This window comes from Tamandua tetradactyla, chromosome 11 (genome assembly GCF_023851605.1).
Source record: "Tamandua tetradactyla isolate mTamTet1 chromosome 11, mTamTet1.pri, whole genome shotgun sequence".
Classification (NCBI taxonomy): Eukaryota; Metazoa; Chordata; class Mammalia; order Pilosa; family Myrmecophagidae; genus Tamandua; species Tamandua tetradactyla.
In genome coordinates this window covers 44044498-44116586 of record NC_135337.1, presented here as the reverse complement: position 1 = coordinate 44116586, position 72089 = coordinate 44044498, and the positions used below count along the sequence as shown (strand labels likewise).

The 72089-nt window shown below is 35.9% G+C and overlaps 1 long non-coding RNA gene and 1 other non-coding gene across 2 annotated transcripts; both read left to right on the top strand.

Annotated features, from left to right (window-relative positions):
- Positions 1–15310: 15310 nt before the first annotated feature.
- Positions 15311–33155, top strand: LOC143649495 (uncharacterized). The gene is made up of 3 exons (XR_013159053.1): positions 15311–15774; positions 31794–31864; positions 33112–33155. It is a non-coding gene; the product is annotated as an uncharacterized LOC143649495 (long non-coding RNA).
- Positions 33156–36679: 3524 nt separating this feature from the next.
- LOC143651057 (U6 spliceosomal RNA) lies at positions 36680–36785 on the top strand. The gene has a single exon (XR_013159805.1). It is a non-coding gene; the product is annotated as a U6 spliceosomal RNA (small nuclear RNA).
- The last annotated feature ends 35304 nt before the right edge of the window (positions 36786–72089 follow it).

Below are 72089 nucleotides of genomic sequence, written 5' to 3'. Positions count from 1 at the left end.
GCCACCATGCTGGCTGTACTCACCCCAGCATCCCAGACTAGGAAGAATCCCGTGAAAGCAGCAGTGGTGGCGGCTCTGAGCTGGAGCTTTCTGGGCGTCAGCTCTGCTGCTGAGAATACAAGGCCAACAGCAGAGAGGTCACATCAGTTATCGTGTATCAGGACAATGATCCACAAACAGTGAGTGAGGAGGTGTCCGCCCACACGCCTCCAGATCCACCTCTGTGAGAGGTCTTCAAGTTACGATCCAGGAGGAGCCTGCAAGACACCGGAGCCTACACTGACCAGGTTGGACACATTCTCTCCAAGCTGGATTCACTTCAGCACTCAAAAGAATCCTGTCCAGGAAGCTCACCCGTAGTTTGGACGTGTGAGAACCAGTCTGTGCTGACCTTAAGCCCACAACCCTACCCGACCCCCTGAACTGCTTTGCATCCACAAAAGAATGGTATTGCCGGACTCTATCCAGCCATCTTCCTTGAAGCCATTCTTTCCTGTATGTTGGCCCTTTTGGCCAGCCTAATATTCTGCAATTTTTCTAGAACTCTGTTTGGCTAGCTTTGAATCTGGAAGCAGAGACTCCAGGCAGAGCTGGGTTTATGAGTTATCACTGATGTCTTATGCCACAGGACACGTGGCCATTGCTGCTCCCCCCAGCCCATGAGCTGCGGTTCCTTTTATTATTTTATGGTTCCTTTTTTGTGCAAGTTCCTGCTCACTTCCATCCAGTGCCATGTTTTCCTGGCTCCCTTTTTTGTTTGTTTGTTTTTCCTGTTTCTTTGTGCTTTTTCCTTCTTCCTGTCATTCTGCCTCAGATAGAATCCATCAGTTCTCCTTCCACTTCTCCACCCTCCTAAGACTGCCCTCTGGACATCAGTCATACAAGAGCCTTATCAGAGTTGTGACACCTTCAGCTGTTCAGGGCTTTGTAGGTAGGGAGCTCTGAGAATCTACCTTTCCCACAAGCTCTCCAAGAAACTGCTGCCAAGAAAGTGGGAGACTCTTTGCGTCTGAGACCTACTTGCAAGCTGTCTCCTTCCCCTTCCATAGCTTTTGCAAGTTTCTGACACACCCCGCTGCTTTGTGCTCTCTAGATAGGAGACCTAGGAAGAAGGTATCAGAGCTGAACTTGAAGGATCTCTTATAGGGAAGCCTTACTTAGGCTATGGAATTATAGCTTTGACTCATCCCTAGCTGGGAACAGACTATCCTTTGCTCAGAGTAAACGGGAATTATCAAAACAAGTTTTAAAATTGACTCTCCAATGTGACTTAGCAGTCTTGAGTATACATACAAAGGGAAATTTAACATTAGCAATATTTGCCTGTTTGGAGCTCTAATTGAAAAAAAAAAAGTCCTGAGCAGTGCCCCAAAGGAAGTGAAATGAGGCTCTCTTCCTAGCCTCTCTCCTCTCTCGTCTGGCTCCTCTCCTGCTCTGTGCCCTTTCCCCACCCTCCCAACCCACGGAAAGGCAAGCATTCTACCACTGAACCACCTGTGCACCCTGTGCTCTGCACTCTTTTCCTACCTCCTTAGTAGTAGATAAACCGAGATCCTTGGAGTAAAGATCATCAGGGATACAGCAACAAAAAAAAAAGGTTTATGACATAAAACTTAGAAGTGATCAACCAGTGTTTTCCACCATACAGAGAAACCTGGTTTAAAGCTGACAGGAAAAAGTTACAAAGACTAAAGAAGGAAAGTCATCCTGCCTTTTGAGCCTTTAGGCTTTTTCGTTCCACATGCATCTGTATTCCTGGTGATTTGGTCATTCAACCACTCCTTGGAAAATGAGCCCCCAAGAAGTCTCTTTTTGACTGAATCAATTCAAGTTAGGTTTTTGACATTTCAAACTGAAAGGCTTCTAAATGATAGCACATATAATAGAATATAAATTGGGAATATTAACCAAGGTTTTTCTATGTGTGTTGTTATTGTCAATCCACTTATATCCTACCATTAACAGAACAGAGCATCTCTTCCTTGGCAGAGCCCTGGGTTAATGGCAAGGAGGAAAATGCCAAATCGGTTTGGAAAGGTCCGAGAACAACGGGTGTTTATTTCTTGCCACCCAGGTGATGACTGAGATGGCATCAAGACTACCAGAGAAGTCTTTAGTATAGCCTTTGTGGAAAACAATGTGCAGTTCTTAGAGATTACATGAGCATATACTTCACTCTCCAGCAATCCTATTCCTGGACATATATACCAGACACAAAAGCATGCTAACTGATGCTTTGCTTGTGGTTGCAGGAAATGGGCCACAACCTAGTTGCCTGTCACTCGGGAAGTATGCAGGCTTAAGCTGAACCATATGAAACTGCTAGTATTTGACCATTTCTTTTAACTGCAAAAATGTCCGTTTCAAATAGCGCAACCTAACACAAGGTAGTGGACATATATTATGCAGGAGATAAATCCAATAAACTGGGTTTCCCTACAGCAACATGGATATACTTTAAAAACTTGAATTTAGGGATTTATAGCATAACATCATTTACGTAAATTAAAAAGACACATTTTACTAGCATAAATGCATATATAAAGATACATATCAAACATGTTTAATGGGGTTCTCTGAGGGCATGGAAAGTGGAGAGGGAATCTGGGATAAAAAAAATAATCATAATACAACAGGATGCCTTACATGGACCATTGATGTGCCATGGACTGGAAAGTATGATAAATTCAGTTCTCTGCACCTGAGATCTGATGAGAGCTACTATGCCTGAAAGGTAAGAAGAAAGAGAGAGAGAAAAGTTGTCTGCACCAGCATGGGTCCCCAAAAGAAAACAGAAATTTAAGAGGGAATGTGTCTAAGCAGGGTGACCTGAAGCCAGACAAGCTGAGGCCTCTAAAGTGACAGGGAGACACTGTCAGTTTTTGTAGCATGGACCGTAGTAGCCAGCCATAGTGGGCTGTGGATAAGAAACCCATGATCAAAGACCTGACATTATGATTTACCTCTCTGCTAAGTCCAGAAGAAGTTTGCCTATGGTCAAGAAATTGCTTGTATTCTCGCCATCCATGCCCCCATCTAAATCAGATGGATTACACCTAAATCTCCTAATTTAGATGCATTCTGGGGACAAGGGAGAGGGAGCTGCCCTTTGTTTAATTTAAAACCAGATATGACTGAGTAGTACTAATTTTACTGAATTTACTTGGCAGAAACTTGGATGAGTTGGTAATGGGAGGTCAAGCTATAAATCGCGTTTAGTAACAGAAAAACAAGGAAAGTTCCATTTAGCACATTTTTGTTTTTTAATTGAAATTTATAACTCATATCTACATGTACCCAGTACTCACTGTCAGGAACTCCTTACAACTATTAAATTTATGTGTATACAGTCATGTTGAATACGGCATATACGTTTTGACTTTCTGTGAAATATTTTTGCATGGAGATATATTATGGCCGTGCAAGAAACAAAGTTGGACAATTTAATTTAATAGATATGCCACTGGTATTTTAAAATAAATAATGCATTCATTACAAACTGATATGTCAAAAGCTAATTATTATTGTTGGCTGGTTCTTCACACAGGCAGATTTAAAAAAAATTGGGGGGAGTGTGCTTTGCATTTGGAAAAGAGTTGCTTTGCCATTAAGACAAAAGGAGCCTCCTTTTAATTAATGGCACAGCCCTAAGTTGATCTAACTAGAGCAGTATCAGGGAGAGCCAGCACTGTCACCACTCCTTACATTCCATTTTCGTGTTTACCTTTCATGGAATTTTCTTAGGAGAATATATCCCAGAGTACAGGGGTTCTGAGCACAATGCAAATTTAAAGGACTGAGCTAAAGAAAAAGTCATTGCCAAGTGAAGGGTATTTGAAAATGTTGATAGGAATAGAAAATCATAGAAGCATCCCTGGGAGCACCTCATTGGTTTATAAAATTGTATTCGGTTGAGGGTCCATTTCAGCTGACATTCAAAGCTGAAATCTAGTGAAGAGAACATGTGACATAAGGGATGCTCTGACTGAAGTTACTTTAAGAGTGATTGGCAGCCCAGTTGCTCAGACCATTGAAAGCCAGGGGATGTCCCCAAAGCTTTGTAACATCCTAAGTCTTTGCCAAGCACTTTGAAATGGCTGAGTAGTAAGAAGCTATAAAAGTACGGCAACAGAAACAAAATTAATGCCAAGAATGGATTTTTATTTAGATCTTAATGTGTGCTCCACCTTAAATCACATGACATCATTAATCTGTCCAGCAACCTTAATCCCCATGTTACACATGAGAAACTTATGGCTCCAATAATGTAAGCCATTTGCCAATATTACTAAGCTAATTATTGGCAAAGTTGAGATAGCAGCATAGGATATGTGGGTCTAAATTTCTGCGCTATTGACATCTACATTGGGCAACTTCTTGGTCAGTAATGATGTTGATAGGGGATAAAAGGAGAACTAAGAAAAGAAAAGGTTTTCCTAGAAGGGAAGTGGAGGTTGAAAGTTCAGGACATGTTACGTTTGAAGTAATTGTAGAATTTCCAGATGGACTTGATTAAACAATTGGACACGAGGATCAGGAATTCAAGAGAGAGTTTGGATATGTAGATATGGGAGGAACACGAAAGAGGTCGTTGAAACCAAGAATGATATTACATAGAGAGTGAGCCTAGAGAGAGAAGTAAAATAATACAGCATCAAAGAATATTTGCATTTAGGGAGTGTATGGAGGAAGAGAATCAGGCAGGAATAAAATTTTACACAGCTGGGATGGATGTAGAATATAACCTTGACGATGGCAAGCCTTTTTCTTTTTTCTGTTTTGTTCACTATGAAACTATGAAACGTTTCAGGTACATAGTTGAGGCTTAAGAATTAATTGTTGAAAACATACTTGATCAACATCAAGTGCTGCAGGGAGGGAATTATTCTTTTCAGTGTACAGATAGTGTCTCTCATTGAAACACTCATTTCAGAAACCTGAATTCAACATAATCTGCATGTTTACTATTTTTTCAAACTAGTTTTTTTTTAAACGGAGTTAATTATACAATTTCCTGTCTCAAAAATTGTAATTATTTTGGGTATTTCTACATGCTTAATATTATTTTAAGTTTTTTAAAGGAGATAATTGCACAATTTCCCGTGAGTAACAAACATTAGAAATTTATCCATTTCCTACTAACAATTCATTTCCTAGTTGGAGCAATGGTGGAGTTAACTAATTTTTGAAGAAACAAAAGGCTTGAGAATGGTTTTAGCTTTTAGCCTTAAATGTGCTTACTTTTATACAAATCACATGTTGGAGTGTTTTCATTAACTGTTCAATTGGCTTATGATTTATGAAGCAGTTACTATGAATTGGAGAATTATCTGCTTCCCCAAAACTGCATCATATTTTGTGCCTAAGAAACAACTGTTTCAAAAAAGAAAACCACTGTTATCACTCAATTGTGCTGGCTGACAAACCTGGAGTAATTAATCTTTGTTTTTAGTGAATATTTTATTAAATTAATTTTCAAAAATATGTGCAAATTGCAGTTTAAAAAAGGCTTTTATGTGTGAGAGTAAAATAATGAAATGTACTCAGGCCCAGATACAAGCATCTGCCAAGATTTGTAAAATGAACTGCTTTTTTAGTTTTTAACCCAAAGAAATCCAGAGGATAAGGAGTTTGCCAAACAAATAGACATAGACATATTTGCTATTATATCCTTGCACTCATACTCACTAGCCACTAAATTTGTCCATGGCACCTTGGCATGAAATACGGCAGGTTTTGAGGATAGACAAACCTGGATTTGGATCCTACCCCTTGCACTTCCTAACTGTCTGACACTTAAGGTTATTTCATTTCTCTGACTTTGTTCATAAATTGGGGCTATATAGATGCCCATTGCAAGAATGAGCAATAAGCCCATGATGGCATCAACTTCATCCTTCTGTCCAACACTATAGATCTGGTTTCCAGCATAGTAGTAGTTTAATAAAGACTTGGCTTTTCAGTTTGATGAATATGCAGGGCAATATGTGTACTCAACAAATGATGCTTCCCTTTCCTTCTTCAACCTCAATTATTTGCATCAGCCAATCTCTCCCCAGATATTTCTGTTACCGGAACCGATGTGCATCTTAAGCTTTGAGTTGTCAAAATCATCATCTCAATCCTCTAGAGGCTTTTTCCCTTTGGAAATGCAGCACCTCCTCATTGACAAATGATATTACCATTAGTCATCATTTAATGCCCTAAGATAATGCTGCTCAAATATTGTCCCCAACCCTTCCACAGTAGCAGAAATTACTTTCTTCATTTCCATCCATTCATATGACATGCATAAATTCAGGGTTTAATTATCATTGACTTTCCCAGTGTTTTGGTTAAATAGAAGACGAGACACGTCAGGCATCCTTCCTTCGGGTTGACAAGCAGAAGATGCGACTCTTCCACTGCAAATTCTACTTATAGTTCTGCTGTCAACAAGTGGGATAATGAAATACGCACTGATTGTTATTGAAACGAGGACAGCCAGCAAGAAAGATTCCAAAGCAAGTTTATTACTTATCTTACATTAAAACTTTCATAAAATTGAAGTAGGGACATGATTCAATTTAGTTTTGTACAGAACTATTGATCCTGATTTTTGTACAATGAAGTCCTTTCAGGCTAAAGCACTACACAGAAAATCAATTTGCTTAAAATGCTTCCTTTTATACATAATAGCTGACTCACAGAGGACAGGGATTCTGCATGTGGATGACACTGCACTCTCCTTCTTGCCACTCGCTAGAAGCACTATGTAAATTATAGTTTGAATATTATGGCAAAAACCTGGAGGCCACAATTCTTCCACAAGATAATTGAATGTCAATAATGATCCAGGAAAACATTTAAAGTTGTACTTCAGTGTGAATATAAATGTCCTAAAATTTAGCTTTGAAGAAGTGTTTCTACTCATTGTACACTGTACATTCATCCACGTGTGAGCGGATCAAGCAAGCAGCTGCATGCTGGAAGCATTTTGGTTCCGTATGCAAACAAGAGGCCTAAGATTAGAAATATCTTTTTGTTCTAGTGGTGTCCCTAGCTAGTACCCGGACTTTGTGCATTTGAGCAGTAATCTAGCCTCTCTGAATCTGATTTTAATTTAGAAAATTGGAAAGTCCCTCCCAAATCTGAAAGCGTCAGTTCCATCAAGTGTTACCTCAACATTTCATATCTTTAAGCGATATATTTTAAATGTTCTTGAAAATAAATAAAAGAAAAAGTTATTGATTTATTAGAGCTTCCAAAGCAAGGCAATAAAACAAGAATCAGGACATCCACACAAATTTACTTACTTAGAAATTTTCAAAACATATCCTGTTTCATGTGACTTCAAGATAGATTTATTTTGTAAATTTTATCAAGCAATTTAGAAATGGAAGTATAAAATCTCACATGGTATTTTCCATACGGCCTAGAAAATAATGTGCATTAATTAATTAAATTTAATAAAAGAGATTTGGAAACAACTCTCAGAATCTGACAGATAAGATTTTTCTGAGTCTGTATTTGTCTTATATAAACTCTAGGATATTAATAAATATTTATAACTTCTCCTATTAAGGCTTATGTATTAATTTGATGACTGATAATAAGAAATTGATTGTGACTTTAAACATTATTCCCCATTGTGACAAAAATATGTTTTCCATGCTCTCTTCGGTTCATCCAGTAAAGACCTAACTTTCTCTATGTGTCACGCAAATTATATTCTAACTGTGAGGGAGATAAGCATAGATTCCATGCACAGATATAAAATGTACTCCTTGATACTATACATGAGAATGAAAATTTGTTTATGATCTGCTTCCATTCAATTTCCTTAAAGTTAATTTCATAACCATTTCCCATAAAGATTTCACTTGGAGTGTCTTCACTGTAGATCGAATTATTTCCTACTATACCATGAATATGACACACTTCCGGCCTCAAATACACTAAAGCACTTCAGTTCCTTCTAGCTATCATGAATCATTAGAAAGCTAATTTCTAGCCATTGTGCAATATGCCTAATTTGTATGTATCTAAAGAAATGGTATCTAACATAATCTTATTTTACTGGAGGCCAAATAAAGGATGTAAATGTGCTATTGAAAGGCAAATCGTATATGATTCAAATTTGTTTTTCCTCCTGAGCGCAGCTTCCTCAAAAATTGTCAGAAGCCAGGATTATTCCACTTTCTCATGCTTAAGGGGGACCAACTAATCTTTTAATTCTAGAAAATAATGAATACATTTTAATATGCTTTTAAAAATCTGAAATTAGCATAGCAAAAAAGAAATGAGATATTCCTATCAGCAGCTACATGGAATAAATTAATAATGAGAAAATACATTTTCTAAACATATATAATTTCCTAAATAAATCAGCAACTCTGCAAATAAATTTGTACAGTTGAATAGTTTAGCTTATTTCAATTTTGAATAGAATAATGATTGAGAATCCCGTCTCTAGATAAGACTGATCTGGGTCTCCACCTAGCTCTGCTGCTTACTTGCTATGGAAATGTGGCACAATTCTAATCTCTAAAATCTTGTATCTTCCTCCATAAAATGCAAGCCGAAAAATATCGCTTCGTCATTGGGCTCCCTGCAATGGCTAAATTAAGGTAATGCTTTGTAAAGTCATTAGACAAGCACCAAGCACTTATTATGTAGGTCAACACTGAGGAGCTCTCACTCCACCTCACCCATTCTAAAATTCCTCCTACTTTGGAGGGAAATATACACAAAGTCAGCACAATGGCGAGAGCCCTGACTGGTTCAAGTTAGCCTAGTATGGGTATGAAGTATTATTTTCCCCAAACCAAATTCCACTCATGGCCCTAATACGACAAGGCCACATTCTCTCATTCACTGTACTCTCCAAGGGTGATTAGTTTTTGAACCAGACTCTGCGGGACACCTGGCCCACAAGCTCAACAGTCAAATTCCTACTCAATCATCGTCTAACCATACTTTGTCTCCCTGTGCTCTCTTCAGTGTTACCTGGTCTCATAGGATTTCATGTAGATACTTAACATTCCTCTCCAGCAGGAAGTTGTTCCCTGTAGTTGAGCAAATTCTCCTGATGCAATTAAAGATAATTTGCTCTCTTGTTTAAAATTGATATGGAAAAAGCATACTTGGAATAAGAAGTCTTTATGCACTTAAAGGCTAATATTAAGTATGTGACAGCAATCTTAGAGTTCAGCCTTATGTGATTTTGACATTACTCCAAACACAAATGAGAGTCTGTTCTATGCTTAATTTTTTTTTAAAAGATATTCAACTAGTATCTCAAAAGTCATATAGTTAGGAAGTTTTAACCTATGCAAAATTTAATTCCCTTGTCTACAATGCAAGCCTATTCTCTCTTGTTTTGTTCTCAACAGATGTAGGGAACAACTATTCATTGTTCTGTCAGTAGTTTTTATCCTTCTGTAAATTATTCTTCTTTTCTCAAAATCTTTTTTATCCTAGTCTTCTATAAAAATGCTATTTGCCTTCTTTAAAATGGCTATGTTTGTATTAGCTCCAAAATACACATGTAAATCAGGATGTACTTAAATAGGAATATTTAATCAAAACACTGCAAGCAGATAATTCCCTGTTGATTCCCATCATGTGAGTCTGGTTGCTATTATACATTACGAATTATATATACACACATTCCTGCTTATTATGTCATACACACTTCATTTCAAGCAGTTGTTAATGACAACTCATTTTATTTTTACATTCCTCAGTTGTGTTTCATTATATCATTTTAGATTTATTTCTCAATATATTATTAGTTTGATTAATTCCATTCTCATAGCTTGAAAATATTTCTAGATGTGCTGTGGTATACAGCTCTTTCAAAATATATTCTTTATTTTAGCATAGGAAAAACAGATGATCCATTTTTCTTAATAGGCAAAGTAATGTCCCCTTGTAGCTTCTGACCTCCTGCTGGTTTCTCAGAAGTAGATATACCACGACCCAGTTCACCAAATTAGAATTCCTTCATCCTCCTGACATTCCTTAACCTATCCGCAGTTACTCTGCCTGCATTGTCCTGGGTTCCCTGTAATTGTGCCTATTTTCAGAAAACTCATCTACAGTTTCCTTCCTTGAGTAAAGAAAAGACAAAGTTGATATACCTTCCCCTTGAATTTGTCCTTTCACTTGAATATTGCTGTCTTGCCCTGAGTCAACTGGACCTGGAATTCACAGAGCTAAGAAGTTAGATGATAACCCAGCCAAATCAACAGCAACAGAGAAAAATAGTAGTGTTCACTTTTCTTTTCAAATACCCTCTTATGCTAATCTTCCTTAACTCAAAAAGATCACCATTCTTTCATCAACCTTCCAAGTAAAACACTAAGAATTTTCTCCTTTCACTGTGTTCTATCTCTAGATCCGTTTAATCACCATATGCTGTTTTGTTGCTATCTATTCTAAATACCTACTGTTTCCTTTCTTTCCCTGCATTCATAGTCTTAATATAGGCTTTGATCTTCCATCTAATTAACCATGCAATGAATATTGAAATTTAGTCAATTTATAGAAATCTTCTGATTAAATCTCTCCATTGACTCCTGTTTTGTATAGATCAAAATCTGAGCTCTATTAAGATGACATATGTGATGTTTATGGCAGTAATATTTACGGCAGCAGTATTGGTGAGTCACAATGGATGGAGGTGGCTTAAGGGTACAACGACTGAGAAATGGAAAGGGGAGCTATGATGTATACATGCAATGGATTACAAGAAGGAAATGAAGTTGTGAGTTGTGCAATTAGGTGTTTGGACCTTAAGAACTATATATTGAATGGAATGTCAAGAACAAAAAGACAAATATTATGCCTCAATCATATGAACGAACTATATTATAAAAACTCAGTAGACTGAAGTTGAGAACATGGGTTATCAGGTGAGGGGGGGCCTATTATAAATGGTCCTAGATTGTAAGCTCTTACAACAGTTACATTTATTCAAGAATTGTAATTGCTATTTCTAAATTTGAAGGTACTGAACTGTTTGCATATAACCTGGTCGTTCCCAGAAACTTCAGGTATTTATTTGGCACCTGAGACTCAGAGTTAGAGTTCTGTAGCTGTAAAAGTCAACAGTAGCTCATACAGGAACTGCTTAAAAAGGTGAGAAATGGATCAGACTTTGAGTAGATATATGTAGGAATCTGACTGTATAGGACTAAGGTAGAGCAGAATATAAGGTTATGGGTGATATTGTTCATATTTTAAAATTTCATCTTCTGTTTGAGAACAGAGGGAGAGATGTTTATTTGGTGCAAAGTTTATATTTTGGGTAGTGCATTACCTAATTTAATTTATTTGATCAGTTTAGTTGAATACCAAAAGTACATGGAATCTTGAATAGGATGTGAGATCTTGTTGGTTTGTCTAGGCTAGTCTGATGACCCGATATAGTCCAGAGTAATTTGGGCAGTGAATAAAGAAATATTTGCAAAGTCCCCTTGGGGGACTGAGGAGAAAGGAGGAAATATCCAACCTCGCCATTTGGAGAATTTCTGATACTCTCACAAGCAGTGAGGATAACCAAATTAATAAGCCAAGTCCTAGATCCTGGGGTTCACCCCTATTAAACTTATTCCTGCAAGGGATAGGCTAAGCCTACTTAAAATTATGCCTAAGAGTCACCCCCAGAGAACCTCTTTTGTCCCTCAGATGTGGCCTCTCTCTCTAAGCCAAGGCAGGTGAACTCTCTGCCTCCTCCCTTACATGGAACATGACATCCAGGGGTGTAAACCTCCCTGACAACATGGGACAGAAATCCTGGGATGAGCTGGAACCTGGCATCAGAACAAGCTCTTTCTTTTGCCTGGAACACTGTCAGTTATCAGCTGAAGTGCCACCTACTCAGAGAAGCATCCCCTGACCTCCTAATTAAAAGGAACCATACTTTCCCCACCAGTAACTCTTTATTATGTCATCCTGTTTCATTTTTTTATGGTACTTACCACTTTCTGAAATTATCTTGTCGTTTACTTCTATATTATTTATGTTTGCTTTTTCTTTATTATTTATCATTGTGCCTTATTTACCACTTATGGTAAATACGCTTATCTCATTTTTACTGCTCCCACCCCATAAGAGCAGGAACCATAACTTTCTTGTATCTCTAATATAGCACAAAGCTGAAAACTATAGCATGCCCAGGAAGATGCCAAGAACCTAGTAGGCACTCAGTAAATATATTTTATTGAAACTAGTAAATAGTTATTGGGAAACTGCTAAACAAAATGCCTTTATTGGATACCAAGAAGCCTTTTATGCCTTCAAATATTTTACAGTCTTGCCTTTCTTTTCCCCTTAAACATGCTCATTCCAGGCTGTTTCTTCTCTGTGATGGTTTATGGATCTTCAGAGTTGGTCATTTGGGGATAGAGTATAATAAAGTGGTTAAGAGTTCAAGTCTTATGTTAAATGAACTAAATATGAATATATTGAGTGGTCCATCTTTACCCTTTTGATTTAAGATACCATCTTTATCATATACTAAAGTACTTAATGCATAGCCAGTGGTGTTAAATATCCTTTCTTTGATCTATTTTTGTTTTTATGTTTTAGAGTTTTCCTCTTTCTTTGTATCAGATTGGACAAGCTACATGCTGTAACAAACAACATCAACCCTTTAGTGGCTAAAAATATATAAGTTTATTCCTAACTCACATGATACTTGGTCAGAAGTAGTAAGGGGACCTCTGCTCCATGCAAGCATTTAGACTTTCATTCTTAGCTCCTCAGAGGCCCCTCCGTTCAATCAAGGGATAGAAAAAGAGAAGAAGTAGAGAATCACATAAGAGGTAATTATGGACTATTTCTAAAAACAATGTACATAGTATCTGTCCACATTCCACTGACCAGTCTCAGACACCTGACCTGCAAGAAGGGCTAGGAAATATAGCCTAGCTAAATGTCCAAGAAGGAAAAACTTTTTTAAAGCTTTGTAGGTAGATCACATATCTGTGTCTACTACCTACTTTTCTTGTCCAGATTTATTCAAGTATAGTTTACATAAGGTAAAACTCACCCTCTCTAGTGTAAAGTTTTATGAGTTTTGACAAATGCGTACAGTATTGTTGCCACCACCACAATCAAGATTTATAGCACTATCATCCCCCAAAAAGTTCCCTTGTTTCCTTTTAGAGTCAACGCTTCCCTCCATCTCCAGTCTTTAGAAATAACACATTGGTTTTATTTCTCTATAGTTTGGCCTTTTCCACCCAATTTTAGTCAAAGTATTACTTCCCGATGGTTTATTTTTGTAGCATAAAATATGCTTATGCTTTTTTCACATGATCTGTCAGTTTGAATTATGCCCTGAGTCTTAAGAATAATGTGCTCGGTGTAATTATTATCTTTCCTACCTTCTTTTCCCATTAACGTTTAATTTTAATGAGTTATAGCATTTCTGCTTTGAAATAATATATAACTTTGCTTTGCTCTTTCATTCTCGTGTCCACATTTGTTTTAATCTAAGTTTTATAGTTAAATATGTTCTGTGCTCACCACCCACATTTTTTCTACCTATTCTCAGTCATTTCTTGGTGGGCTGAGATTAATATCCTGGTAGGTTCTTCATGAGGCATTTGTAGAAACATTGAGAAGTAGCTTATTTAATACAGCTCTTTTCCCTAAAACTTACATGCTTGAAGGCAGTTTGATAAGTTAAACTTTCTTGGCTCACCCTTTCCTAGAGAATCTGGGCATTTTTTTCCATGTTTTACTGTACTGCATATTCTTTTATTTTTTCAAAAATCTGAAACAATAAATGATGCTTTATTATTGTAAATGACTTGAAACTCACTAGAATGTCTAAAATTAAAAGACTGACCAAATATCAAATGTTTCAAGGATGTGAAACAACTGGTGTCCTTATACTCATGATCTTGGTGGGAGGATCAATTGGGTCAACAACTTTGGAAGAGAGTTTGTCGGTTTCTTTTAGTTAAACATGGACTTATGCTATAGCCTGTCAATTATAGTCTTGATATTTACCTAGAATAATGAGCACATGTCTACCAAAAGATTTGTACAAGAATACTCATATCCCGAGCAGTTTTACTGAAAAGGACCCAAATCCAGGAACAGCACAAAGAACTTCAACAAGTGAATGGATAAAACAACTTGGTATATTCACCCAATGGAATAACAGTCAGCATTGTAACAATATAAATAAATCTCAAAAATATTAGGTGAGTGAAAAAAGTTAAGCACAAATAGCATATACTGCATTATTACTGCGTTATATGAAGTATATACGATGATAGAAATAAGAGTGGTGATTGTTGTAGGTGATGCTAACTGTAAAGAGGGAAAGAGATATGAGAACATTTTAGGTGGTGTACTCTATATCTTGATTAGACTAATGGTTTCATGAGCACACATTTGTCAAAAATCATTAAAATGGGACCCACCAATTCTCTGTATTTTTAGTTTGCAAGTTATTTCAGTTAAAATATTGTTAAGCAAAAAATAAATGGTGATCTTTTGCCATGTTTGCTATGATAGTTTGAAGATGTTATATACTTCAGAACAGGCCATGTTCTTTTAATCCATTTCTATTGGTGTAGATCTACTATACGTGGGACTTGTGATTAGGTTATTTCAATTGAGGCCTGCCCCAGGGAGGGTCTTAATCCTGTTACTGGAGTCCTTTATTAGAGGCCAAAACTTATACAGAAGCTAAGAGAGAGAGAAGCTCACAGAAAAAGTCCCACATTTATTTTATTTTATTTTATTTAGCTCTCCATTGACCTATCTGGTTTATCTCTCCCTCTTCCTTTTCAGGCTGATCCTCCTCTACCTCTATAAGAAATAAAAAGAAAAGTCAAGACTTTGTCTTAGTCCTATTCTTTCTTCATTCCATATTCTCTTCTATATTCCACATTCTCTATTCTAATGATCTCATCTACACACAACTTAATCACCTCTACTCAGCTGGCTCCAACATTTATGCCTCCAATTTAGACCTCCACTCTGAGCTGTGGACCTGGTATCTCCAACTGCATTCTTACAATCTCCATTTGGATAACTCAAAGGCATCTTAAAATCCATATTTCTAAATATACCAGGAGGACATTTCCCCCCTATATTCTTTACTGAAATGAATGACTCCACAGTCCCTCAAATTAAAGAAAGCCAAGTTGCAAAGCATCAACCTTCATATTAACTCTTTTTATTACCCACCATATCAAATCGATTACCAACACTTGTTGATTTATCTATTTACCACCTCTATTTGTTTATTTTATAACCATGCCAACTATGTAACCATAGCAACTACTCTACTACAAATTCATCTTCTCTAGCCTGAACTATAGTTGTCTCCTAACAATGCCTCCGAACACATCTACACATAACCATTCTTGTTTTCCTCAGATCTGTGTTCTGTACCACTCACAGTAATTTCTTTGTAAATGTAATCTGATCATGTTGTCAATACCTTCAGCGGTTTCCCACTAACCTTAACTAAAAGTCTGAAATCCTACATGGCACCGCATACCTGGTTCCTATTCTACTTATCTCACTTCATTTCAGATTTGGAACCCCTTGTTTTCTTCATTTAAGTAAAATCGCTTTATTTTGGTTCTTTTACTACCTTCTGCCAGGGAGCTTTTAAAATTATTTTTTTTCCTTTGCCTATCATGCTTTCCTTCTTTCTTCATTTAGTTCACCTTATGCTCATTTTCATTTCTCATCATGAATCATCAGTTCATCAGGAAAGAATTTTTAACCTCCTGAATTGCAGCAGAAGACTCTACTGTAAGAATTATAGTTGTGATTTTATGATAATTTTTACTGGGATAATTATATAATGCATTATCAAACCACCATGTAATAAGACGTTTTTGAGGAAAAATTTTGTTTTTGCTTACTATTTGCTCTTCAGTGCCTAGGATAGTGCTTGGAATTTACTAGGGACTCAATAAATACACATTGAATGAATAAGTAAATAAATAATATGAGATCATTCTGAAAAATTGTAAATGGAGAACAGCTGGTGAGGGATATTTAACATAAGGCCAAGGAATTGATATGTAATCTGGTGGACAACAAAAAAATCCCCAATGAGTTTTGAGCAAGAGAGTGTATGAAGTAATCTATTCAAAAGAAATATAATTGCGCAAATGTACACACAGTTGGTGCAGACTTGATCAGTTGCAAATTAATACAAGCATTACAGCTGAAAAATAACAGCCATCATCCAGAAAAGGGAAGAGAGACAAGACTCGGTAGAAGGTATCACTTATGTGGCATCATGTGTATTGTAGCATGTAGCAGAAGAATCAGTGTATTTGAGGTCAGGTTCAAGATATCATACAGTAGCAGAATAATGATGAAAAAATTGTGAGATAATATCAAATAATTTAAAATTTAGCAATTAGAACAAAGAGGAAGGAGAATGGACAGAAGATGATATTTGAAGAAAATATGGCTAAAATTTTATTACCTGATGGAAGATATCAAACCACAGATTCCAGAAGTTCAAAGAACTTGAGATACAAAGAATGACACTCTAAGCTTATCACAGTTACACATCTCAAGTATACAGAGAAAAACACACATTACTTTCAAGGGAAAAAATTGGTAAGAATTACAGTTGATGTCTTATTAGATATGCTGGAAATTAGTAAGGTGTTAAAGGAAAGCATGGAAAGAAAAGAAAATTATCAATCTAAAAATTGATTTACCTCCCCCCAAAAATGTTTTTTAAATACAAAAATGAAATTACAACACTTTTAGACAAATACAAATTTAGAGAATTTGTTACCAGGAAAATTGCTAAAGAAAGTTTATACTAACTGGAAATTATTTCATAAGACAATCTAAATTGCTAAGAAGAATGGAAGAATAAAAATATGTAGGTAAACATTGCTTTCTTAATTTTCTTTAAAACTTATTGACATTTCAAAGCAAACATAATAAAAATGTATTGTGTAGTTTATAAGCTAAGCAAATATAAAATTGCTGGCATCAATAACATAAATGTCTGGAACAGGAATAAAGAAAATTGTGTTCTAAATTTGACACATTAAAACTGAAGTGATATAATAATAATAATTGGTAAATTAAGGTAATTTTAAGCAAGTTAAGTGAATTCAGAATGCTTTTTGTAATCTTAATATAAACCACTATAGAAAACTGCAACTACAGTCATGAAATAAAAGCCAGTGGAGGTGTTAAAATGGAATATTGAAAATTACTCCAGTTAAGCCAAAAGAAAACAGGAGCAAGGTAAGAAAAAGACAAAGAACACATTGGGCAAATGGGGAAAAGTGCAAGACTATAGACTTTAAACCATTCACATCCATAATTTGTTAAACACATATGTACCAAACTTGCCAATTAAAAGGGTAAAGATTGTTGGAATAGGATCACCTGCTATGCTGGACACCCAGGTTCGATTCCTGGTGACTGCTCATGCAAAAAATTTTTTAAAAAAACATAAATCAACGATATTTTCATGAAATTTGCAGCAGATTTTTTGTTGAATACCAAAGATAACCTTGCAGAAAGAAAAGAAGTTATAGAATTTACCCTTTCTTATTTCAAGGCTTATTCTAACAAATAACATTTAAAATACATTGACATATACATCAAAAATATTCATTGACATTATATAGAAAAATAGATCTGAAGAATAGAATAAATGCTCAGAAGTAAATTCACTCATATAAAGTCAATTGATATTTGGTCAGAAATTATTATAATGCAATGGAAGAAAGAAGGCTTTTAAACAAATGGCACTAGAAAAAAAAGGTACCCATAGGAAATGAAATAGAACATTACCTCACTCAGTGAATACACAACAATTGATTTGATATCAATTATAGACCTAATTGCATTGTAAAAGCCCCATTTGTAAAGCTTCCAGATGAAAATATGGGAAAGAGACTATCATCCTGATGTATGGGTGTAGCCACATATTTAGACAGGACACACAAAACACAATAAATTAAATCAAGATGATTAACGGGACTTCAAAATTCAAGATTTTTACACTTCAAAAGACACTTTTTAGAAAATGAAAAACTACATCACAAAATGGAAGAAAATGTTCTGAATACACATATTTGACAATATATCTGAATCAATACTGTATAGAGAAGCCTTAAAAATAAATTTCATAAAAAAGAACTCATTTTTTAATGTGTCAAAGGTTTGAAAAGGCAGTTCACAAAATATGATACATGAATAGTCAAAAGCTAAAAAGATGTATATGCAAATTAAAACCATAATAAAATAATACTACACAGCCATTAAAATGTCTAAAATTTAAAAGACTGACAATAACATGTTATCAAGGATATAGAGCATTTTAAGCTCCTATATGTTACTGATGGGGCTGTAAGATAGTACGTCCAATTTTGAAAACACCTAAGCAGTTTTTAGTATCGATAAGAATAGATTTACCCAATGATTTATCCATTCTACTTCCAATTCCAATTCTAAATATATAACGTAAGTGAAATGAGAACAGATGCCCACAAAAATATTTTCTCAAGTTTATAGCATCTTTATTCATAAGGCAAACACTTAAAACACAAATGTTCATCAACAATAGAATAGATAACTATGGGATATTATATTCATACAACCCAAAGAGGAAAACACCACTAATATGCACAACAAGAATGAGTTTTTTGAAACATTACGTTGAGTTAAAAAAAAAAAAAAAGGTAAAGCAAAGGAATATATTATTGTACATTGCATATGAAATCATCAGGCAAAATTAATTGATAATAAATAAATTAGAAAAATAGCTGTTTATGCAGGGTATTGACTGGGAAAGAAGCTCTCACGAGTGATGGAAACAGTCTATGCCTTGATGGAGGTGTGAGTTACATGCATGCACGTCAAAACTATCTGAATTGTTCATTTAAGATCTTTGCATTTTACCACATTTAAAATTTGTTTCAATTTTTAAAAAGCTGACAAGTATGCTTAAGATTCTCAAAGGAAGAACTATATCCCTAAAACTAAACCAAGTTATAATGATAGGACAAGAAATAACCTATGAATAACAAACAGGTGAGTGTGAAAAAGAACCATTTAAAATCCAGGAAGTGAGAAATGTGGCCAATGAAGTAACATTCTAAAAAAAATAATTAGATAGATAAAATTATACATTCAGCACAGCTAAAGAGAAAATTAATGAAATGGAAAGTAGTGTGAAGGAATTCACATAGACTGCATGTAGCATATAGATGAAAATTACAAAAGGAATGTAAAAATAAAAGATATATGGACAATTCATGTGGGAGACCCGGGTTTGATTCCCAGATCATGCCCTCACCCCCCCAAAAAAGAATATATGGTCAAAAGTCATGTGTCAGGCGGGCCGCGGTGGCTCAGCGGGCAAGAGTGCTTGCCTGCCATGCCGGAGGACCCCGGTTCGATTCCCGGCCCTAGCCCATGTAAAAAACAAACAAACAAACAAAATATAATAAAAATAAGAAAATGTTTAAAGATGTTTCCCTTTCTTCCTCCCTTCCTTCCTTCTATCCTTCCTTCCTTCTCTGTCTTTCTTTAAAAAAAAAAAAAAAAAAAAAAAAAAAAAAAAAGTCATGTGTCTAATAGGCTCATAGTTGAGAGCACAGGTCTAGAGACAGGTTTTGCTTCTTACTATCTGGGTTACTTTAAGCATGTTAAATAATATCTTTATCTCAGTTTCTTTACATGCTAAATGGTAATGAAAATAGCTCCTACTTCAAAGGATTATTGTAAAAATTAATTAGTTGACAATTGAAAAATGCTTAGAAAAATGTTCAGCAAATATTAAAAACAGCAAACATTAATTACTATTATTATAACAACTTCAGAGAACATAAAATGAATCAAATAGCAGACCAGTAATATTTGAAATATAAAGACGAGATAATAGATTTAGAGAATTACAGAAATTGTTAATGTTCATCCAGTATAAGTGAAAGTAAAATAAAAATTAGAGATAATACAGTTTATTTACAAATAAATAATTGATGTACAAACAGTGAACTTCTACTAATTAATTGAATAACATTACTCCGTTAATTTAGCAATAAGAAAGAAAAGTAAATCTAGATGGAAAAAAGTGACTGCATGAAAGAATAGTGAGTTACCAGTGAAATATTTTGTCAGATTCGTTAACTGACTGAGTTGACTATCATTCTAGGTTATAATATTAAGGAAGATAAGAGCAGAACCAGTTCTGAGAATAGTAAAATCTTTCAAATTTTACTGAAATGTTCAGGAGAAGAAAACTAATAATGAATACATTTAATATATAGAATTAAAATTACAGATCGGTAAGTATATATGTTAAAAATAAGAATAATTATCTTTTAAACAAACAAAAGAAAATGAGAAAAAAAAGTCCTAAATGATTGCATTAAACAAGGATAAGAAAAAAACAAAGCCGATAATAGGAAATTAAAAAGCACCTGGTAAGATAGAACTAAGTAACCAGAGTAAATTTATATAAAACAAGATTTTTCACAAATAATTCAGAGATTTGTTTGGGGTGTGTGGGTGTATGTGTATATGTTTAATCTAATTATATCCTGCTCTAAACAAATGTTGAAAATAAAGGGATAGAAAAATCCTTGAGGGAGTTATTAATCAAAGAATACCTGGCCAACAGAGAGTGTACTATAAACTAAAACTTACAGGATGGAGCAAAGGTGATATAAGGAAACTGATACTTTAGTTTATCTCATTCCATCCTCACCTCCAAAATAAAGCCTAAAAATAAATAAGCTAGTATACAATTCCAAGATCTAGAAAAGTACAATAAGATAGATCCCTAGAAAGGTGAAAGGAAAAAATGTAATAGAGGTAATTTAGAGATTAAATAGAATAGAAAAATAAAGCTGATCATGAATTAAAGGTAGGAGGAGAGAAATCCTTCAGTTTCTCTCAACAGCAGTAAAGAAACAATGGAGCAGTTCATTGCTTGAAAGACACAAAGCATTCACTCATAGTCTGCTTTTGTTGGGTTCCTTACTGAACTGGGTCCCTACAATGCATGCTGTTGAGGATTGAATCATGTCCTCTGTAAAGACATGGTCAAGTCCTAAACGTGGTCCTGTTTTGTGAACCCATTTGTAAACAGCGCCTTTGAAGTTATTGTTAAAGAACACCTTCTCTAATAATCTACTTAATTGTGAATAGGAGCATCAAAGATCCTATTTAGATGAGGCCAAGTTGAATCAGGGTGGGCCTTTAGCTGTATGATTGGCGTCCTTTTAACGAGGAAAATTGGACATTAAACTCAGTGGAAACCAGAGAGGCAGAAAGAAGGAGAGAGAGACATCACCATGCAAGAAAGGATTGCTGAAACTTTATGAATTCCTAGAGAAAATAAGCCCTGCCAATACCTTGATCTTGGACTCATAGCCCCCCAAACCATGAGAAATAAATTCCTAATGTTTAAGCTATAAGAAAGAGAGAGATGATCTATAGAAACAAAAACTGATTCTTGGAAGAGCAATATAATAGATGAACCCATAGCAAAATGGATTTTATAAAATAAAAGGAAGGCACCAATGAACAGTGTTGGGAATATAACCAGAAATATAACCACAAATATATGAAAACATAGATGAAAACTTCATGCAAACTTATGCTAACAATTAAAATAAGGATAACTGGACAATTTCTAGAAGATAGAAATTTGAAAATAGGGAATAAAGAGAAAATCAGTATAAATCAATAATTATTAAACAAGTTAGTAATCAAATATCACTAAACCCTACACTCAGTGCTCTCTCCCCCACCCCCCAAAATTTTAAATTGCGTGAAAGGAAAGTTTTGCCAAATTCCCAGGAATATGGGATCTTTTCTTATAGAAGTGTTTTAAAAGGAAGAAAAATAGGAAAAGTCATCCAATTCATTTATAAAGTAAAAATAAGCTTGAAATACAACTGAAAAACTATAGTAAAATATCAAATTATCACACTTATGTGTGTAGGTTCAAAATCCTAATTAAAAATTAGCAAATAAAATCATAAAGTAAAAATTTATAAAGTAAAAATAAGCTTGAAATACAACTGAAAAACTATAGTAAAATATCAAATTATCACACTTATGTGTGTAGGTTCAAAATCCTAATTAAAAATTAGCAAATAAAATCATAAATTGGAAAGTAAAACAATAATACTGAATCTCAACCAAACAGGGCTTATCCCAGAAATGAAAGAATACTTAAATCTCAGTAAATGTATTCATGCAATTCGTCTTAAAGAAACAGAACATAACATTTTGGTAAATAATATTTTTAAAAGTCAACTTAGTAATGGAGAAAAACAATAACTCTTGGCAAACAAGGAGGAAAAGCAATAACTCTTAGCAAACCAGGAATAAAAGGAGTCTCTCTTCTATGTTTTACAAACATTTCTCCTCCTCTCCCCTCCCATTCCCTGCCCTCATAACTTCTAATCTGCTTTCTATAAAAAGACATTATTTTAACCATAAAACCAATACATCATAATTAATAATTCTAGTAACTTTTTGTTTGAGATCTAGTACAAGAGAAGGATGTCAGATATTCATTTTTTTAATTTTTTATTAATTTTTAATTTTAAAAAACATATATGACAAGAAAGAAACACAAACATTCTTAACATATGATCATTCCATTCTAAGTATATAATCAGTAATTCGCAATATCACCACATAGTTGCATATTCATCATCATGATCATTTCTTGGAACATTTGCATCAGTTCAGAAAAAGAAATAAAAAGACAACAGAAAGAAAATTCATACATACCATACCCCATACCCCTCCCTTTCACTGATCACTAGCATTTCAATCTAAATTTATTTTAACATTTGTTCCCCCTATTATTTGTTTTTATTCCATATGTTTTACTTGTCTGTTGATAAGGTAGATAAAAAGACCATCAGACACAAGGCTTTCACAATCACGCAGTCACATTGTGAAAGCTATATCATTATACAATCATCTTCAAGAAACATGGCTACTGGAACACAGCTCTACATTTTCAGGCAGTTCACTCCAACCTCTCCATTACATCTTGACTAACAAGGTGATGTCTACTTAATGTGTTAGAATAACCTCCAGGATAACCTCTCAACTCTGTTTGGAATCTCTCAGCCATTGACACTTTATTTTGTCTCATTTCACTCTTCCCCTTTTTGGTTGAGAAGTTTTTCTCAATCCCTTAATGCTGAGTCTCAGCTCATTCTAGGATTTCTGTCCCATGTTGCCAGGAAGGTCCACACCCCTGGGAGTCATGTCCCATATAGACAGAGGGAGAGCAGTGAGTTTTCTTCTTGTGTTGGCTGGAGAGAGAGACCACATCAGATATTAATTTTACCATTTAATATTTTCCTGGATTTATTATCCAATACATGGAGATGAGACAAATTAATATAAGTCATGGCAATTAGAAATGAAGATAAAGTCACTGTCTCCATGAACGAAAGTAAAAATAAACTGTCTATAGACAAAACCCAAGACAATCTATAAGCAACCTTTATAACTAATGAGGGCTCTATCCTAGTTTTTTAAAATAAAACCAACACAGAAATATTCAAGCATTCCTATTTAGTCATATTAGCAATTTCAAAATTTAATGGAAAAGAGCCATTCAAATAACAGCAAAAACTATATGGGACTTGGGTATAAGCCTAAGGAAATAGGTGCAAAACTTTAAGGAGGTACATGTGAAACAATCTGAAGGTAGCAAAAGAATTGAATAAATTGAGAGATGTATCATGCTCAGGGAAGACCTAATAACAAAGAAATGTCAGATTATCCAAACTACATCTATATATTCTCTGAAGTTCCAATCAAAACCCACTAAATATTTTTCATGGAACTTGACAAATTTATTCTAAAGGCCATAAACAAAAGCAAAATAATGAGAAAAGGCATGAAAACTATGCAAAACATGTACAAGAGGGAGGACTTTTTATAAATTCATATAAAGGTTTTTATAGAGCTATAATAATTAATAAAATGTTAAATTCACATAGAGGTGGAGAAAAGATAAATGGATCAAATAGAGAGTCTAGAAACAAAGTGAAACATCCAAACATATATGGGAACTTGGCAGGCCACTAAAAATGTTAGGGAGAAAAATATGTTAAATATATATTTTTAAAAAACTACGTCCTTCATAAGAGAAGCAAAAAATAACTCCAAATAAATTAAATAATTATATAAGGAAAAGAAATGGTAAACACATTTGGAGATATATAGGATATCTTTGTGTCATGAAAGTATAGAAGAATTTCTTCTATACACAACACATAAACACACACACATAGAAACAAGTTACAAAACTAGTAAATTTTACTGCACTGAAGCAAAAAAGAACAAAAAAAATCACAAAATAAAAGATGGACAAAATAATGGTAGAAACATTTGGATCCTGTCTAATAAAAGACATAATATTACTCAAAAGAAATATTTAAACTCCCAGTATTGGGAAAAAAAAGACAAATGGCTCTTTTTATAGCTACAACATATGAACAAGCAAATGAAAGATAGGGCACATGCAATGATCGATAAACAGAGAGTCAATCCTGCTTCTAGATTATGTAATCTAACTAGATGTAGCAAAAAACAAAATAAGGAAATACTGTCTCATAACTATCAAATTGGCAAATGTTTTATAATCTGATGATAACAAATATATGTGAATATATGAAGAAATTGTGGATCTTTTGTATTGCTGACATACCAAGCAACATCTCAGCTACCCAAAATAGGCCCTGTGAATTAAATAAAATCATAGTATGTGACCCACTTATTTTATCCTATAAACCCTGTTGGTCAATTAGATACCACCATGGATCCCTACAGGTCAGACTACCCAGATCCCTTCACTTCATCTCTGCCCATTAATGGCCAACATCTAGCCGTTCCTTTTCATGATCCATCTCCCACCATCATATCCAGCTTCCAAAAAGCCATTGATGGATGCTGGTGCACCCTTCCCCAATGACTTCCTTTAAAACTTTGGGAAGAAAGTGTTCTCTGAATTTTTCTGTGGGGAGTACGGTTTGGGATAGATGAAAATGGTACACATAATAAATCTACCCCAAAATCCTTATCCCCCATAGCCTTCAGATATTTTCCTCATAAATATGCTTTGTAGGCCATGTATGGTCCCTGGTGCACTTTCTTTCTTTTTACTTTTTACAACCTTCTAAACATGTAAAAATGATTCTTAGCTTGATGGCTGTATATAAAAAGATACAGGGCTAGATTTGTCTTCTGGGCCATTTTTACTGGCCAGGCTCTACAGTAGGGTTCCACAAAGGGTCTGACATCTCTACCTCAATGACTATTGGCTATTTTTTTTTGACCAGTACTTAATTAATAAAGTTATTAAACCATTAACATCATTCCTACGATCTTGGAGCAACACATGGGTGAGTGCAGAGATAGCGATAGATTCTCCCTTCTGCAACTTCATACTTTTTCACATTAATCTCTTACTCATACAATCTATTGCCACACATGCTCCCCAGGCTCTTGTCAGTGAAAATTGTCAAGATCCTGCAACTCTTGTGAGTTTTTCTCCTCCCTGATCAGGCCTTCCTGTCCTCTGTCTAGACTATTTTGGATTTAACTCACAGTATTTTCTAGGATGCAACGAAGCGTGGAGGGAGTATCTTGAGGAGAATAAAAATCCCCTTGTCAAGCATCTACCCTAGATGAAGTTATTAAAATATTTTATGCAAATGAAGGTGGATACCATCATTTGAGAAAGGAAAAACTTCCTTTACAGGCAAAGTTGTTTCAGGGGCAATTAGGATTCAAAGTTCTCAACCTAGTCTATGTCTTCTAATTCTCCAACCAAGTACTAGCGCTCCACTCCTTCGAAATTTGCGCCTTTACCTTACGATAAGAAATGTCCCTGTTATACCATTAATTAGCAATGGAACATTACAACTTTATAATTAGGGCTTCAGTCTAATCTTTATCCATCTGCCCTATAGCTACACGAGGAAAGATCTTCCAAGAAGACTACCACAAAGGATTTTATATTTTACTCCTATAAGATGCCTTGGAAATTTAGATTTTAAGTTTACATTTTGTGCAAACTTTAAACAGCATGATCAGAAGTACAGTAAAGTACTGTTTTTTATACCTCACTGATCAGAACTAAGTGCATCGGAAGATGGAAAATAGCTTTAGGTGGGCACCATGTTACCCAAATAAAAAGGAGGATAAGGTAAATATTGGGTTGAAGTGCTTAATTCTTTCCTTAAGCCATTCAATATTCTTTGAATGGCTATGTCATTGAAACAGACATATTCTCTTGCACTCATCTAGCTCACAATCCTGTAGGAATTAATAAATTAAATGAATATGAATAACTGAGATGTGTTACAAAAGGAGAAACACATTGGTATGAGAACATATTAAAGGAGAGCCTTACTCTACTAATTGGGATTCTCACAGAAATACCAAATAGAGTAAGTTTGATACGTGTTCAAAAAGGGGATGGGAAGCTCCAGGAAGGCTAATGAAACTTAGATAGCTTATTTTCAAACATATCAACTCCATAGTTTCAAGAATTTTCTAGCAAATTTAGCAAACCAAATCATACTCTGTGGAGTCAGAAAAACAAAAAGATAGCAGAACTTTGCCATGGTTAGAGATTGGCTGAAATGCTGTTTGGGCATAAATAGGAAAGATCCTTATTTTATATAAGGGACTAACAGTCTGGGAATATCAGAGAGAGGTCAAGAGATCACAGGTCATAAGTGCATAAGACTGAAAGAGAAAGAAAACTTGGAGAGATAGAAATTGGGAAAAGAGAAAGAAGGTATTGAATTTGAGATGTGTGCCAAAATGGTTCCAAGTGAGACCAAGTTCTTTCCAGCTCATGAAAGAGTGGTATATAGTTAGAGGTCTTTTGATTTGAGGACATTAAGAAACTCTATAGAGATCTTCTGTTTCCAGCTAGGATGAAGCAACTAGAACTGAGTTTACCTTATTACCTACAATAAGTAGAACAATAAAAAAAAATAGATAGAATAAATGAACCAATTGTTTTCAGATATTGGACAGTAAACAATGCAGAGCAGTAATCCCTAAAAGAGCAAACCAGCGAGGCAAGCCCTGAGATTGCTGCAGTTTAGTAACTAGAGAAGTATCCAGGCTGTGGTACAGGAATGAGGAACCCAGCTGTAGCCCAACAATCATCCCAAATTGAGGAGACAGAACGATCTAGGAGGCTGGGAGACAGGCAGCTGGAGTCACGATGCACAGTACCACAGAGGAGAGAGCTGCCTAGACAGAACTCCAGAAATCTGCAAATGGTTCCCCTAAGGTCTTTGGTTGTGTACTGATCAGCACATGCAAAGTAAAAGGAAACTACTCATGGCCTGGGAAAAAACTACTCCAAAAGAGGAGGAGGAATAATCTGTGAAGATTACACAGGGCTGAGAATCATGGGCTCCTAAAATCCATAGTGAAAAGCGTAATTCATAAGGTATAGGGTGTAGGATTCCAAAGAGGATTCTCTCAGAAACCAGTCAAAAATGGCCATACTTTAAAAGCTTCTCTGGCATCCCCTTTCTAACTTAAAAAAGGAAGTCCCCAAAGAATCAAGGCTGGAGCACAGGCATTATCTGATTTCAAGACCTTTTAAACCACTGCAGTAATCAGTATGGTATTAGCATAAAGATAAATAAATAGGTCAATGGGATAAAAAAGATAGTGCAGAATAGAACCATATGTATAAAGTCAGTTGATTTTTGATGAAAATGTTATGACAATTCAATGGGAAAAGATAATCTTTTCAATAAATGATGTTAGAACATTAGAAAGCAAAGAAAAATGGACATTGACCCTTTCCAGAAAAATGGACATTGACCCTTTCCTCATACTATGCACCAAATATTACACTGGAATGGATCATACACAAAAATGTGAGCACTAAACCCATACAACTTCTATAAGGAAATCTAAGAGAAAATCTTAGTGACCTTGGATTTGGAAATATTCTTAACTATGACACCAAAACACTAAATATAAAACAAAATATCAGCACATTGGAATTCATCAAAATGAAAAAACTTTTACTCTTCAAAAGACTTTGTTAAGGAAAGTAGAAGACAAAAGCCACAGACTGAGAAAATGCTTGCGAAACATATATCCAATAGAATATATAAAGGACTCTTACACTTCAATAATAAGTGGACAATGCAGTAAAAATGAGCAAAATTTTTTAGCAGAAACTTCATCAAAAATATGTAAAGATGGCAAACAACACAGGAAAAGATGCTCAGTACCGTTGTCATTAGGGAAACGCTAATTTACGCTACAAGGAGATGCCTGTACATTCCCACTAGCATCATTAAATTTTAAGAGTCTGACTGTACAAAATGGAGTAACTGGAACTCTCACGCACCTCTGGTAGGAATGTGAAATGACCCAAAAACCTTGGGAAACAGTTTTGCAGTTTCTTAAAGCACTTAATATATACCGACCCCATGACCCAAACATTCCATTCCCAAGTATTTTCCTAAGAAAAATGAAATCCATAATCAACACAAAGACATATGAATATTCATAGCAGTTTAATTTGTAATAACCAAAACTTGGAAACAGCATAAATGTACAGGTGAATGGGAAACAAATTGTGGCATATTCATACAATGAAATAATATTTCGCATTAAAATGGAATGGACTATTGATACAATGCCACGACATGGATCAATCTCAAAGTATTTATTCTAAATGGAAAGAATGAGACACTACTCCCTCATCTGTCTCTGTAAAAGGGGTATATAATGTATGATTCAGTTTATATACAATTCTAGAAAATCAAAGTAATCTATAATGGTAGACCATTAGTTGCCTTTGGGGATGTAGGTAAGGCAGAGGAGTGGAGAAGAATGGTATTACGAAAAAAGGCAAGGAAACTTTTGAAGTTGATGAATATATTTGTAATGTTTATCATGGTGATGGTTTCACAGCCATATACATATACCAGAAGTTATCAAATAATATCACTTATATATGTATTTTAATATGTTTAAATTGTATGTCAATAAAGCTGAAAAAAACATTCAGAATGTTAGTTTATCAATGACATAAATGCTATAATTGGAGCATGGCAAGGAATGAACTGGCTAAAGAGAAATATAGAAAAAAATATTTAAGTGCTGGAAAGACTTAAGTCATCATATTAAGTGAATTTCATCTGAAAAATCAGAAAATATTGATAATGAAAATAAGGAGATAATTTCATAAGAAGAAAGTAGGGACTTTAGAAAAAAGTTGTTGAAAGATATGGGTAAAGTTAAAAGAGGGACAGAGGACAGTAGTTACTTTAGAAGAAAGTTGTTGAAAGATATGGGTAAAGTTAAAAGAGGGACAGAGTACAGTAGTTTCTACCAATGCATTAATTAATTAAGGCATTGACAGAAATTTTTAATTTCCTTACCTGAAAATGGGTTAATAACTACTCTACAACCCTTTTTTCAATTAGTTAACATGAATATTTAACATCTTTATTATATTAAAATTATGCAAAATAAATGTTACCACCATCTAACATGAATGTTTAATTTATTATATATTTGTTCAATTGCTTGTACAGGCCAAACATGAGAATCTAGCTTGTCTAGAGTCAGATCAATTAAATTTAAGCTTAATGGTAAAATAGTTTATTATTGTGGTAGTATGCATTTGAGAATTCCTTATCATTCACAAAAGTGAATTTAAACGTTTTGGTAATTCTTGCCAGATTAGTTAACCTTAAAAGCAGTCTCATACAATGAAGTGTTAAGACCCTAGAATCTCATTTTATCAATTAGACAGTCATTACATCAACAAACACATTGCTGTGAGAACTATTTTGGGAGTGTATTCAAAGATTGCTTCTATTATCTTCTATTATCTGAGCTTTAGCTCACAAATCGTATCCCTCTGACTCTACCTGAAGTGTGTTCTTCAAGATGAAGCAAAGATGTAGGCAGTGTGATTGCATAAATATTCAAGTCCCAAAAGGTCAAGGACAGATTCTGCTGAAATGTAAAGAAAATATAGTTATATATAAAATGAGATGGTAATTACACATTAATAAAAGTATGCTGAAATTTTAAATAGAGAAAAAACACACTACACAATCAAAAGAATACACAGTAGCCATTCATTAAAACAAATGTGTGCCAGGTACTGTACTCGTCACTAGGAATAAATCAGTGGGGGGAAATTCTTGCTTTAGAGGACTTTATTTTTAATAGGAGAAGACTATCGATAAATAACATATTAAGAAGTGAAACATAATATGCTGGAAGGTGATGCATCTTGTAGGAAAATAAGATAGAGGAGAAAAGGGAGAATGGGAAGGGTAAGCAAGGAGGTAGACATTTTCAATAAAGGGTTAAGATTAAGGTTAAAAAGGTGACATTTCAGCAAAATATTGAAAGAAGCGAAGGATTTATGCAGACAGGGTGCACAAACCCAAAGGCTCCTATAGGGTTCTCAGACAGCAAAGAAGCCAGATGGCTGGAGAGGAGGAAGCCGCAGGAGAGCTGTAGGTGGGAAGGTCAGAGAGTTTGTGGGGACTAGATCAGGCAAGCCTTTGTGTGCCATTGGCTTTGTCTCTGAGTGAAATAGGAACTGCTGACACAAGGAGGACATGATCTGATTTCATTTTAAGAGATTGACTTTGGCTACACTGTAGGGAATAGAACAAAGGGAGATACAAATGGAAATGGGAAGCTGGAAATTGATTGCAATAATCCAAGTGAGAGTTGATGGGGTGCAGACCATAATGGCACGAGTGAATGTATTAAGAAGTTGGATTCTGGATATGCAGAATGCAGAGCTGACTATTTTATAACAGATAGGATATGGGGAATGAGGAAAAGACAGGAGGTAAGGATAAATCTATCTTTTTTTAGCCCCAGAGACTAGAGAAGAATAACGCTATCATTGATTAAGATGTGAAAGGCTTTGGATGGAGCAAGTGTGGGGGCCACACTTCAGGAAAACCAGCATATGGGAACTTCATTTGATTGAATGTGTGCTCTATGCCTTCCTCTATGCTGAGAGATAGATATCCCGCAGTGGACAAAGCATTGTTCCAATCCCAGAGAGTGGTAGGTTAATAAAAAAAGGCTCAGAATTCTCCAAACTAAAAGGAAATTGTCTATGAAGGCATTTTTCCTAACATCTATAACATTATCAAATCTTGAAATACTAAAATGTAAAGGCCCAGTACAGATAAATTTAGGACAAATTAGATCTCTTGACCAGATCATTAGTGTACTTATGAAGCTAATAGAATTCATTGTCAATATTAAATAGCCAGAAAGTGTAATGGAAAGTTAACATATTAAAATTTCCTGAGTTTTCATATCTTATGTTTCATACTTTCAAGCATTAGTACAAGCTAATTTTTAAATAAATGCATGATGTGAAAGAAATGTAATAATAAGTGGAATTACAAATTTGAGAAAATATTGCTATCTTTGATGTTAAATATTCCTACCTTTGATGTTGATCAAGTTTGGAAGGCCCTGCATTGAATGAATGATGCATCTCACTCAAACTATCTTGTAAGACATTTTATTTAGATTCTGGAATAAATTCAAGATTATCATAGAAATTTTAGAATACAAAGAAAAATACAGAGCACTGAAAACAGTACACAATAGTTTTCAATCCTGTCTCTCAGGGTTAACCACTGCTAGTATCTTATATTTGTCCTAAGATATCATGTGTTAAATGACTATTTTGAAATAAATGTACAAAAACCCCACACACTCTCATGTTAAAATTTACCAATTTCTTTCAGAGATGTTTTGGAAGAAAAGAACAATTTATGTGCTTAGGCCACATTTTGATGAAAAAAAAGTGATAGTTAAGGTAAAAATAGTCATTCTAAGATAAAATACTATTATATAAAATGACTTTGCTGCTTCAATCCAAATAATCCTATGTGACTTTTATTTTCTTCCACAATTTTGGAACACGTCCTATGCATCAAGTGGGATAAACTTCAGTGTTTAATATCTGTCTTGTCAGCATTGAATTTTTACCTTATGAGATCTTAAAATGTATGGTTTGTATTGAGCAAAGTCATTTCACCCAGTTGAAATGTTGTAATTAAAATATACTGGTATATAAAGCCTGCGTCCTCCTAAGTACTTCTTGCAGTCACTTGTCAATGCTAAAATAAGAATGACATAAAATAATCCTTAAAAATACGGAGAACATTATATAGAGCTCAATATGTGCCTGACACTCCTCTAAGTGCTTTTTTATTTATTAACTAATGTGAACTTCATACACCTCAATGAGCTAAGTACTCTTATTATCACCACTTTACTGCTGAGGAGAAACGACTCATGGGGAAGTGAAGTGCCTTCTCTTAGGTCCCGCAGATATGAATGGGCCCTGGATTTCACCCACTGGTTATTGGGCACTAAAATCTGGGCCTTTAACTACGACCACCCACTTTTGCCTAACATCTATAACATCATCAAATCGTGAAACACTAAAATGTAAACACCCAGTACAGATAAATTTAGGTCAAATTAGATCTCTTGACCTGATCATTAGTGAACTTATGAAGCCAATTTTTTTTTTGTATGGAAAGGTATTTTTCAAATGACATCTGGTAAATCTACGTAATTGTGAATAATTGCTATTACTCTTAACTCAAAGTCTAGATTTTTAGCCTAAATGTTCTCTGCGAACTTTTTTTTTCAGGCAACTTATACTTACCAATTGCATTTTACATTTACACAAGCAATTTACATTTCTAATTTTTTCATTAGATCCCAGAAACTTTTTTTAGATTTTAGCACCTCCTGTTATTTTCCAGTATTTATATAGTCATGATTTTCCCCCTCAGGCTTGAAAATAAGTTATTTGTAATTCAACTTTTCTACTAACAATTAACAAGTCACTACACTAAGTAAACCAGTTCTACTGTTTCTTGGGGGACTCCTATGTGCCAGACACTATCTTGTCATTTAAATAAGAAATTGAAGGCATGGATCCTTCTCTGGAGGTATTTATAGTCTAATGGAAAAGTAGATAGCCCATCTACACAAATAAAAACTGCATACCAGCATTTCTCAGCCTTTTTTTTTTCTTTTTCCCACCAGGAAACACACAGTGACTTTCAAAGCTGCAAAATGAATAAAAACTGTGAGTGATGTGCAATTCCTTGATCACTCACTAAAATGTCACCCTCTTTTTTCTTCCATGTAATAAGGTCATCAACCTGTTAGTGAATGGGAGCGTTGTCAGTGCAGAAATCAGTTAGAATCCCCCCTACTGTTTTTTTCTTCTTAAATTCTATTGTGATGGATTGAATTGTATTTCCCAATTTAGATAGGTTTGTGGTCTTGATTAGCTTTCTGGTGGGTGAGGAACCATTGTAAAGATCTCTGCAAGATGTTGCTTCACTTAAGGTGTGGCCTAACTGAATAAGGTTGGGTTTTAATCTGGATTATTGGAGTTCTTGATAAACTGAAAGTAAAGAAAGTTGAAAGTCAATGGAACCTTCTTTCTATCCATGTGACAGAAAAGTCAAAAACTAATGATTTCTGGTAGCTAGTCCCCAAATGCCATAGTCTTCCAGGAGAAAGCACTGCCTTGCTAATATCTCAATTCTGGACTTCTCTTAGCCTCAAAACTGTGAGTTAAAAACTCCCACTGCTTAAGCCAACTCATTTTATGGTATTTGTTTCAGCAGATAGAAAACTGAAACATATATAGCTTTTCTTGATTTTTGTTATTACTAACAAGCTATTTGCAACTATATCTTGGTTTTGCATAGCCATAAAGTCTTTACTGAGAAGTACAATGAAGGATGTGTATGTTTAGAACTCAACTTCTTGCTGAAATAGTACTTTTAAATTACTATGGTCTATCCTGTACTTAAATGAATTATTCTAAAATAAATCTTCCTTGAATTTTGTCATTTGTCTAAACAACAACCAAATACCCAGTATTAATTTCAAGAATAGCCATTGAATTGTTTACATAGCTCTGTATTCAAGACAAGTTGTTTATTGAATTAACGTTTTACCTTTTGATGGCATAGCTTAGAAACAGCTTTAACTTCATCAATGATATCATGTATCTCAGTAAACAATATATTGGTCTTTATATATGCTATATACAAATAGGTCATTTATATGCCCTCTCCATTCCCCTATAGCTTTACCTTCAGCATCTCCAAAAATGCCCACTCTTTATTAGCAAGCAATTACTCACCACCAAAAAAAACTACCTTGGTTTTCACTAAGAAGTATTGGATTAATTTAACTGGATTTGTTAAAACAGAATTTTGTAAATTCTAGATATCTTGATCCCAAATGAAACATTTATATCTATCACAATACAATAATTTGCAAATTACAAATTTCTAGGAAAAAAATATCACTTTTTTCTATTGAAGAAAATATTTGAGTGTTGACTTCAGCAGATAGAGACACAGAAGATTTCACATCTATACCAAGTTTTATTCTTCAGGCATATTTGGCAGTCTATAATCAAAGACAAATCTACAGTACAACTAAATGAGGTTGACAGACTCGCATTTCAACACTGATTTAAAATCTCATCATGGAACTTTTCATTGACACTTCTATTAATACTTAAGTTGGTGTTTCTCATTTGTCTATATTCATGGAAAATTTTCTAATTCTAGAATTTTCAGTGGATATCTTGAACAAATTAAAAGATTCAAAGAATACTAAAAATATATATATATAAGCAGTGGTTATCATGCAGTGCAATCACTGCAACAGCTCAAGAATACCTGGCAGTTTCTCTCTTCTAGGGTGTATTCCACAGGCTGCGCTTCAGCTCCATGTCTTTACTTGAATAAAATATTTATTGACCTGCTTTGTTCTTTTATGTCCTCAAGCGGCTATCACTGAATTTTGATCTTTCTGCCTATGGGGACTTGATGTTATATAACCACTTAACACTTTATTCTCAGCTGTTATAACCTCCTTAGGATATCTCATGACCTAACTGGCCCAACATCATCATACTCTGTATCACCAGCTGTTGTATAGGTAAATTTTAAACAGTGATCACATTTTGGAAAATATAAAGACTGTGTTATATTTTGGGATATCCAAGGAGAAACAATGGACTAAGGTGTAGTCTAAGTTATATACTGTTTCCTTAACAGTTTTGTAGACAGTTAAGATTTGCCTTAGAAACACATCTAAAGCCTAAATGTATTTGGAATGTTTCAGAAAGGTTTATTTTGATACCCACGTTAACTTTCCTTTTGACCCAGTTTAAGTCTTCCAGTGTTGAAATGCAAAGTCCAGATGACAGATTATTTCATGGCTAATACTTCTATAAATTTATAAGCACATGGTATAAAGATCTGGATTCTAATTGAACAGAAAATTAGCTTTTGATATCAGTGCTATGCTGGGCAGGGCGCCACTCTTAAAATTTATATGGACTTCTATAAATGATTTGAGGATAAGAAAACACAGCTTCAAATTTTCATGAGTCACAGGAAACCAACAAGAGCAAAAGATTTCTTTAAGTATAAATTATCTTCCTCAAATGATTATATCCAAAATCAATAGCTTTTTTCATTATTAATACAGAATATATACCTTAAAATAATGAAGTAGCAGTTTTATATCTCAGTGGTTCAAATCTATAGTTTTGTATTCTTATTGGCAGTAGGAAACATGAAAATACTTGCAAGTATCTTCAGGACAATTAGAAATTATAATGCAATTTTAGGTATTTTAGTTCATCTACACAAACAGTTTTTAAGTATCTCTCATACACAATGTAGGTGTAATATGTTATATAGAATTAGATGGTGAATAAAATCTATTTTTATTCTGTAGGACCTAATGATATTCTGTGGACTTCAGATTCCAGTGGTGGAGCCAAACTTACAATACCCTCTATTTGTATTTATAGTCAAGTTTCATATGCTCAACCTAAAATTGCATTACTTATTATGCATCCATCATGATTCTATGAAGATAATATCAATTATGATTTTGTCAATCATGATTGTATGAAGATACAACCTGTCACAATTGTATGAAGATAATGTTGAATCTTCCCAAGAGGATCAGGGATGTCTTCATGATGTTATTAAGGGTGGATATGGAAAAAGGATTTCCAAGTATAGACGAATAAAATGGACAAAGGATTAGAAAGAGGAAAATGTAGGGCATCTTATAGAATAAGTAGTTCAGTTTAACTGAAGAGTATATCATATATAGGGGAACACCAAGTTTAAAAAAAAAAAGAGCAAGAGAAACCATCAAGTTACAATAAAGAAATATTTTCCCTATCCTTGAATTAATTTTTTTTTTCGGATGGGCAGGCACCCGGAATTCAACCTGGGTCTCTGGCATGGCAAGCGAGAACTTTACCTGCAGAGCCACTGTGGCCCCCCGCCTTGAATTAAAATTTGAAAATAAAAATTTAATTGCATAGAAAATGTGAATCCAATTAGGTTTGAAAAATGGAATGCTAGAATTAGAGTTGTGTCCAGAAACAAATTATTCCTATAGTAATAAATATATTTTTCTAGAGTGAGGAGGTGTAGAAATTAAGGAGGTCTGCCAAGAGATTATTTTAATTAGCCAGAAGAGAGATAACAGAGACTTGAATAAGTCTTACACGAGTAGAATTAAAGAGAAAGGGGTGGATTAAAATTAATGAAGCATGCTCGCTTAGACAACACATATACTGAAATTGGAACAAACAGAGAAGATTAGCATGACCCCTACACAAGGTTGAGATGCAAATTTGTGAAGAGTTCCATATTTTTGGATGAATCTTGAGGACATTATGTTGAGTGAAATTAGCCAGAAACAAAAGGACATATAGTGTATGGTTTCACTAATATGAACTAATATTAATGAGTGAACTTTGAGAGCTAAAGTTGAGAACACAGGTTGTCAGTAAATAGAAAGAGGCATTTGATATTGAAGAAGCACAGAATGTTCAATACTGATTGTAAAGATCCAGAACTGGATAGCACGATACTATCTAGTGGTAGCACCATATTGTAAGCACACTGAACAAATCTGTGTGTGTGAGTATGGTTAAAAGAGGAAAACTAGGGTCATGTGTAACACCAGATGGAAAATAAAAGATAAAGCATTTGAATGTACAACTTAGCAAAACCTAAAGTGGTTAATGATGGTGATTAAATGCACAAATATAAGAATGTTTTTACATGAGTGAGAACAAATTAATTTCAACATTGCAAGGTGTTGAAAATGGGAAGCAAACTAGAGACTATAGTTAATAGTAACATTGTGTTTTAGTTAGTAAACTGCCAGAATGCACTATACTAGAAACAAACGGCTTTTAAAAAGGGGATTTTATTAAGTTGCAAGTTTATAGTTCTAAGGCCATGAAAATGTCCAGATTAAGGCAAGGCTATGAAAGTGTCCAGTCTAAGGCATCCAGAGAAAGATACCTTGGTTCAAGAAGGTCAATGACATTCAGGGTTTCTCTTTCAGCTAGAATAAAGCTGTTCAAAAAATAATCAGAACTATACAAGTGATGGGGTAAAAGTGAAGAGAAGGATATCTCTATCTACTTTTGGTATAGAAGAAGAATTATGCAGCCCATCTGAGGGCAATGTGGTGGTTCCACAGGAGGCTAAGCATAGGGTTGCCATATGATCTTGCAACCCTGTTTTAGGTATATACATGGAAGAACTGAAAGCAGGGACATGTATGGACATTTGCACACTGGTGTTTATGGAGGCAGTACTCATGATTTTTAATAGATGGAGGTGGCCTAAGGGTACTGATGAACAGAAAGTGAACAACAGTGTATAAATACAATGGAATATTGAGCAGCTTCATGAAAGAGTGAAGTTGTAAGGCATGCAACTAGGTGAATGGAACTTGAGGACACTATGTTGAGTGAAATAAGCCACAAACAAAAAGACAAACATTATAATGTCTCACTAATAGGGACTAACTATAAAGCACAGACTCTGAGAATTGAATTTGAGAGCACAGGTTATCATGGGAAGGCTTATTGTAAAGGTTCCTAGATTGTAAGCTCTTACAGCAGTCATATCCATTCCTGAGCTGTAACATTTCTTTCTAAATTCTGAGATGCTGAGCTCTTTTTCTATAACCTGATCATTCCCTGGGACTTCAGATATCTGTATGATAGTAGAGACTCAGAGCTAGAGTTCTGCAGCTATAAAAGTCAACATTGGTCCATACAGCAACTGCTTAAAAAACTGAAAAAGAAATCAGACTTCAATCAGAGATATGAATGAAAAAGATCTGGTTAGGACTAAGATAAATTAGACTAAAGGGTAAAGGATGACATTGACTGTGTTTTAAAATTTCAAATTCTGGGGGGGGGACCAAAAGAATTGATATTTCATTGGCGAAAAATTTATATTTTCTGTAGCATACTATCTAATTTAATTTGTATGGTTTGTTTATTCAAATGCCATAATTAGATGAAATCTTGAATAGGGAGTGAGACCTTGTTGGTTTGTACAGTTTAGTGTGATACCCTGATATAGTCCAGAGTAATCTGAGCAGAGAATAAAAAAAATATTTGCAAAGCCCCCATGAAGGCCTGGGGAAAAATGTGGAAATATCAAACTTCCTCACCTTGAGAATTCCTGATATTCTCACAAGCATTGGAGACTACCAATTTAATAGGCCTAGCCCTCAATCTTGGGGCTAGCCCTTATGAAATTTATTCCTGCAATGGAGAAGCTAGGACTATTTATAATTATGCCTAAGAGTCACCCTTAAAGAACCTTTTTTGTTGCTCAGATGTGGCCTCTCTCTCTCAAAGCCAACTCAGCAGTTAAACTTACTGTTCTGCCCCTCTGTGGGATGTGACTCCCAGGGATAAGCGCGGACCTGGCAGTGTGGGACTGAGAAAGCCTTCCTGAGCAAAGGAGAAAGAGAAATGAAAGAAGATGAAGTTTCAGTGACTGAGAGATTTCAAAGAGTCGAGTGGTCATTCTGGAGCTTATTCTTATGTATTATATAGATATCCCTTTTGATTTTTTAGTCTATTAGAATAGCTAGAAGGAAATACCTGAAACTGTTGAACTGTGATTCCAGTAGCCTTGATTCTTGAAGATGATTGTATAACTATATAGTGTTTACAGTGTGACCATGTGACTGTGAAAACCTTATGGCTGGCATTCCCTTTTTCCAATGTATGGACAGGTGAGTAAAAAAATAAGGGCAGAAATAAACAAATAACACAGAGGGATAGAGGATATGGGATGTTTTGGGTGTTCATTTCTATTTTTATTAATTTCTTATTTCAGTTTTTTTTGGAGTAATGAAAATATTCAAAAATTGATTGTGATGATGAATGCACAACTATATGATGCTATTGTGAAACATTGATTGTACATTTTGAATTATATATGGTATGTGAACGTATCTCAATAAGATCTCATTAAAAATTGGAAGAGAGATCTAAAGACAAGTACCTAAATGTTACGAGGCAATGTGGAATGAAGATTTAAAGATAATTTGGGGGTATTTAGAGTGTGCGACTGAGAGAATTCTGCTAGAATAATAGAACCTTGGGACTCAGAAGCCAGAGGAAGGTTATGGGTAGAAGATGAGTTGAGTTGATTTTCAGGGATCCATAACATTTGAGGCTCTAGAGAGAGATGAGCACAGGAAGTATAGACTCAGTAGGCAGCTGAACAACAATCCTGTTCAGTATGGACCAACTGCTGCAGACCTATCTCCAATATTCCCTACAACTTTCTTTGGTCCATACATTTATTACAGAGCTGCCCATACATTTTGTTATTGGGTTTTAGCTTCAATTTAAACTAAAAATGACATAATCCCTCTTATTTCAATGGCTTTTGTAGTATATTCATGATCCCAAATTAGAAAAAGACAACTTCTTCCTTGAGACACTTGAAACTCAGGGGATTACTAGATTCTTAAGAATTTATTTTGGATTCCTGTCTTTCTCCTGCTAGCACAAGTAGCATGATTCTGAGTAGGGTATTTAAACTCTTTCTTAATTTATAAAGTATGAGTGATAATCTCTACCTTGTCTACCTCAGATTTAGTATGAAAAAGTATCTTTGCAGTGTAAAGCAGTATTCAAACGTAAGGAGAAATTATTATGATCTCTCTGTACTTCTGGCTCAAATTTCTATGTAAAATGTTTAGGTAACTAGATCATAGGGACTTTATTTGCCAAATGTCGGGCCTCAAATAGGCTGTCCTCAAGGTCAGTACATCATGAAACAGAAATCCAGCCTCAGCATGATGTTGGGGTCATGGACTGTGAGACCTCGGGCAAGTGGTGCTCATATTGAGCCTGTTTCTTCCTCTGTAAAACTGGGGTGATGCCAGAACCACTCTCATAAAGTTGTAACTGCAAAGTGCTCAGAAATATCTGCTATAGGTGATTCTTGTGATGGGTTCACATTTTCAGTCTCAAACGTGGATTTGCAAAATACAACTTTATTTCCTTTAAAATTAAAATGAGGATAACTCTTCAACCTTTATTTTACTTATTGGCAGCAACGTTTCATATCAGTTCAAAGCAAAAGAATCACTTCTGACTTAAAATGAGTTCAGTTCAGGGGTTTGGCTCAGTTGATTAGGTTTCCCTTCCCCTTTGCATTTCCTCATCTCTGTTACTTAGTTTGAGTCCTGGCATTAGGTCAAGTCATGGGTGTCTACGCCAAATCCCCACATGCCATCCTCCATCTTGCTAGTCTCCAGTGTTGTCTACCATGTCCATCCTGGTACCCATCCTTGGGCAGTGGATGCTCATATCCAGTGGATGCTCATACCTATGATCCTTGGGCCTTCTGGTCAGGAAGATCACATACTGATTCTTCTTCATACTCACCTCTATTGATCAGCTTAGGCTTAGTTTTGCTGCAAAAAAAATAAGTTTTATTATTTTGCTCTGGCTACATATTCACCATTGGTCAGTAAAAGTTCTAATTAAAGTCAATCTGCATTACAAGTTACAGTCTGAAGGAGTGGCTCCTATCAAGTGCTTGGCCAAGTCTGATTTCAATGGAGTCGGGATATTTAATCTCCTCCCTAGAAAAAGGAACAAATATTTTTTAAAATAAAGTAATCTACCCCAACATATCAGAGTTCTTTGGATGCTCCAGATCACTCTCTAACATGATGGTACCTCTCTCAAACAACCTCATGCCCTTTTCATGTGGATCACTGTGCCATAATGCAGTGAGCAGAACTCTGAGGCTGCCCCAGTAACATCTGCCTAGACACACAAGACAGTGAAGTTCTAGATTGTAGGGAGGTGCATTGGAGCAGATTTGCAAAGACTTTTAAAACTCAATGTCTAACACAGTTCCTAGCATAGAAGATTTTCCTACAGGCTTGCCTCTAAAGTTTGCAGGGCCCAAGGCAAGAGTCTAAATGGAGGCTCATCTAGCATATGTCTAAATATTGAAAAGTTCTCAGGTATATTAAATAAATGAATGAAACATGTTCTAACTCTCCACCCTGACAAATACATTTTCATTAAATCCAAGAAGGCTATTTCTTCATCAAACATGATGGAACAGAGAGTGCCTGTCTAATCCCAGGACACAGGCCCATTTTGTGGTGACTTCGCATTCTACCTCCAGTTCTACCACACTGTAAGAGCCCTCCTGCCCACACAGTAGGACATTCCTATAAGCTTTCCAGGATGTATCCAATTCCCTACAAATGACTGCTCTCTGGCAGCCCACAGGTCTACAGCCACACTCATCAGCACTGGGCTCAGGCTTTAGGAGGGAAGATGTAGGGATAAAAACCACATGAGCCTTGGAAGCAAGCTCAGTGACTTGCTCAAAATTCAGAGTCTCTGGTACCTGTACAGAGTCTAGAAGAGGGGCCATGGGCTCTGGGTGAGCACATCCCTCTAGGGTATAGCAGATGAGGGCCAGAGTGGGAATGGGGCAGGTGGACACTCAGCTGGGGTCCAAAAGTGCTCCAGCACCCAGTAAAGGTTTGCATAAATGTTAGAGCATGTAAGCATAAGCTATACCTATATATCAAAGTATATTTTCACATTATTTATGCATGTAAGTAAGAGAATCTAGTCCTAAAAAGAGTCCAAAAGATCACATTTTAAGGCTATGTGCTCTTTTCAGCTGCAGAAACTGATGACATTAGTTGGTCTGATCAGCCTCCCCTAACAGCTGAGCAAAAGGGGCACAGGCAGGGAGTACTTTAAGCAACCCCTGTCCATTCTACAAAGCATCTATTCCTTTTGAGAAAGAATTCCCTGAATGTTTCTTATAAATGGTTGCTTCCTTTAATCCTTTTAAAAGATGGCATTATTTACACAAGTGCACACTCTTCCAAGACCTCCATATCTAATATGTAAAATAATGTCAATTTGTCTTTGCAAATAACTTAATGCAAACTCTGACTGTTGTCTAGAAGCATGATACTAGCTTATCAGCAGGACATCCACGTCAGTGTGATGGATCACTCGTGACTTATCTGCATTCTTTGGTATGATCCTGGGAGAAGGGAGATTGCTTTCCTACACAGCTGGCCAAGATTCAAGGGGTGTGCTTATGGCCATGACAAAGAGGTTTTGCTCTGGGTGAAATTAAATGAGACTCACAGGGTGGCCCACTAGTACTCAAACGTCAAGTTCTCTGCTCTCAATGCCGCCACCACACAACAGTTGCTTCAATGAATATGTGACACTTACGGTTAGGCAAGCAAGTCTTCTTTAGACGAGCACAGCATGGAAACACCTTATAAATGTGAGTCATCACATGTGAGTTTGAATTCTGCCCAGTTTCAGAATATGCCTTTTTCGGTGGCTTGTCACACTCACTACAGAGGCGGATTTTAAGAAACTGCCACTTTGGTTTATCTTATGTGCATTTAAATTTTTTATTCTCAATCAGGGAAAACATGAAATAGAAAACCTTATATGTAACTAAGCTGAAACAAAAAAGAATTACTTCTCCCGAATGAAATGTTCTATTTCCTTGGTTTACTGTTTCATTAATTTCCCAAATTCATTTCATGCTGATCTAGATTTACTAGTTTTCCCTGAACACAACTTTAACAAAGGATGTTAGGATTAATTAAAAAAAAAAATTTGTGTATCTGCCTTATGAGAGGAGTTTTTCTATGGGTAATGGTACGGGGTAACAGTAAAAGGCAGCTGAGATTTCTACAGCCATGGAACTTTCGTATTGTAAGTGGGGTAGGGAAGATTAACTCAGATGAAAGAAAGAAGAATTAAACATATGAAGAAACTAAAATGGTTTAGTGACAAAGCATGACTGGGGGACACATAAAACCCTCTTTGAAGAGGTGATATTTGAGTTTAGAACTTATTAATGAGAAAGGTGAAATGAAAGTAATGTAAAAACTTGGAGAGAGACACTGACACTAGAGTGAATGTCAAGCGCAAAAGCTCCTGAGAAAGGGACCAGTTTGTTGTTGGAAAAGGAAAGTCATTGTGATGAGAACCTAATGAAAAAAGGAAAGGGTCATAAGAAATGAGGAAGGACCAAGACACAGAAGTCAAATCAATTAAGGTATCCTGTTTAATTAGTAGTATGTCACAGGAGGATCCTCAGCTAAGGAGGAATGTGGTACAGTATATACTTTTAGGACATTGCTTTGGTTTCTGAGTGAAAATGTATTTAGGGCCAGGGTGTCAGGTAGTGGGTGAGAAATCAGGATAGAGAAAAAGCAGGGAGCCAGCTGGTATACCTTTATAGCTTACAGTTGGGATCCATTTCTTCCCGGAGAGAAAACCATGACATCATCCAAACCTTACGCCCACTCATTTTTCCTCTTGGCCTTTGACCTGGATTCATAATTTGTGTCTTACATATTTCTTGGTCAAGGGCTTTTCCCCTCTTACCTAAGGTCTATTATGAACTCACTTACATTTCCTGCAAATATTCAGAGCTCCTCCTCTGACCCTGTGTGCATAGAGATGTACAGAATTCTCTTTCCGGAAAAGGCAGCATAGCACGCAGCTATGCACCTGGTATTTCCAGGCACTAAGGACCAGATGGACAGGAGCATTTACAGAAGCCTCTCACTATTTTCAGAAATTGCTAAATATTCAAGAGCATATCTGTGGTCTAGTAATGTTAGATCATAGGCAGACAGATTTTACTTCTTCTTCTTCCTGACTAAGTCATTAAAAATCCTCAAACTTTAGTTGATGAAAAATTAACTTAATGATCATAGAAATTCTTTTGGGCTATAAAAAAGCAAAACAGCCTGAACTTTTTCCTCAGGTTTCCCCCTTCTTCCAGTCCCTCCTACCCTGCCCAAGATATTGGATGCTGCTAGTTGGTAGAATTAAAAGGATTAGGGACATACATGTTATTCTATTTAGTTTTCTATCCTCATCATACCCATCCAGTCTCATTTCTGCAAAATCACTTTTGCTGTCAGTTATTCATATTTCTGAGGTAGAACATTTACTGGTTTGGGTCCAGTCAATCACTTCTCTGGTAGTAAAATGGTTTCTAAATGCAGAGACTTGTGTGTGTCCTTTAATTCCAGTTCTGGCTGGGTGTCTCAGCCTCCCTCTTGTTAGAGCCATGGTGCTGACCAACTCCACAGAACTATTTTTGGAAAAAAAAATATCTCAGGATTTAGTGGACAGAGTAAGGTGTTTCTCACTTCTGTAAAGTCTTGGGTAATTTCTACTTTTCCTTTCTTGAAGCTCTTCATTGTGATTTTTCTTTTTTTCAAGGATGGTTACTGATGGCAGGAATGAGGCTGTGGTTTAGACTGAAAAAAGCCATAATTAGGAAAAACTTTGATATTATCATGTTTTCAGATAGATGCTTTCTTGGTCTCAGATCTTGAGTCTATCAAATTATTGAAAGGAACATTTGTAACATCTTTTGTAATGCCACATCTCAGTAAGAAATAAAGGAAAGAAAACACCTCAGTCCATCTCTCAAAAATACTCATTGTATTTAGAATTAACCACCTGATTTGGTTGGGCAAATATCAAAAATGGTAAAATTTTAAAAATGTATTGACATTTGCTAGCCTCTGTCATGATAGTCTTCTTCCTTTCTTAGGTCAGCTAGCTTTTTCTTAAGATTGAGTCCAGTTAACTAACCATTCACTTTACGTTCTCTAGGAGGTACTAACTTTGATTTAAATTTAGCCATAGAATTCAGTATATGTCGATCTATTTATCAGATATAAACTTTTGTGTTTAAGGCTCAGCAACCACATCATGTATGATAGTTTGAAGCTGTATGTTTCACAGAAAAAAAAAACATGTTCTTAAGTCTAGCTCATTCCTGTGGACTTAAACCCATTTTAAGTAGGACCTATTAATGAGGTTGTTTCAGTTAAGGTGTGACCCACATCATTCAGGTTGGACCTTAATCCTATTACTAGGATCCTTTATAAATAGAATGAATTCAGACAAAGAGAGAGAAAGCCATGGATGCACAGAGCTGAAAGCAATGGAACCCAAAAGAGAAGGGAGATACCAGCAGATGCTGCAACATTGCCTTGCCATGTGGCAGAGGAGCCAAAGATTGCTGGCAGCCAGGCCTTGGGGAAAAAGCATCACCTTGATGATGGCTTGAGGTTTACATAAACTTACATAACTGTAAGCTAGTAAATTCCCATTGTTTATGCCAACCCATTTCACATTCTCTGCTTTGAGCATACTAGAAAACTAAAGCATCGAGTATGTGCCTATCTGTTTCTTAACCCAATATCAGGTCTAGAGGAGTGTGATCTATTACTTCTATGGTTGAAGATGTATAATGTAATGCAAATACTGTAATGGGATAAGTGTGGACTATGGCCGTGTTAATGAGTTAATTTTCTAATTTCCAAACTAATTAATGCAGTGAGAAAATCTGAATGCTGGTTGTGGACTCAGAATCAATTTTCTTCTATCAATATTTGCTTTCAATCCAGTCCATGTTTTACTACAATGACCTTAAAGGAAAAAAATCAGTATCTGTAACTAATCATATGCATGTTCTTTTAGAGTGAGGAGCCAGCCTCGGCTGGAATTGTGATAGAGTAACAATACAACCCTACAATTTCAGTGTCTTAAAACAAAAGCTTCTTTCTTGTCCATGCTACACGGGCATTGAAAGTAGGTAAAGGTGTCTTGAACATTAGGCTCAATATGGGACTCAGGCTAAATCAGAAACTACCATTTTGAACATTGTCAAAAACTGAGCCAGAAAGAAAAGTACTTGGCAGAGAGCAATTAAAATGTTGCAGCCTATCAATAACACATGTCAATTCTGCTCATACCTCTTCGGCCAGAAGTAGTCACATGGCCCCATCACAACCAGGGGAAGAGAAAAGAGGAACGGGAATTTTGTGGGGTTGTGTGCTGATTGCAGCAAGGACAATTCTGCCCTGTGCCTTAAAGACAGGGAATCAAAAATATTTTGATAAACACCTTGGTGATTACCACAGCAATCCACCACTGGTTTCCATGGATTGCTCAATTGAGTTTCAAACACATGGTTTCTTTCCAGCAACCTAGCCAGAGAAATCAGCCCCTGAGGAAGGCTAGAAGACAAAAGGCTGCTGAGCTAAGGAAGGAAAGGGACAGCAGAGTACCACATACTCCTTTCTGCCTTGAATTCTGATTAGTTAGAAAATTCAGGCTGGCGTTGGTATTTGTCCCCTTCCTGACACTTGCACAATAACAGTTTCATGAAATGACTTGCCCCAACATCTATCCTAATACTGGTAGAGACAAAGCATTTTGCGCCTTATATCTTTGAGATTTCCTGTGGGAGAGCTGAGTTTATCTGGCATTTTTCTGGCACCTTTGGACTGCTACTTCTCTGTGAAATACTTCAACATCAGGAAATAGAAAGCCATTAAAATTTTTTCATTTGGAAAGTAAACCAGATTGAAAAAATTTTCTGAGTCATGGCTTGGCTTTGCTCAAGGGAATTCCCCTGGCCCTCCCATGTGCTTTGTTGATCTCCTCAGATGTCATGAAAAATATTAGTTATAATCTCAACTCTGCTATGAGGCAGATATGTCTACCTTCAGCTGGCAACATCAAACTGCTGCACTCTGGGCACTTGTCAGGGGTAAAAGCTTGAGCTCATTGCTACTTGAAATTAATCAAGAACTCAGCTAAGCCTTTTTGTTTCTTCCTGCCTTTTAGCAGCTTTGTTGAGATATAATTGACGTACAATAAAGTACAAATATTTAAATGTACAATTTGATATGATTTTACAGTAACACAAGTAAAACCACTACCGTGATCACAAGAATGAACACATCCATCACATTCAAAAGTTTCCTGGTACCCCTTCATTGTTCCTCACTCCAACCCTTGCTCCTTTCAATTCCCAGGCAATGAACGAGCTGCTTTCTGTCTCTTTAGGTTAGTTTGAATTTTCTAGAATCTTATATAAGTGGACTTATCCAGTGTGCACCTTTTTTTGTCTGGCTTCTTTCACTCAGCATAATTATTTTGAGATTTATCCATATTACTGTATGTGTCAGTGTTGATTGCTTTTTTTGCTGACTAATATTCCATTGCGTGAATGTATCATTATTTGTTTATCCATTCATCTGTTGATGGACGTTTGGGTTATTTCCAGTTTTTGACTAATAAAAATAAAGCAGCTGTGGACATTTGTATGCACATATGCTTTTATTTCTCCTGGGAAAATGCTTTAGTGTGGAATGGTTAGATCATATGGTAGGTGTATGTTTAATTTTTTAAGAAATAGCTAAACATTTTTCAAAATGGTTGCACCAGCAACGTATGAGAGACCCAGTTTGTTCACATCCTTGTCCGCACATGATATGGTCAAACTTTTAAAATATTAGACACCCTAAAAGTTATGTAATTATATCTCTTTTTCGTTTTAGTTTGTATTTCCCTAAGACTAGTAAGGTTGAACATTTTCCAGGTGCTTATTTGCCATCTATATATTATGTACCAGCAACAAAGCACTCAAAATGACAATTCATAATGAAAATTTATCATAATTCCCTATTTCTTTTTTTGGTGGGGCAAGTGGGAGGGAGGGCTCCAAGACATCTGTTTTTTTTAATCATGAGTATATGCCTCTTTGCTAAATGGCCGAAAAACTTTTTGAGTCCTTCAAAAGAACTGTTATTCAAGCATAGAATTATTTGGGAGTCTTCCTCAACATACTTAGTGTGGCTGCTACGATTTGGTGCTGTTTGTTTACTTGTTTACTTTGGTATTCAAAGCTTACTGATGGAAAGCAGGTAGTGGTTCCCACACATCCAGAAATAATGACCTAAGTTTCCATGTACTTTGCTGACTTTCTTTCTCCATAAGCAGTTTTGTTGTTAGAATTTGTCAGGAAGTTTTAATTTCCTTGGAAACATTGACTTGACTTTCATGCAAAATACAAAGGGGATTCTGATCACCTGCATTTTATACACTTCTGCATAAAAATAATAACATCCTACTTAAAGAATGAAGCTGTTTCCTCTTTTCCTATAGCACACAGTTAAACTACAATCCTAATCTTCCCTTGTATTTAGGTGTGGTCATGTGGCTGGGTTTTGGCAAATTGAATAGGAATGGATGTGACGCATGCCACCTCCAGAGCTGGCTCATAAATACCCACCCTGTGTGATTTTTCCATGTGCGTTCACCTTCCTAGATGGTCATGTTACAAGTGTTGAGGATGGCAGATGGACAACATGGAAGGAGAGCAGGTCCCTGAATCACTATTTGGAAGAGAAACACACATGGGTCAGGAGCTATTTCCTGAATAGCTTCCATTGTTTTATGCCACTGAAATGTGTGGATTTACTCCTACAGCAGTAGCATTACCCTTACTAATACAGAAATCAATAGAGTCAGAAAGATACATCGTTAATACATTTCTAAATTTTTCTACTGGTGCTTCTTCCTCCCTGTTCGGACTTCAGGCTTCAAGCCCTTGATGGAATGCTGAAGCCCACTGAGACGATAGTGCTTGGAGTTTAATTGAAAGGAGTAACTACTGTGCAACAGTCCTTTTAATCAAGATGTTAAAAGGAAACTTTATTAAGCTGTGATTGAATATATGAAATTAAGATGTAATGCCTTTTAAATATATTAGCTCAAATTATAAAATATTAAATTAAGATTTAATATAGTAAATTAAACACAGATTAAACTAGATTGGAAAAAAATACTTTAAAAATCTCAAACACTCCAGAGGAATTATTAACCATTTTATTTAAAAGTGAAAGTCTGACAAGTACCAGGGCTTTAAATGGTGGAATATTGAGGAGAAACTAGCCATGCAGGGCGTACAGCAGTTGCTTCATTCTGTGAATGAGATTATTGAAAGACTGAAGCTGAAATTTGGCTCTGAATTAAAGAGTGTGAGAATAAGAGCAAAAGGTAATGACATCTGCCAGTTCCCATGAGACCCCAGTGACTGTGGCAGCCCTGGTGGTGAGCATTTGCTCATCTATTTGGAGCTGTTATCTTTTCCCATGCCCAACATAAAAGTCCCTTGAAAGTGATTTTGTTGTTTGAGCTTTCATGAGCCGGGCTGGCTGTTCAAAGATACTGACACTTGGGTCTAGCAGGAGACTTTCCAGGAGATGGAAAATAGGATGATGGGGTATCTAAAAGCCAGAAAAAAATGTCAACTAGGAAAAAAAAAGGAAATAGCATAAAACTTAATTTCAGATATTTAGTCCTAATGAAAAATAAACACAAACATATGTTTATGTTGAACCTAGTGTCAGGGACAAAAAATCTTAAAATCAATGTTAACTTACTGTATTTTCACAACAGTCCTATAAGAAAAGTGTTCTTTTTCCAAATCTACAGATAAGGAAATTAAAAATCAGAGAGGATAAGTCATTTTCCAGGGACATACAGCTAGAAATTGATGGAAACAGACCCAAGGCTTTATCTCTCTGACTCCAAAGCACACATTTTCCATTAACGTCACACTATGTATCTGTGTGTGTGTGTGTGTGTGTGTGTGTGTGTGTGTGTGTGTGTGTGCGTGCGCGCACTGAACTACAACAGTGAGCTCTATTAATGACCAGGTTCCATCCGTAAAGAAAATCAAGCAGTTTCTCTAGATGACAAGTTATATGCATAATCACTAGGCATTACATTAAAATGATGATGATAATAATAATAAATAATAATTACAGCAGTTATAATTTATTAAGCACTTAATGATGTGAGATACAATGATAAATACTATACTTGCAAAAATTCATTTGTTCATCTAAGAACTTTATGAAATAAGTGCTAGCCATACCTCAACTTTATAGGTGAGAAGCCTAAGACTTAGGTTAAGAAACACACCCAAAGTCACTAAGTTTTTAAATCTCAGGGCTGGGCTTCCAACTCAGGGCTCTCCACTCTCTCTCTACTCCTTGCTCACGTGGATCTTTCCCTAGTTCTCATGTCTTACATCAATACATAATAATGGACTGAGATCCATGAGTGGACATTAACAGGCTGACCTGAAATTTGTATCTTGATACTGAGAAAAACAATAGAGATAGTTTGGGGCGGCATTGTAAGTACCACACAAGTGAATAAAGTCTGTTTTTATTTAATATGCTTACTCATTTCTTCATGGCATTCTTTTCCACTTCACCAAAGGTTACCAATGAATTATTAAATCTCCATGGTCTCTTTTTAGACTCCATTGATTTTCACACATTTAACCTAGTCAGACCATCCTCATGTCCTAAAAACTCTCTCCTGACTTGCCTTTCAAAGCATTCATTTTCCTGGCCTTCTTCTACCTCTTGAATTGTTCCCTTTTGCTCTTTTCACCATTTTGATTTCCCCAACCGGGTCAATAAATTTCAGTGCTTCTGCACGTGATCACCCGCGTGAGCAGTTACATCTCCTCCTCTCAGGCACCTCAGTATATAAACTAGTGACACTGTTTCTTCTCCGTTGTTTCAGCCTCAGGTCCAAGCCATAGCCTTCTAGACAATCATTCTGGAAGATCACATCCACACCCATATTTCCAAATCCAGTTGGAGCTATTATGTCTATCCAGACTCCAATGCCAGATTCTAACCCCCTGTATCTCAAGATATGTAGACACTCACTACTGGGTATAAACTGCAATGTTCTCCTAAGTGACCTCATCCTAACTAGGGTTTGGTTATAGAACATGTCCTCTGGAGCCTGATTCTTCACTTGCCAGCTGGGACCTTGGGCAAGTTACTTAGCATCTCTAAGACTCATTTTCTTCTTCTGTAAACTGGGGGTAGTTATAGTACCTACACCAGAGTTTGACATGATCAGACCTAGGTTGGCCAACTCTTTTCTTCTTTAGTAACTCTGTCTGCCAATTCTTCTCCCTGTCCTATACTAACATATCTCAGAATGGTCACTGTTCTGAATCAAAGCTAATCTGAATCAAAGCTAACACACTAATTTACCACGTCTGTCTGCTCATCATCAAATGCTCAACTTTAGGCATAAAGGTTTACAAACTGAATTTCTCTGGTCCCAGTAAGTGCGTTTCCTAATTTGTTATTTATACTTACAGAAGTTTAAAACTTGAAAGTTCAGTTTTGGGGGTCCATATGCAGCAAAGTGGTGGTTGCAGCAACCTGATACCTGCAAATGTTTTCAACCAGTGTAATAGTGCACCTGTGAAAGAATATAGTGTCAAGATTGTAAAGAATATTCTTCTTATTTTCATGTAGAAGACCAGATTCAAGCAAGTTCAAAGTTAAGTACACAGACACATATACACATACTATTTCCATTTGGGTTTCACAGTCAGAAGTGCACCTACCTGCTTTGTTTAATTTGAATTTGATTTCTTAACATCACTCTGACTCAGCTATATGTGAAACGGAGCTTTAATATTCGACCAGAAACCCCAATTCCAAGGGTCAGCATTATCCTTTTTCCTTTCATTTGCTACTTTATTCAACATCAGATTTTAATATAACTCATTTCCTTGAAAAATGAAAAAGAAAAAGAATCCTTCTTCAAAGCCATCACGATGACTTAACGAATCAACAAATATTTATCAAATGCTTATATTGTACAAGTTACTGTAAAATTACCAGTAAGGGGGCAGTGCCATGGTGGCTCAGTGGCAGAATCCTTGCCTGCCATGCCAGAGACCCGGTTTCAATTCCCAGTGACTGACCATGCCCAAAAAAAAAAAAAAAAATTACTAGTAGAAAATAGATGCAAAAAGAACCCTCAAAATTCTGTAGCTTGAGCCTTCAAGTAATCTATTTGGAACACAATTCCACATAGTTAGTGATCCCATTCTAGCAAAATAAGAAATATCAGTATCCACAAATCAAGACAGATGTAATTTCATGAAATTTTAAGTGGCTACCAATGCCTCCAAATAACTTTTAGTCACAGAATATTCAAACCTTGACCAAGGACTCTAGGATACGAAGTATCATTTAATTAAGTTATTAAGATACAATTGTTTTGATGAACATTGTCAAAGAGGATCTTGGCCATTGTGGAATATGATCACTTGATTAGTGATTTGTGTCCAGGTGGCCCCTTAGCTTTTAGGTTCATCCACCAACAGTGATCCATAAATATTCAGATCAGTTTATGTACTATATATTTTTCTGCTTCTCTATCTAAAAATGAAAGAAGGTAGAGTACTGTTAAAGAAGTTACCTATAAGGCCATTTCTGATCATGATGTAAAGACATTTTGCATTTCTTAAATAAAAGGATGAGAGGAGAATTAGTCACTAGTTGATCATAACTTGGCAGAAAATTGCCAAGTATACAAAAACTAGTTGAGAACAGAGGGGAAAAAACCTTATTACTGAAATGTCACAAAATATCATGGTTCATTAGTCCTAACTTCCTAAGGCCTACTGAACTAACTATGGACTTTTAAATAAACAGCTCCTTTCATGCACACATTATTAAAAATACCAAAAATCTTAATCATCAAGTTCACTGAATACAACAATTAATAATTATTGAAAAAGTAATTTTAATATATCTCAAACCTCCTTACGAAAAGATTACAATGTACAAAAATATCTAAATTCAACCACATTAATTATTATGAAGCAGTTTAAGCTTTAATTTTAATTCTTGGATTTATTGAACTCAGGAAAGTATTTGGCAACCTGTTTATGTGTTATTTATGTTGTAATTAAAGTTGTAAATGTATTCATAAGCACACATAAAAATATAACGGCATGTGTTTAGAATTTTTTTATTTTTTTTTAACACTGGAGTTAAGAGAAAGGTAAAAAAGCTCTTGGAAGTGCTATGCCTTTTTAATCTTCTATCAGTTTTAATTCATTTCCTATGGTACCTAAGTAAGCATTTTTCTTAGTTAGTGTTACCATGATTTTTCCTATTGCACAAATGTTCACATAAAGGAGACTTTTTTACTGCCTAAATTTAGGCGTCTTACTTTTTATTGAACCTTTAGAAATCTGATATTGGCATTAAAATTAAGTAAAGCAGTGGCGCCTGTATGTGATAATATCCAGGTCTGGTCAAGCAACATTATTTCCTTATTTTCGCTTAGAAACAGTAAAGAACAAATAACTTATTAGTTTCCTTTTCTTTCTCTTTCTAATATTCTGTGTACTACATTATCTAGAAATAGAATCAAATAATAAATATTCCTGTATTTCTAAAATAAGAGGAAAATATTATTGATTCTGTAAATTATATTGCAGTCTACCCCAATAATATTTTCACTTGAACATATGCCAGAGAACTAAAATATAAAATGAATAATAATATCTCCCTTCGGGATTTCTCTGCATCCACTTCTCATAATTATTCTCTCACATATATACCTCTAGGGACCATCCTGTTTATAAGGATTATAATTATAAACATCTTGCTTACAAATAGTGTATTTAAAAGAATTAAGCCATGCCAATATCTTTTCATATGCCATGTAAATATACATATACTTGTATATCAATATCACAGTTCAACAGTTGCTCACTTAACCAGAGTATTTTTTGTTTAGAACAGCGTGGACTCAAATATTCAGAACTTAAGCCTGGAGTACTGTTTCTCAATATAAAATTCGAATAATAGAAATCAAACTTTTCATTTGGTTTTAGTAAAGCTATTTTCAGGGTCAATGGTGCAGCATTTGCTTAGCAACAAAACTTGCTTCTATTTCATTTTAGAAGGTCTCATCTAGTTTAAACATTATATATGTATTTTGGCAGAATGAAAGGTTATCACAGATGTATGCCTTCAATTTGCAAAAGTGCTTGCAAGAATCGTAGCTGTCTGAACTGAGGCCACTCTATCAGAAGGTAGATATCATTAAAACAGCTCCTTTGTATTATGTGTAGATGGTACTCATGCTACAGTCTCAATATAAGAGCTCACGTCTTCGGGAAATGTCAAGAGATAGTTTCAGAAAGAGAAACTTCAAAAATCCAGATTTGACTTGTGGGATTAAGAAGGGAACTCAGAGGCTAGACTAACTATTGAGTTAGTAATTAGAAAATCAGACACCGCTGGTCTGAATAAGCAATGTTTACTGAGAAATCCCAAGGAACAGGCTGGCATCAGTAGGTGCTCAATAAATGTTTGCTGAATAAATGAGTAAATAACTACTCAAGGCTAAAGCAGGCAAAGTTTGATTTACCCAGCGTGTCCTGCTCTTACTGTAAACTCTCACTGTTTGGAGCTGTGCTGTACTCAACAGATGGATAGGTGTAACTGGAAGGAAGGAAACCAGAGGCTCACAAAGCTCCCAATTGTGCAAGGGCAGATGTGTTAAAATTAATAGAGATTTTGTATGCACCTTCAGTATGTAACACCAACTTTTTTGTAGGAGCTAAAGGAAGTTATTAAAAAAGCTCTCAGTTGAATTCTGTGATGCAAAAATGAAAATTGATTGTGGAAGTCTGATAGAAAGTTGTGGATTGCAGATAAACATTACCAACTGTTCTCTTGCCCCTGGGAAGTTCAATACACCATTGAGACACAAATACGCACCACACAAAATAGAGACATCTTACATAACTTTCAACAACCAGCTTAAAGGCAGCAAAAAACAAATACTAGTAAGAATAATTGCATTTAAACCAAACAGGATTTTTCTCACAACTGGGAATTTGGTGTGGAGTTGAATGATGAATTAGACAATGTGCTAGAAAAAGAGTTTACAGAAAGGTGATAATAAAAAAGAAGGGGAAATATTTGCTAACATAAAAATTTGGGGCGCCATGTTATGCAAGAATAAGGGGGAAATGTAGCATCAGTTGAATCTTTTTGAAGTCCCAGAGTTTCCATCTATTATAGAACTTTGATTACTTCAACTCGGAAGTAAAAGCCAATACCATGTGGAAAAAAACAGTTATTAAATGCTATGAAATACGATGCAATGATTTGAGGCACAAATCGAAGCAGAGAATATAGTCCATTGAAAATGTAGGGGGAACTGCGGTTGTAGAAAGTAATTTATTCACATTGGAATCTGTCCAGAATACTGAAGCTGGAAACAGGAACCATGTGGAGCTTATCACGTGCAGTTTGGAGAAAATATATACAAAGATTTTTTTTTTTTTTTTGGGGGGGGGTAGCCCAGAGTCATACAATTGCGTATAAGTGATCATGGATAGCCAACATACTTGTTTAGTTCCACACAAGAAGGTGTTTCCGCAGTTTGTTGTACTTTGACTCAGAAACTAAAAGACCTATTATAGTCCTGCTCACTACGCAGTATCTGAAAGAAAGAGTCATCAGATCGCTATCCCCACTCATAAAACAAAGTTACGTATTTTTTGAGAGACCAGATTTTCTTACTGAATGTCATACCCAACATCAATCTGATTTCCCTTTGAATAACCAGGCATACCATAAAAGAAAAAAGAAAGAGGATTAAAATAAAGTGTTCTCAAAAGTGCAGATTTTTTTTCCTCTTTACATTATTATATTCTGATAAAAAATGACATATATGATACAATAAGATTTTAAATGTTTTTCAATATTTCAACATGCTTAACTATATTATGAGGACAAAAACTATAATTCATCTTCAGGTTACCAGAAAATGCTTTGATGTACATGAATCATTTGCTAATGGTCTCATTGCAAAATTAGATCTTTTAAGCTTTCTTAACATATGATGGGAGGAAAAACTAGAGGCTTTATAGTCAGACACTCTGAGTTTGAGTCCAACTTTGCCAAGAATAGATATACAATTTAACTTCTCTGACCTTCAGTCCCCTCATCAGGAATATTTAAATAATAGTATTTAGCTCCCCAGGGTTGTTTTGAGAATGTGTCGGCTTTCGGTAATTGCTCAATAAATGCTGTGTTGGTACTCAACCAACAAAATATTATTGGCCACCGCTGGGTCAGCTGCTGGAAACAAAAATAAGACATAACTTCCTTCCGCTTTAGAAGCTCCTTTTCTTAGTGACAACACACACACACACACACACACACACACACACACATTCAGCGTTATAACACAATGAGATAAATCCATCAATCCAGCCCTGTACCTAGTACTCCGGGGTTCCATATGGAAAGAATATTTCCAAACCTTCTTCCTATCATAGAATAGTCCACCCTTCCAATTTTCTTGTCTAAAGCACTGCAGTGCTCACAGTGACAATGAAACCGTGTAACAGTCAAATGAGCTCAAAGCAAATCCTAGTTCCTTTGGAGGTATGAAGACATGGAAAATCTCCATTCCTGCAAAGCTGTGGGATCATGTCTGATTTAAGTCTCAATCCTAAATAAGCCAGGCCTCAAGCTGGGTTTCATGTGTAAAGTTTCAGGTCCAACCCCTGTAATGAGGTGATAAGGCCTGTGTTGCACTTAGTCAGTAGCAGGCGATGGCAATTAATAGGATTGCACTGACCTGGAGATGTGCCAACCTGGCAAAAAAAGGATTAAGAAGTAAATGAAGTGAACAATCACGAACCAGCAAATAAGGCTTAATGGACAGTACAAGTCAGTGAGGCAAAAATGGACCAATATGTCCTCATTGATTTTCACTGCCCATTGAGCTGCATTCCTCTTTTGCTTTCTAATGCATTTATCTTGGCCTAGGCAAGTTCTCTGGCTGTCATCCTGAGGACAATTGCATTGACTGCGACAAGCGCCATGAGTGGACTGAAATATAATTTGATCTACAGAGCTCTCTTTCAGGCAACTTGATGTGATGTTCTGATGACTTGGAAAGTCAGAGAGAGAAATTCCAATGAGTTCTTAAAATATACACATAAGACATTATCAGTTAAGGAGACTTTAATGAGAAGAATGATAGTAAATATTCCAGACTCTCATTGAACTTGAGCATTCTGCTTTATTTATAAATAATTCATCAAAGTAAATGAAAACCATCTACCCTGCCGTTTTCCACTAGTTCTGAATCATCCCCAGTAGAAGTGCTAAATGATTCCTGCTATTCAGAATAAATACACCTTGACGACCATGTGTTGTTCACTAATTAGGATAAGAGAGAAACCACAAAGCTACATATATTCTAAGAACAGACAAATTTTAAAGTGGCAGATAGGAAAATTTCTCATGGCACCAGAAAACTAAGCAGTATTTCCCTCTGCAATTCATCCCTACCTACCTTCTTCTCTCCTCTGTTCTTGTCACTGCCTCCTCTCTCCTTTTCTCCTCTTTCTTTCTCTTTTGCTCCATCTCCCCTCTCTTCTTCTTCCTTCCTTACTAAATGCTTTCTTCTTTCTTCCTCTCCCTCCCCCCAAAAGGAAATGAACTACCCACTACATGAAAAACCCAACCAGGAAAAGTCAGATTTGTGCCTGGGATTATTCAGTGATTAAGTTCAAGATAATTTCCCCATGGCCTTGTCATTTACGTTAATTCTTATAATGAAATGGCTTCTTATAGTTTATGGGGAAAATAAAAACTCTCTATCCAGTTACAGATGAAACCAAGTCTGTAAAGAAATTCAGATGAGACAAAAAAAAAAAAAGTTATCTACCCATACTTGAATTTTTTACTGTTTATGGAAGTAAGAGTACGCGAAGAGAATTGTGGTTGATATTTACTTCAGAATGAATCTCCCTATGGAAGAGCCCACATTGTTACGTTCTGCAATTCAGAGATCTTCATCATCACAGACAGTAGAAGGAATCCGCTTTGTCACCACTGCTGCTTGTGGGAGCCACTGAGTTTCCTTTGGCTGTGCTGGAAGGTCAGGCCCTACTTAGTTGATGAGAGCTAATGAGATTCCAGCCTGACGTGAAATGGCTGCAGTCCTGAAAAAAGACATTTTTTTCAAGCTAATTAACAGGTATTTTTCATGAGTCCAGTAAAATAATTTATTTCTCTAGTTGTCACTGTAAACAATGCCTCATTAAACCATTTGGCACTAGCGCATGCATACCCAGAACTCATCAGGGGTAACTAGTGAGTCTACTACTTGGCCATAAATCTGTGATGCATAAGTTTTGTTTATTCACAAACCAGAAAAAAGAGGGAGGGTATGGGTAAGTCATGGAATGCCACAGGTCATAGTACCTTTGATTATTAGGTGTCTCTTCGCCTATGCTTTGTTTCCCAATAGAGCATTTTTCTCCCTTTCTGTCAAATAACTTTGCATTTCTTAGACATACCCTGGGAATCATGCAGTCAGGTGCTATGGTGCTTTATTGGGGCTGCCATTACTGTAGCCAATAGAAGAGATACTGAGGCATTCCAAATCCTATGAAGTATTAACTACAGCTGTTAAACAGAAAAAAAAAAAATAAATCTGCCTTATTCAAGGTTATGCATTGCAAGGCACTGCTTATCTGATATGTTCTCATTTGTTTCCAAAGCAGCACATGTAACATATCACATTCAGATCGTTACCATCTGAAACACTGAGCAGCACACAAGCAAAATATTCCAGTAAGAGTCTGTTACATGCATGCATGCATGTGCCCCACCTGGGACACCTGGTAATAACTAAACTCATGAACACAGGATAGCTTTGTTTTAACAAAATAGGAATCTTCTGTGCTGAAATTATCTTAATATTAGCTGGACTAATCCATCTTAATATGGAACTTTCTGGATTCCTTTGGACAACTCCCTGAAATACTCTCTGAATTGGTCTCTATTCCTCTGTTTCCTCCTTATCCTGTCCATTACATCAGGTTTTCTTCCTAAAAATGCAAATTGTGCCTCTATCACTCCCCTACTTGAAATCATCAATGGTTTCCTCAATGCCAAAAATAATGTTCAGATGCCTTTGCTTAACATTTAAAGCTGTCTACCATCTGGCCTCAACTTGCCCATGGTTACTGCCTAATTCCCAGTACTTCTAAATATAAATCTGCTTCAAAGTAGTCTGATCATTGTTTCCAATCATCCTTTTTCCACAACTCCCAACAAAGTATCCCATGAATTTTCTAATGCAATTCTCTTTCTCTTTGCTTGACTTGGCTTCCCCACCCCTTTCTGTGTCCTTTCATTCAATGCAACTTCCAGACTTCACTTGATGTGGAATGATTTCTCATCTGCTTAGCTCATAGGGTAATGAAATCCACTAGAAAGGGTGGTGTTGGAGGGGAAGGCAAACAGTCCAGAAACTATAAAGAGGGACAGGTTTTAGTTCAAGCTCTACTACAGAGCATCAGCATGTCCTTGCATGAGTTGCTTACACTCTGGCCCTTTATTTCATCATTCTTAAATTGGGCTTAATAGTAACTGCCACCCATAACTCAATTTTAAAATAATATAAGAACATATCTGAAAAAGGTACTTTTTTAAATAACAAAGCACTCTTTGAATTCAACATATGATCACAATTTTCTTCTAAACAACTGGCATTTCCTTTGCACTTCTAATATGCCAACATTCTTCTGCCTAACTCATAACAACCCTATGAAGTTGTGACTGTTATTATTCATAGCCTGGCCTCACTGCCCCCACATTCACTTCTCCCCTGTACAATCTAAGGTTTTCATTAGCCTTAAAAGTTTGGAATGAAAACTGGACCCAAAGGCCCAGGCCCTTCCCCTCTAAGTGGACCTTCCCCTCAGAGCCAAAGGTTCCTCTGTTACTACTGATCAAGCTGTCCTCTTGGCCATGAAAATCCTGTACTCATGGGGGGTGGCTTTTGCTTGCTGGGAAATTCTACATCAAAAAGCTGGTGTCCCTGAACCTATAAAACACATTGGCCAATGTCAGCTACAGCAGTCATCAAGCTGATATTTTTGTCTCCCCTTTGGCTTTCTCTTCTGTCTTAATTTTCAGCTGGTTTACAATGCAGTTGTAGAACATGGAGGTTCTTTTCTGCCCTCTGAGGCCTCAAACTTCTTTCTTATTTTAATTATGTTTACACCATGCCAAATTAAAATGTGCTACCCATCATCATGAGCATGTCTGTATCACTACATCTGTGTACGTGTAAGAATATTGGGGGTATTTAAAAATCGGCACATAATGATTGCTAACTGTAATTATGAAAAAAATAATAATAATAAACCACTGAATCTGCTCTGACACCAAGGGGAAAAAGGGTCTAATCAATGGAAGTCACTATTCTGGTACTTGAATTCTTTCTAGGAGAGAAGAAACATAAACTCACTCTTAGAAGGCTACCATATTGGAATCTTCAAATTCTACAAGCAGTCTCTTGCTCACAAATTTTATTTCCACAGATCCTAACATGCTATGTATTTAGGATCTATTTTATATTGTACAAGTTTCATGGATCCACTTATTTCACTTTCCATCGAAAACAAGCTTCTAACAAATATAATGTTGTCTTTTCCACTTATTAAACAAAACATTTAATATAGTGAAAGTCAAGTTGAAGTTGAAGCGTCATAGCAGATTGTGTCTATTCACTAATCAAACATGATTATAAGTGACAAGAGGATTGTGTTTTCATTTAATAACACTATAGTATTATAAAACATAAGAATAAGACACTAAACAAATTACAGGCATATTAAAATGCACTTTCAGTGAGAGATGGGAAAATAGTGTCTCATCGCTCTATAATTACCATTCAAAGATTTCACTAAGGAACAATCCCAAGATATCAACTTTTGTTTGCATTTTCATTTTCATATAGGTATTGTGTATTTCAGCCACTTTTAAGTTCATTTTATCTGGAAGAATATGAGACAGTGATAAATGACACATTATTGCTCGTTTCTTTATTCACCTCATCATATTGAACTAAAATATTTTTCACTTACGTGGACCATGAGTTCAAAACTTTTACAAATATCCATAAACACTTTACATACAAATAATGTTTTTACTTTCTTAACCTTAAGGCAGGTAATGCCACTGATGAACTACTTGCAAATGTAGAGTATAGAAAATTACCAAATATCTATTGGGCGACTCATCTGTACAAAAGTATTATCATAACCCTGTGGAAAATTTATGAGCCAAATACCTAGCTTCCATAAAAATTTCTCACCATCTTCAAAACCTTTATCAACTCATTCAGTTAACTAAGATACTGTGTACACCTTTATATTAATTCAGTATTCTGCTTTAGTAAGCATTACAGATTCAACTGTGGCCCCAAAAGACATGCTCAATTCCTAACCCCTTGTCTCATGAATGTGATGCCATTTGGAAGAAGAGTCTGTGAAGGTGTTATTAGTTGAGATGAGGATAAACTGGATTAGGATGGGTAATGATGACAGGTGTCTTATAGATCAGGAAATCTGGACACAGAAAGAAGATAGCCACATGATAGAGCCCGAGACTGAGTTATGTCACAAGAGGTGGCCTACGCGCAAGCTATATCCAGAGCCCTGAAGGCTTCAGAGAATGCATGGCCTTGTGTCACCTCAATCCACACTTCAAACTTCCAAGACTGTGAGACAATACATTTCTGTTGTTTTAAGCTGCCTAGTTTGTGGCTCTTTATTACAGCAGCGCTGGGAAACTTAGACAGTATAGGCGGATGATTTTTGTCCTTCAATGTATATATATACATGCATAGATAGATAGATAGATAGACAGCTAGATAGATGACCATGTCTTTGTACTGCATAAAATGTATCAAACATCTCTGTGCACTCAACCTTTCTCTCTATATATATATGTTTCATCTTCAAAATGTATGTAGCAGCTGTCATGTTTTATTTTTTAAAAACAATAAAATGTTATTGTGCATACTTTTGCATTTATTACAGTACATTTTCATTCTGATGACACTAAAAGGGCAACAATAATAATTTGGGGACATGAATTTTAAAAAATTGTTTAAAGGGTATTATATTGGGAAAAGTATGATACAAATGGTATAAGCTAACAAACACCTTTAAAAATGATGCCAAATGTTTAACTTTTATATTATTTTTCTGGCTTTGATAAGATTGGTAAAAAAAAAGACTCAGAGGCTTAGAAAAAAATCTCTGAAGAAAAGATGTCATTAAAAGAAGCAAGAGAGTCCTCATCCATTCAAAAATTTCAACCAATATTTATCCAAGGGCTCCTAGCATGCCTGACACTATACTTTAAGAAATTGACCTCAGAGAACAACTACTAAATAACCAGAAACAGTACAGAACAGCTCCCGGAGCCAGGATAGTGACCGGACACACAGCGTACCCCAGCCTGGACCAGCTGGACCGGCTGCGAGTCTCCGGAACAGTGAGTTCCCCAAGCCACCGCGGCCGGTGCCTGGTGCCCCTCCCCCACAGGCGGCTTCCTGGAGGGAAAGGAAAGAGACTCTAACAGTAGCAGGGACTGAGTCCAACCAAACACCAATTGTGGCATTAATAAACAAATTTTGACTACTAAAAATAGGCCCCCAGCTCAGGCGAAACTGGTCAAGGCAGAGGTCGCTTATTGGGCTAACAGAAAAAGAGGAAAGGGGATGAAACAGGTTTTTGTGGCTGTTTCTACGGAGGCTTGGCTGCCTCTGGATTCAGCAGTGGGACTACTCGGGCTGCAGCTGCCCCAGGAATAGGCAGAAACAGACTGCTTTCAGGGCTATCTCCCACGTGTGCCTTCCCCAGGGGAGGGGTGAAGCCCAACTTAGGTGGAATCCCTCTCTCAAGGAATTCAGACCTCAGGGCTTGGCAATTTGAAGCCATTAAAACCAGCCTACAACCTCCCCTCTGTCTCCACCACGCCCCCAGCAGGGAGAGCCTTCCAAAGTTAAAGGTCCACAACACATTTTGCTGGTGGGACCCGCAGACAGACAAGCACCACATACTGGACTGGATAAGAAAAACAGAGCCCAGAGACTTCACAGGAAAGTCTTTCAACCTGCTGGGTCTCACACTCAGGAAAAACTGGCGCAGGTGACTCCTTCCCCCTGATAGGAGGCCAGTTTAGTCTGGGAAAACCCGGCTGAAGTCTGTAATACCTATGTAGACCCTCCTAAGGGTGGGGAGGAAAAAAGCACCTTACAAGCAGGACAAGAAACAAGAAAACAAGAATTGAAAAATTGCCCTCTGTTAAACAAAACTTAAGCTAGAGGCCCAGAAAAAGCTGAACTGAAGGTCAAAGAACAGATAGACAACAAACTCATCCAGCAAGAAAACCCTAGGTAAGACAAGTGAAAGCAATCTCCAGAATAAACTAATTAAGGTAATTAAATGTCCAGACGCCATCAAAAAATAAGAAATCACACCAGGAAAATTGAAGATATGGCCCAGTCAAAGGAAAAAAACAATAGTTCAAATGAGATACAGGAGCTGAAACAACTAATTAAGAATATATGAACAGAAATGGAAAACGTCATCAAAAGCCAAATCAATGAATTGAGGGAGGACATGAAGAAGGCAAGGAATGAAAAAAAGAAGAAATGGAAAGTCTGAAAAAACAAATCACAGAACTTATCAGAATGAAAGATACAGTAGGAGAGATGAAAAAACAATGGAAACCTACAATGGTAGATTTCAAGAGACAGAGGTTAGGATTAGTGAACTGGACAGAGGAACATCTGAAATCCAAAAAGAAACAGAAACTATAAGGAAAAGAATGGAAAAATATGAACAGGGACTCAGGGAATTGAATGATAATATGAAGCGCACGAATATACGTGTTGTGGGGGTCCCGGAAGGAGAAGAGAAGGGAAAAGGAGGAAAAAAACTAATGGAAGAAATTATCACTGAAAATTTCCCAACTTTTATGAAAGACCTAAAATTACAGATCCAAGAAGTGCAGCGCATCCCAAAGAGAATAGATCCAAATAGACGTTCTCCAAGACACTTACTAGTCAGAATGTCAGAGGTCAAAGAGAAAGAGAGGATCTTGAAAGCAGCAAGAGAAAAGCAATCCATCACATACAAGGGAAATTCAATAAGACTATGTGTAGATTTCTCAGCAGAAACCATGGAGGCGAGAAGACAGCGGGATGATATATTTAAATTACTAAAAGAGAAAAACTGCCAACCAAGACTTCTATACCCAGCAAAATTGTCCTTCAAAAATGAGGGAGAAATTAAAACATTTTCAGGCAAAAAGTCACTGAGAGAATTTGTGACCAAGAGACCAGCTCTGCAAGAAATACTAAAGGGAGCACTAGAGACAGATACGAAAAAAACAGAAGAGAGAGGTGTGGAGAAGAGTGTAGAAAGAAGGAAAATTAGATATGACAAATAAAATACAAAAGGCAAAATGCTAGAGAAAAGTACTACCCAAACAATAATAACACTAAATGTTAATGGACTGAACTCCCCAATCAAAAGACATAGACTGGCAGAATGGATTAAAAAACAGGATCCTTCTATATGCTGTCTACAGGAAATACATCTTAGACCCAAAGATAAACATAGGTTGAAAGTGAAAGGTTGGGAAAAGATATTTCATGCAAATAACAACCAGAAAAGAGCAGGAGTAGCTATACTAATATCCAACAAATTAGACTTCAAATGTAAAACAGTTAAAAGAGGCAAAGAAGGATACTATCTACTAATAAAAGGAACAATTCAACAAGAAGACTTAACAATCATAAATATTTATGCACAGAACCAGAATGCCCCAAAATACGTGAGGCAAACACTGCAAATACTGAAAAGGGAAATAGACACATCTACCATAATACTTGGAGACTTCAATTCCCCACTCTCATATTGGGCAGAACATCTAGACAGAGGATCAATAAGGAAACAGAGAATTTGAATATTACAATAAGTGAGCTAGACTTAACAGACATTTATAGGACATTACACCCCACAACAGCAGAATACATCTTTTTCTCAAGTGCTCATGGATCATTCTCAAAGATAGACCATATGCTGGGTCACAAAGAAAGTCTCAACAAATTTAAAAAGATTGAAATCATACACAACACTTTCTCAGATCATAAAGGAATGAAGTTGGAAATCAATAATAGGCAGAGTGCCAGAAAATTCACAAATATGTGGAGGCTCAACAACACACTCTTAAACAACCAGTGGGTCAAGGAAGAAATTACAAGAGAAATCAGTAAATATCTTGAGGCGAATGAAAATGAAAACACAACATATCAAAACTTATGGGACGCAGCAAAGGCAGTGCTAAGAGGGAAATTTATTGCCCTAAATGCCTATATCAAAAAAGAAGAAAGGGCAAAAATTCGGGAATTAACTGTCCACTTGGAAGAACTGGAGAAAGAACAACAAACTAACCCCAAAGCAAGCAAAAGGAAAGAAATAACAAAGATTAGAGCAGAAATAAATGAAATTGAGAACATGAAAACAATAGAGAAAATCAATAAAACCAGAAGTTGGTTCTATGAGAAAATCAATAAGATTGATGGGCCCTTAGCAAGATTGACAAAAAGAAGAGAGAGGACACAAATAAATAAGATCAAAAATGGAAGAGGAGACATAACCACTGATCTCACAGAAATAAAGGAGGTAATAACAGAATACTATAAACAAGTTTATGCTAATAAATACAACAATGTAGATGAAATGGACAAGTTCCTAGAAAGGCATGAACAACCAACTTTGACTCAAGAAGAAATAGATGACCTCAACAAACCAATCACAAGTAAAGAAATTGAATTAGTCATTCAAAAGCTTCCCAAAAAGAAAAGTCCAGGACCAGACAGCTTCACATGTGAATTCTACCAAACATTCCAGAAAGAATTAGTACCAACCATGCTCAAACTCTTCAAAAATATTGAAAGGGAGGGAAAGCTACCTAATTCATTCTATGAAGCCAACATCACCCTCATACCAAAACCAGGCAAAGATAGTACAAGAAAAGAAAACTACAGACCAATCTCTCTAATGAATATAGATGCAAAAATCCTCAACAAAATTCTAGCAAATCGTATCCAACAACACATTAAAAGAATTATACATCATGACCAAGTAGGATTCATCCCAGGTATGCAAGGATGGTTCAACATAAGAAAATCAATTAATGTAATACACCATATCAACAAATCAAAGCAGAAAAATCACATGATCATCTCAATTGATGCAGAGAAGGCATTTGACAAGATTCAACATCCTTTCCTGTCGAAAACACTTCAAAGGATAGGAATACAAGGGAACTTCCTTAAAATGATAGAGGGAATATATGAAAAACCCACAGCTAATATCATCCTCAATGGGGAAAAATTGAAAACTTTCCCCCTAAGATCAGAAACAAGACAAGGATGTCCACTATCACCACTGTTATTCAACATCATGTTGGAAGTTCTAGCCAGAGCAATTAGGCAAGAAGAAGAAATACAAGGCATCAAAATTGGAAAGGAAGAAGTAAAACACTCACTGTTTGCAGATGATATGATACTATACGTAGAAAACCCTGAAAAATCCACAGCAAAACTATTAGAGCTAATAAACGAGTACAGCAAAGTGGCAGGTTACAAGATCAACATTCAAAAATCTGTAGTGTTTCTATACACTAGTAATGAACAAGCTGAGGGGGAAATCAAGAAACGAATTCCATTTACTACTGCAACTAAAAGAATAAAATATGTAGGAATAAATTTAACTAAAGAGACAAAAGACCTATACAAAGAAAACTACAAGAAACTGTTAAAAGAAATCACAGAAGACCTAAATAGATGGAAGGGCATACCATGTTCATGGATTGGAAGACTAAATATAGTTAAGATGTCAATTCTACCTAAATTGATTTACAGATTCAATGCAATACCAATCAAAATCCCAACAACTACTTTTCAGAAATAGAAAAACCAATAAGCACATTTATCTGGAAAGGCAGGGTGCCCCAGATTGCTAAAAGTATCTTGAGGAAAAAAAACGAAGCTGGAGGTCTCACGCTGCCTGACTTTAAGGCATATTATGAAGCCACAGTGGTCAAAACAGCATGCTACTGGCATAAAGATAGATATATTGATCAATGGAATTGAATAGAGGGCTCAGATATAGACCCTCTCATCTATGGAAATTTGATCTTTGATAAGGCAGTCAAACCAACTCATTTGGGACAGAACAGTCTCTTCAATAAATGGTGCCTAGAGAACTGGATATCTATATGCAAAAGAATGAAAGAGGACCCATATCTCACACCCTATACAAAAGTTAACTCAAAATGGATCAAAGATCTAAACATTAGGTCTAAGACCATAAAACAGTTAGAGGAAAATGGAGGGAGATATCTTATGAATCTTATAATTGGAGGTGGTTTTATGGACCTTACACCTAAAGCAAGAGCACTGAAGAAAGAAAGAAAGAAATGGGAGCTCCTCAAAATTAAACACTTTTGCGCATCAAAGAACTTCATCAAGCAAGTAAAAAGACAGCCTACACAATGGGAGACAATATTTGGAAATGACATATCAGATAAAGGTCTAGTATCCAGAATTTATAAAGAGATTGTTCAACTCAACAACAAAAAGACAGCCAATCCAATTACAAAATGGGAAAAAGACTTGAACAGACACTTCTCAGAAGAGGAAATACAAATGGCCAAAAGGCACATGAAGAAATGCTCAATGTTCCTGGCCATTAGAGAAATGGAAATCAAAACCACAATGAGATATCATCTCACACCCACCAGAATGGCCATTATCAACAAAACAGAAAATGACAGGTGCTGGAGAGGATGTGGAGAAAGAGGCACACTTATCCACTGTTGGTGGGAATGTCAAATGGTGCAACCACTGTGGAAGGCAGTTTGGCGGTTCCTCAAAAAGATGAATATAGAATTGCCATATGATCCAGCAATACCATTGCTAGGTATCTACTCAGAGGACTTAAGGGCAAAGACACAAGCGGACATTTCCACACCAATGTTTATAGCAGCATTATTTACAATTGCAAGGAGATGGAAGCAGCCAAAATGTCCATCAACAGAAGAGTGACCAAACAAACTGTGGTATATACATGCAATGGAATATTATGCAGCTCTAAGACAGAATAAACTTATGAAGTATGTAACAACATGGATGGACCTTGAGAACATTATACTGAGTGAGACTAGCCAAAAGCAAAAGGACAAATACTGTATGGTCTCACTGATATGAACTGACATTAATGAATAAACTTGGAATATGTCGTTGGTAACAGAGACCATCAGGGGATAGAAATAGGGTAAGATAGTGGGTAATTGAAGCTGAAGCAATACAGACTGTGCAACAGGACTGGATACAAAAACTCAGAAATGGACAGCACAATACTACCTAACTGTAATGTAATTATATTAAAACACTGAATGAAGCTGCATGTGAGAATGATAGAGGGAGGAGGGCTGGGGACATAAATGAAATCAGAAAGAAGGATAGATGTTAAAGATCGAGATGGTATAATCTAGGAATGCCTAGAGTGTATAATAATAGTGAAATGGGTGGGCCACAGTGGCTCAGCATGCAAGAATGCTTGCCTGCCATGCCAGAGGACCCGGGTTCGATTCCTGGTGCCTGCCCATGTAAAAACCAAATAATAATAATAATAATAATAATAATAGTGAAATGTACAATGCACAAATTTTAAAAATGTTTTGGCATGAGGAAGAACAAAGGAATGTCATTATTGCAGGGTGCTGAAAATAGATGATAATACTTTAAAATGTCACCTTATGTGTGAGACTAAAGCAAAAAATGTTTATTTGTTACAAAATTTAGATTTTGACTAGTATAACTCATGTAGATAGTTTGATTGAATGTCGTAAGTACTTGGAATCTCAAGTAGCACATAAGATTTTGTTGGTTTGTCCAGAGTGATGCCCCAGTGAATCCCAGAATGATTTGATCAGTGACTGGAAATGTATTTTCAAGCCCCCTTCAGGGAATGGTGAGAGTGGGGAGAAATTCAACTTCCCCAAGTTGAATTCTTGATATTCTCACAAGCAGTGTGGACAACCAAAGCTATAGGCTGAGCCCCCAGTCTTGGGGGTTGTTCACATGAAACTTAACCCCACAAAGGATAGGTCAAGTCTACTTACAATTTAGGCCTAAGATTCACCCCCGAGAGAGCCTCTTTTGTTGCTCAGAGGTGGCCCCTCTCTCCAGCCAATACGATGAGCAGTCTCACCACCCTCCCCCTCTCTGCATGGGACATGACTCCTAGGGGTGTGGACCTTCCTGGCAACGTGGGACAGAGATCCTGGAATGAGCTGAGACTGAGCATCAAGGGACTGAGAAAAACCCTAGAATGAGCTGAGAATTAACATCAAGGGATTGAGAGAAACTTCTCAACCAAAAGGGGGAAGAGTAAAATGAGACAAAGTGTCAATGGCTGAGAGATTCCAAACAGAGTTGAGAGGTTATCCTGGAGGTTATTCTTACGCATTAAGTAGATATCACCTTGTTATTCAAGATGTAGTGGAAAGGCTGGAGGGAATTGCCTGAAAATGTAGAGCTCTGTTCCAGTAGCCATGTTTCTTGATGATGACTGAACAACGATATAGCTTTCACAATGAGACTCTGTGAATGTGAAAACCTTATGTCTGATGCTCCTTTAGCTACTATATCAACAGAAGAGTAGAACATATGGAATAAAAATAAATAATAGGGGGAACAAATGTTAAAATAAATTCAGTTTGAAATAGTGGTAAATGAAAGCGAGGGGTAAGGGGTACGGTATGTATAGTCTTTTTTTTCTCTATTATCATTTTGTTTCTTTTTCTGTTGTCTTTTTATTTCTTTTTTTAAATCGATGCAAATGTACTAAGAAATGATGAATATGCAACTATGTGATGATATTAAGAATTACTGATTGTATATGTACAATGGAATATCTAAATCCTTTTTTGTTAATTTTTTTTAATTAATAAAAAAAGTTAAAAAAAAAAAAAAAAAGAAAGAAATTGACCTCAGGTAATTATTTTCCCCCCATTTTGCAGAAGTTTTTGCATGGGGCTACACTGCTTGATGTTCCATCATTTAGAAATGCACCAGAGTTAACAAAAGCCTTCTGTATTAATCAAGAATCCTTTTGATTTAAAGTGACTGAAACCATTTCAAACTCTCTGAGATAAAACCGGAAGTTACCTTCATTCCCACTTCTTTCTAATGCACCTTCCTCTATAGTAATGACTGCAAAGCTAAAAATTACATTTCTTAGACTTTCTTGAAATTTGGTTTCTGGGTTCCAAAGAGGTTCTTCCAATCAGATGCACTCAAAGAACATCTGAGGAGATGGAAGAGGTAGGAATGAATGCCACTAAAATACATAAACTAAGAGAACTGGAATTTCTGATAAGAAATTTGGGGTGCCATTACTCCAAGAGGGAGAAACACATAATTCACAGCCAAAAAACAAATATCCAGTGACTCTTTTCTTTAAAATACAAGCATTTTGAGGAAGATTATAATTTTAAGTCATTTACATATTAGTGAGCATTTGCTCAATCAGTTCATATTCTTTCTCATTTTAAATAGAGAATAGTTACATATCAAAGAATTAATTTAAAATATTCATTAAATGCTATAAAGCATAACCTCTAGTATTCTGTAGAAATTGTTCTCAAGAATCTTAGATATCAATAGTAAGGCAAGTTCATAAAGCATTACTAGTAGAAAAATAAGACTATTTTAATAAAAGTGGAGGTGAAATGCCATTTACTAAAGGTAGAGTTACCTGACATGGGGAAATTGAGGAGAGATTCAAGGGAAAAGTGATGTCTTAATGCAACCTCATAGATTAAACTGGATTTGGCTCATGGAGCTAGGAAGACGTCATCACAAGAAAATGGTAAATGCAGTGAGAGAAATTTACTGAGGAATTTACCAAGAACCACAAAAGTAAGGATTTTCTAAGAACTGTAACAATTTCTTCACAATTATCTTTTTAAAGTAATACATAGAACAATGACATAGGAATTAAGAAGGAGCGACCGCAATAATTGGAGACAATAATTCAGCAGGACTTGGTGATTTGCTGTTATTTGTTTTATAATTTATTTATAGATTACATAAATAAATTGTATAATTTGTTTATATAGTTTGTTTTATAATTTATTTATATCCAATTTCATTGCAAAAGGATGTGAGGTGGCTGACCTGGCAATTGATTCAATATGTGGGGCAAGTGAGAGGAAAGAGACAAAGATGACATTCAATAAACATTTGTTGAAAACAAACTAATTTACGGAGCTGGGTGAATGGGCAATGTAAATGGGGGAATCAGGATGAAGCTGATATGTAGAGCTAATGGAAGAACAGGGGAGGAGAGGGGATGGAAGAAGAGAGGAGAAGAGGGAGGAGAGGGGAGAGAAGGGATAGGAAGGATGAAAGAAGGGGGGAAAAAGTCAATTTGGTTACCTTGTGAAACTCTTCACAAGCTGAGGCAAATGTGAACTTCAGTTGTAACAGAGAGCCCAGTATCATGAGTATCCCAACAGTGGAACTGATTTTGCTTTGATTATAATAGGACCTACCAATACTCCATCTTTTGTAGCCACTTGGGTCATAGGGGCTTACATTTCATTCTATTAGACATGTCACACTATCTTTCCTCTCTCCTTCTCTCAAAACATGTATAAAGGTCACCTTTCATAACTCTGGACACCCTGTCTATGTCATTCAAAGATCTTCCAGGAAAAAGAGTTGAACATTCCGTTTGGGAAGCTTCTGATTCAAAATAGTCAAAGCAATGCATTAATATTTTTAAGTGGAAGAAACATTCCCAATATTCTAGTAGCACATGTAGAAAGCGGATGTTAGCTTGACTTTGTAGTTTAAAACCCAATAAACACACAGATGAGTTAGGGGGTTGAGAGATTTGCTCACAGCAGCAGGGTTGCTGAAATTTGAGGCATAAATTTGCTGACCAAAATCAATGTTT